Here is a 72,089-nt window from a genome sequence, read left to right as displayed (position 1 = left end):
TCATTTGAAGTCAATACATGAGCTTTAGGAAGAAACCAAACTACAGCTATAGCATATGTGCAGTGCAGACTGTCACTCAAATGACAGAATTCTGCTTTTTGACCAGACCAGATGGAAGTATAGACACACTGAATATTTCTGAGAAAATAAAGTTTAGCCTGGCCAGATGTGCATATGACAGGTGTAACTGTGGCCTCATCTGATCTGTACGCAGATGTATCCAGGAGTATTGAATAATAAGAGAGAGTTTTTTCATGTGCTATTTTTTCAGCCTTTTTAGAGGTAGTTTCTTTAATTTCAAAGTTAAATTTAAAAAATCTCAAGACATTAAACTTGTCTTTAAGGTGAGGTAGTTTGTGTCTTGGCTATTTAAAACTGATTGGATGGATATGCCTGGCAAGCCAGAGCTCAGGAGTTCAAGCATTGTAAATTTATATGCCTTTCTGCACACTACCTTCTTTCAGTAAAGCCCAGAAAGCAAGTTAAAGAATTTGTCTAAGTTCTTTGAGGTTTTTACTAAAGAAAGATGAAGATTAATCAATGCCTCTATTTTGGACAAATCAATGTGTAATGAGACTCAAAAAAAAACCCCCTCAAAATAAATTAAACAAAACTCTAAATAAATTCAAACTAGAGGACACATTTTTTCATTTTTCTGATAATAATTGAAACATCATGCTCAGCATTTTGGTAGATTTTTTTTATCCCTGGAAATGTTACAATCAAGACTAGCTTTTTTTTTTCTCAAATATACACTAATTTCCAAAGGAATTAATCCCAGGAAAATCTTAGATATATGTTATGTGGGAGGTCCAGCTAGAGAATTGCAATGGTTTCTACTGGCTTTATACTATACAAACAAGCTAAGAACCTGTGGCTGAATAGTTGTTGCTACACCACTCCTGTTTGGGGAACAAGCATTATGGTCACAATGCTCTTTCAGTGGCAAAGCTCTTTTTAACTGCAGGCTAAAGTATCAGAGCTTAGAAAGAGATTTCTAATTTGTCAGGATCAGCCATTCTGTCTCTTTGTGTTTCTTTAATAATTTCACATTTCTTTCTCATTTTGCTATATCCATGTCACTGAATAAAATCACAAAAAATTATCAACACTTTGGTAAATCCACCCATTTATTTATGATCTAATATACTGATCTGTCATGTATAAATCAAACATTAAATTCTAGCAATTCTGTGATCAATATATGATTCATATGTTTGTCCAGGTAGTAAACCTGAAAAATAAGCAGTCAGTAGTATATCTTGCCCAGTATTACAATTTGAAATAATACTGTGAGAAACCCATAGCATGAAGAAGATCAACTATCACCTAAGACACAAATCTGGTGTCTTATATGTCTTTTGATCACAGAAAAGTAATATTTAAAACTAAGTTTCAATAGTTACAAACTGGAAAATAAGGCTATTACAGCATTTTCTGGCTATAGAATAAGAAAGAGTGCTCAAGTATATCACTGTATGTAGTTTAAATATCAGTCTTCCACTTTTTGTTCCAATACTGGTGCAATTTCACCTTGGAGACAGCTTTAAGATAAGGTTTATGCATTAAATCAGCTTTTCTACTTTTCAAAAGCACAGATGTGTCAGGATCTGTCACCCTTTTATCTTTGTGAAGAATGCTAGGCTAAACTGAATCTGATTCTTGAGCAAATGTAAAAACTGATGAGGATGCAAGGGATCCCAACCTTTGTAAACACTGGCATAATCTGCAGAGGGACAAAGAGAGAGAGAAAGAGAATGTGAGACACTGGTGAAAGAATTCACAGTGCTTAGGAGCCCCAATTATGGACCAAGATCCTGTTTGCATTGTTTAATAACAAAAGATGGTTCTTGCCCCAAGGCACTTACAATAAATGTGGATTTGAAATTAATTTTCAAGGAATGCTAGGGTAATTGTGTGTGCACTGTGTTTAACATACAAGGCAACACACTTTTGGAAATGGCATGTATTAGTGGAATAAAGCCAGCCTGAGCCTCTGTATTGTTAAACTCCACTCAGAAGATAAAAATTATTGTATGATATTGGGCAAAGACATAATCTTTCCATTAATAAATTCCAATTTTTAAATGCCATTCTATATTAGCTATAGAATTTATGCACCTAGCAGTATATGAATGAGAAAAATAAAACATTTTGCATTCTGTCACTGAATGACCTTGACGACCATAAGAGAAATTAGAAAATATGTTCTATATTTGTTACGGCAAATGTATTCTCTAAAGTATTACAGTAATCATTTTTAAGATCACAGTAATTTAACAGTTCCTCAGTTGTTCAAGTACTCTGGCCTTGGATGATTGCTTGAACCTTCACATACACATTACCTGCAAAGTCTTTTTAAACGTTTTTAATACTTCAAACTCTTTATTTTCCTGGATATATGTTTAAAGGTAGTGTGGTTTATGAATGGCCATATGAAGATATTTCATGGTCTTTCATCCAACAACTGAAGTAAAATGAAACTATGTGCAAAGACATAGTATTTACTCTTCATTTTTATGAAAATGTTTTTATTTTCTTCTTCAACAAAAGAAAAAAAGTGAGCTCTCACATTAAGCAGGAAGTACCATTGTTTCACTCAGAGGCTTGGATCTAGAAAACAAGTTCTCCACCATTAGACCTCATAACTCAATTCTCAGTACTGACAATGGATGAACTTGTTTCTATCTCACTACAAAATCATTACAAAAAGTGTACATCACTGCTGGCATCCTTGGGATATTACCATTCCCTTATGCACCCACGATCTTTCTGACAGCAGTAATGTTTGGCACAATGCTTTGGGAATTTTCAGTTCTTCTTTCCCATGTGTTTTTTTCTCCTACTATCCATCCCTTTCTGTAAGCTGATCTTGTGAAGCTACTCAAGAAATGTCATTCCTCCCCAGACCCCCCCAGCTTCTTTCACCTAGAGCATTGCAACAGCTCCAATGTTTCATGCAGACAATGAAATAATGTTACCTATGAAACTACAGGGGAAGCACAAATCTTCTCAGGCATAAGGCTTTGGCTCCATTTCTGGTCCCTGAAAGTGTCAGCCACAGTGGACACCATGCCCAGAACTCCCTCTCACATTCCTACTTTCCTTTGTTCCCTGAGCTATTTCAAGTTCTTGTATGATGCAAACCTCTTTTTTCCAAAAGCGTTTCCTATGTAAGCCAATACCTGGTTTCTTTCTTCCTCAGATTTCTTTCTCCCCTTCAGTCAAGGTTCCCAATCTCCCACCTCTTGCACCTGTCTGCACACAGAGACCAGCAGCATTAGGCTGGAAGGACTTGTATCTGCACTGTTTATGGGAGTGTATCTGCAGTTTCTACAGAAAAGTGCATCTCCCTGTGGGATACTCACAGCATGGTGCATATATTGGATCACACAACCTCTCTCCTTGTGAGACCTAATTTGTGAACCTCCACTATCAGGAAGGAGCTTCTGGACATATCTGAGCCCTATCAAGAGGAGGACAGTTTCACAGAGCTCAGAATGACATACTACTGCACTCTCAAACTACAAAAGCCAGTTCTTCTCTCCTAGTTGTTATGGGACTACAGAATTTCCTCCTTGGCTCTAAAGATTCATCTTCCTTTCTCTACTGTAGTCTGTCAGCAAACCTGAACAAATCTTCCACAGACTTTCTCTGAGGTGATTATTTATATATTTTTATGTTTTTAGGTGATACATAGAGTCTATACTTTCCCAGTGCCTTACATCCTTAAGCTCATCCTTTGCATTCACAGCAGAAAATGCAGGAAGTACTTCTTTCCTCTGAGCATTCATGATGAATTCAGAGCAAGACTTCCTCTGATTTCTGCCTCCCAAAGTATTGTGTACTTGAGTAGACTCTAAAATTTCCCAGAAGTACTTCCAAAGGTTGTGCAAGGCTGTGATTCAGAGAAATGGTGGTGAACATCTATGTCAGAAAGTGAGCTGTGCTCAGCTGTGTACATTGGCTCAGCTGTTATGCAGACACCTGGCAGATAGAGACCTTCAGCTGCCATCTGTGCTGCTTGTATTGTGCAATCACATCTCTGTAATCTAAGAGTAAAAATGGAGGGGAAGGAGTAGCAATAACTGTGGAGAAAGGAGAGAGCAGTAAGTTTCATATAACCTCTAATATAAAGAAGTGTAGGTCACGGAGCAGTTGATTTTGCTTGCCACAAAAGCAATTTTCACAGTAGGTGATATACAAAATTATCCTAGACACATTCATTTTTTTTAGAATAATTGAGGAGAATTACACACACATAAAACTCTTGTCATATACAGGGCAGTAACAGCCATTACCAAAGGAACTGTCAGAAGCCTCCTTCCAAAGAATCCCTAAGAGACATCACAAGGAGAAGTGGTTAGGTTTGTGTAATCTGTGGAGGGTAATAAATTTTGAGTGACACTATTGGTAGCTACATTTTACAGCAGCACCTCTACTTGCTGATAACTATCCCTTACCTTCTCCACTGAAAAAAAAAAGATTAGAATGTTTACTGGCAAGAGGAGATTTTATTCTTTAATACCTAGCTCTGTATCACATGGACAGCAGCACATCCCAACACCAGAAACTGAAGACATGGGAAAGCAATAGTGCAGAAGCAATGTAGTACAGTGGTGATCTCTTCATGCTTTTTGGTCTGAAAGGGAGGCAACCAAAGTTAAGTTAACTTTAACAGTTCTTGTAGTTAACTTAACCTCTTCTTTACCTTCCCAGCCTTTCACAGAACTCCTCAGAGCTTTCCAAGTTGAGCTGGCTTCTCTCAATATTAACAGGTTTCAAAAAGGGTCTATGTGGAATAAATTGGGTAAATTAGAAAATGCATTTATACAATGGCAATCATGCTTTCAGCTTTTCCAATTGGGCTTTTGTTACCAGGCCTTTTCATATGTCTTTGCCTTAGAGGTAACCTCATATTTGAGAGCTAAAGCAGCTAAAAAATTATTTCTCCCTTAATTTTCATCTCTGTACCTCTGTGTTGGTTTCTGTCCTTGATTTTGACCAGGTTTAGATGGATTATATGTTTATTATTGTATTTAGAAACTTTTTTGAACAATATGTGCATGTTAACCCAGAAATCCATGTATACTAATATGAATATATATATAATTTACTTTCACTTGTTTTTTACAAATTACTAGTCTTCTGACCAAAACTAAGGTCTTCCTACATGTCAGTACATTGAGTATGTAATGCAGTAAGATTATACTTCAACCTATTCTGAAGTTCTACAAAAAAATTAAATAATAAATTTCATAATCTGTGATTTGTCTTTTTTTTTTTTTTACATAGTTGCCAAGGTAACATACTAGAGTTTGTGATTCAGTTTTACTCAGCTAACTGTTTATTACATTTTAAAAGACTTAAAACATGAAGTTGTATTTACTATTTCTATAACCTCTGCAATTCTCCATGGACTTCTGTGTAAGAGACAAAGGCAGCCTGATGTTTTGGACTACATTTTCTCAGAGGAGATGATGTAGGGGAACGCAGGTAGCACTAGACAGTAGTTCATTAAACGGCTTATTGCTCTTCCAGAAGACTCAGATGTTGGGGGAATTTATCATCTGTCAAATTTCCTTTGTTTTGCTAGTACATGCTTGTCCCTGCTGCATGATTAGCCCAACATTTGGCATCATTCTTTGCTGACACCCCTCTCCTCATCCTATCACCATCAGAAGCAGCAAGCTCCCTATGGCCTGACCCTGCTGTTCCACACTGAAGTGTCTCCTGTCTTAATGCTTCTCAGGCAAGCTTGGGAAGCATCTCTATTGCATGCTAGGCCAAGCACAATCAGCTGGGAAGGTTTTGCTGCCTGTGCTTTTCACCCTGCCATTTGTGCCTTCAATTCCTTGTGTTCAAGGGTTTCTGTGTATGCAGCACATTTCAGTATTTATTTTAATGATTCATTCATATTTTAAAACACAAACCTCTTGTAATCATAGAATTCCATCATTTATTTAATCATTTATTCCATCTTTATTTAGGAAGTCAGGTGAACATCAAATCTCTACAGATTGTAGTTTCACCACACACAGACTATTCTGAAGATATAATTTTCAGGGTACCTCAGTTTTGAGCCTTAGAAAAGACCTTTCCCACCAATCACTTCAGTAACTCAAACTTGCTGCTTCCATTGAATTGGGAAAATATATGAAAGCATGAAGTGCTTATTAAGTTTAATGTTTTTGTTCACCTAGTTTACTGCTTTCCCATCTAACCTTTACTTGCAGAGGACTTAAAATAAGATAGAAGCTAAAGGAAGCACACTTGTCTATTTAGCTTTCATTAAGTAAGTTGGTGCACGGTTCACACTCATTCTCAAAACCAGCCCATCATCTAAAAGTATTTACGTAAGACTCTTTGCATTATATACCAACCTCTGCAACACTAGTATTAACTACTGACATCTGCCAAGGCTGACTAGTAAGTGCTTTACAGTATCAATTCATCCCAAGCAAAAAGCATGTTTGAGTGCTGCAGTGCTCTTGTTAACACCAATAAGAAGTATCAGAGCTCATATGACACCTAGCAGAAATTAGTACCCACATTCAAAGAAAAGCTTTTGTTATTTTCCAGAGTATTATGTGGACTTTATTGAGATGACTGCATCTGACACCTGCTGTAATATAAAATGCAGCTATAATTAGCCAACTGATGCTCTCCACAGTTTAGGTCGAATCCCTTCTGTGGGAATTATGCTTTAAAATATTCAGAACTCCAAGTGGCTCTCATTACATTTAATTTTTACTTAGAATTAGGTGGTCTAGAAAAAAAATTTAGGATTGTAATAGCCCCCCGCTGAATGCCACACAGCAACGTGAAAACCCATAGATTTTTTTCCAAATAAAAAAATGAGAACAAGCAGACTACACTACAGCCTTCAATTGAAGTCTGGCTTTGCTTAATTGTACTTTTTGCACTCATCAGTCTCTCCTCTTCAGAGCAAGCTACAAAAATTGCCTGAATAGCCAAAGAAAAGTTTCCCACAGTCACTGGTCACAGAAAAACACCATTGTCCTTCCTCACAGTTTGATGGACAACATTTCTATAAATGGGTAGCCAGTCTGTCAATGGTACCCTTGCTGAAAAGGCAAAAGAAGAGAACAGATTCTGCCAATATCTGACAAAGCATGTTAACACATAATCAGGCATTCACTAGTCAGGCAGCTGCCCCTGGGACCTTCATAACACAGGTGCCTTTAAGCCATTTCCTATTCACAGATAAAGGAAACAAGCAGGAGATACCTGGGAAAGGAGCAGTCTATTGTCGCCTGTCAAATGTCCATCTCCTAGGCTGCCTGTATAAAAACAGAAAGAACACAAAAGAAACTTCAGCCTGATTGCTAAATTATAAAACAGCAAAATACTCTCCAACTCCATAACTTTAATCTTCATTTAAATAATAATTTAAAAGGTTACTAAAGGAGCACCATGTCTTATAAGATGTTGCTTCTTCATTCTTTTTCCTGCATCAGACTGAGCAAAAGACCAGTCGTGTCCCCAAGGCCAACAACTAGAATAAAGTCAGCAGTGGCTATCCCTGGACTGTCACCTTCACTCTCTGCAGCTTTGGTATGGTTTGTCCGTGCCTAATCTGTTCTCTGCTTCACCCAGCTGAGATTATTAGATTCATCTTTAAACGGAGGAAACTGGAACTTTCTGAGGGATCATTTTAGTGTGAATAAAAGTCAATTAAACTGCAGAAAAAGACTATTTCCTTTTTTTTTTTTTTAACAACTTTAACTTAGTGAGCCTAACAAACAAGTGACATTTCATAGTCAAGGTTATCTAAAGGCCACTAAGTAGAGCGACCATTTTAGCAGTAAATAGATCACAATAAGACAACAACTAGCTTTAAGTAAAGGAATGGATTTGTATATTATGATGGTGCAAAAGATGTCTATTTCATACACTCAGCATATTAAACGCTAAAAACTATAGTCCTAAGTAGGAACTCAGTTTATATTTAAGTAATTTAATTTCTTTTTCATGGTAATTTTAGTAGCACTGCCTGTGTGTTTAATGTTAAACACATGAAAAAGCTTTATCTAATTCCATGGAAGTTCTTGATGGAAGCAATTCATGGAAGCAATACCTAGAAAATTGTTTCAGGAGATGCATCAAAACAACTGGAATTGCTCTGATTTTGTTGGGAAGCTCCTGCAGGTAATGCACTGTCTCTGAGAACATAAAAGGCTGCAGTGCAGCACAAAACACTTGAAGCAGAAGACTGAATACTGCATGGTATGAACAAATAAGTGTGCAAAACTCTTCTGTATACTTCCATATAGAACAGTATTGATGTCTTGCCTTCTCCTCAAGCATGTTTCCCAAAAAGCCTAGTTATGATTTCTCACAACTACAATTCTCTTATCAGATCTACTCTTTCATACAGGTTATGTGTGTATTTATATACAAATTTTATATATATATATATATATATATATACACACACACACCTGGAATTTAAACAGGAAAGCCTCTAAGCTCCTGCAATAAAGTTATTCAAATGGAATTCATAGTAATAATGAAATTAAGAGGAAGCCAAGAATTAGTAAGATTAAGGTAAAATTCAGTATGATAAAATGTGAATGAAAAAAAGATTTATGACATATTTCACCATTTTTTCTTGGTGAGTTTTCAGAGTTCTGTACTATGACGTCTCCTAGCACTGCCCATACCTGTTCAGCTTAGCTACAGTGGCACTTCTCAACTTTTTAGAAGGCCTGCTTTGTCTCTGTTGAATCAGTTTCAGGTCATTATCAAATTTACAACCTAGGCCCAGTCTTGCAAAGGCTTTTACCCACAGGCTTAGCTTTATGCACATGAATAGTCCTTTAGAATTCATTAGAATGATTTGTGCACAAAGTAAGCAGGTGCATGGCCAGCTTCACTGAAAGTTTGGGACCCAAACTTCATATTCCCTATTAACAAATGCCTCTTCTGCTTTAGAAAAATATTGACAGTGTAAAGATGAGTGTGATCCTTTGTTCACTTACTACAGTACAAATAACTTTATAGTTACTTTAGATCCAAAAAGGGCATTATGTATTTACTCATAGAGGAAGTTGAAGAATACTGCAGGTGGAATGAACACAGGAGGACATGTCCAGAGAAGCTTACAGGATTCAGGTACCTACCTTACTTTGTCATATGGATATAAGAATTCCTTAAGGCTAATTTGAGAGGCTAAACACAAATACATAATACAGGCCCCTAATTTCAACTATTAGTCCACAAATCTCATATCTAAACTAGATCTGGATTGGGCTTTTGAAGTCTGCCAGGGGGCTGCCAGAACACGGTATGATCAGTCAGACCAATAATGACAGATGTGGTCTCTTCAGTGACAACTGTCTAGCTACTGGGGCATAGAAATTTATAAGTTGAACAGTTGAAGCAGGAGATAAATTTAAATTTTAGCAATATAACTGTTCCACAGAAAAGGCTAAGAAGATTTATATGTTTAGAAAAGGACTCAGCTCCCAGATAAGCTATGTGAAAAGCTGGTACATAGTACAACTGAAGAATCCTATTTAAAATATTCCTATGCATCCATCACTACTATTTATTTTAAAATAATAGTCAGATTATACTAATAAAGATGCAAGCTACAGCTTTTAAAATCAAGCACTCAGTAATCAAAGAACCCCAATAGTTAAATTTTCTCTGAAATAAATATGCTATATTCCTGTTTCCCTGTTAAATATAGATTTTCAAGTGTCCCGTTAAACTTGAGTTAAATATATAATACGTACGACGTGTACATATTAATGCAATGGAAAATTATTAATTTTTAATCTGTCTTCAGCTATGAATGCTTAATTTCACAATGTTTGTGTCAAATTACTGACAGTTTGCGAAAAGAGGAAACACTGTGATCATAGACACCTTCTCTGCAAGGCACCTTCTACATTTTTATACGATAGTCTCACAAGAAAATTATAGGAAGGAGATTTATAATCAAATCTTTCAAAGTAGCTATAGAAGTCTAGAATTTGCAAACACAGAATAATTATAATAATGGTTCACTGACTTCCTAAGAAGAGCTGTTGAGCTAGGACTTGCAGGGGTCAGTTCTCAATCCCAAATTATATAACCGAGCTGAAGGATTTTGTGCAGAGTGCTAATCATATTTGTAGATGGCAGCAAGAAAGGGGGCAGGCAAGTATATAGAATTTAAATATGTTGTAAAATTACTAAACAAAGACAATGAAAATAAAGACCAAAGCAAGGAAGTGCATGAAGCAGTATTAGAAAATCACAAGGGTAAAAAAAATTCAGAAAGGAAGGGTCATGGGTATATGTGCATGCCAGGATAAGGACATAAACAGAATGCAGGCAACAGCATCACGAATGCTAGGAATGATCAAATTACTGCAAGTCACAAATGTAAGATACTTATGGGTTTTTTTGGTTTGCCTTTTTTCTCTAATGACAATTACATCAGAGCTGTATTTCCACAAAGACATTTTGTACAAATCCCATTCCAATCCTGTCTGAACAGGGCTTTCTAAACTTTGATAAAGTGAAAGAAACACCAAAAGGTCAGCAGAGACATTTGCTTTGAAGGAATGCAGCTCCTATTGGAGAGGCAGATTTGCAATTCAGAGCCTTATTTGAGGAAGTTAATAAGCACATGACTACATTTTACGGATGCAGGCTGAGGGTTTTTTTCAGCTGGGCTAGTGCTTAAAATTAGGCACCAGCTTAAGTATCTTGTTGAACCAGGATCTATAAACTTCGCTGGAGTGATGCCTTTTCCTGGGTACTTGGGAAGCAACAGAAGTGAAGTGCTCTTAATTCTGAAATTAATGCTTGGAAAAATAAATAAAAGCTTTTATTTAGGAGGGACTTGGTCATTTCCTATTTTAACCCTATTTAACTATTTAATGAGTACAATGCTAACAATTTTCTTTTTATAACTGAGATAATTTAGTGCAGCACTGATAATCTGAATATTAGGAAAATATTCAGATATTCAGGGTGTCAAACTGAACCATTTTCCTGGGACTTTGGAGAGAATTCAGAGTATTGTTTTTATCTTTGAAGCTCCAAATTATTTCAGGGTTTTTATTTTTTTTTTTCCAAAGCATCGCCTCTTTTGCCTTCCTCTGTGCTACAGCTGACATAAGCGGAAGTACACAGCATGAGCTTTTCAATTCAGGAGAAAAATCTGCTTATAGGTTACGCAGCCTCCTTAGCTCAGCACTTCACGCTTTGGCACAACAAACCTCAGTGACTGGCACATTCTGCCCACCTTTCTCTGGGTATCAGTTGGAGACAAAATTAAAGTGCGAGTTCAGAAATTATAGTACTGTAATATTCAGCAGAAGAAACAGTGCTAGCAATTATGGCAGTGGTGACCAGCAAAGAGAACATGTGTCAATTTACTCAGATTTACTGTGATTTTAAATTGCTTAAAGGCACCTAGACTTGGAAAGAGGTGAATATGTTCATCATTTTACAAAAAAAATTAAAAAGAAGCAATAGTCCAAAAGAAAATAGCTTTCTATTTCAAAATAATTTTACTCCGACCACAATACTTGATATTTAAGAACTTAGTGGACTTGCACTTACATTTTTCAAGGTGGTTTCAATGGGAGAGGCTTTTATACGCCCCAATGATCCATTCTGGGATCAAAGCTGCAGATGACATTATCATGACAACTCTATCCCAGATTGCTCCCTCCTTGTTTGTCATATTATTAAAATATCTGGACAAGTTAGACATATTTAAATCTTATAATTCCTCTTTCTAAAGAAGTATCTCTAGCTCCAGTAATCCACTTCTTGCCAGTTTTCTATAAATTTATTCCAAATTACCAGTATTTTTCCAGCAATGAGAGCTTCCAATATTTTATTGCTTCACCAGCTTTAGTGAGCATGCCATGTAATTTCCTCTGTCTTCATGGAGGCCTGGATTTACTGTGGCTAGCTTTACTTCCAGAGGCAATGACAAGTGATTTCATTTTCACTGTGCACTACATCCAGTGAGCATATAATCATCTTCTGGAACCATTCTGCTCTGGTCTGTCTCTTCCATTAGATATGAAGGTTTAACATCTTTGCCTTAGCTGTATTTGCACATTTCTCCCCCTATGTTCATTTTCTCACGGGCTATCGTTTTCCTAATCTCTTAAATCACCTTAGATTATTTGTGTTCTGTTCATGTTTGCTTAATGCATTGTACAATTTAATCTGTGAAACTTCAGATGATACCAAATTTATTCAACTAGCAGGTGCAACTCAGATCAAGGTCTTCGGAGACAGAGCAAAAGAAAGTCTTTCCCATCGGAATCATTACTGTTTCTCGAAGAGGAGACATTTGCAATCAACAGGAAGAAGGCCAAGATCCATTTTCTCCTTCGTAAATAAAAGGTAGGCATCAACAACTTTACTGACTACTTAATGGTCTTTTGCCTACTCTTCTTGTAATGAGCACTGAACAAACACTGGTGTATCACCCCCACTGTCTCTTGAAATCCTCCACATTTGTTAAATCTCCCTTATATTTCCATGTATCTTTCTGATATTTATATTCTTATATATTTATTTTTCATTTGAAATGTTTTTTACCCCAAAACAACATCTGCCTACAGGTAAAGATAACATGCTCAAAAGCAAAGGAGAGATCTTAGGTCTCCCAGTTAGGAAAGTTACACATACATTGCTAAAGCAGAACACATCTGCTCCATCCCTCCGGGAAAGCTGGAATATATCAGGTAGGTGAGCACTCATCACTTGAAGTTAAAAATTGGTGCAAATGCCTGGACTTGTTCTGTCTTATCAGGTCATTGGGAATTCATTCAGGACAAACTGTCTCTGAGAAGCAACAAGCAATGCCAGGTTGTTACATCTGTGCTCCATATTCTGCTCTGGCCAGCAGATCAATTATGTGTTAATTCAGTGTTGTAGTGCTGGGGAAAGGGCAATGTACTCTCCTTTATTCTTGAAAGCATCATGATTTGATCCAAACGACATTATTACATTTGGCAGGGTTGCTCCAGCTGTCTGCCCAGAGAAAAACTGCAAGGGGCAAGGTTGGTCGAAGCAGCCCTCGATCACAAGCTGGAATTAGTAGTGTTGCACAGAAATGCAAAACAAAATTTCGCACATTTTCTTAACTGACTACCATATTCTGTGCATGTCTTCAAAATGTTATTTGCTAAAAGCTGTGTGTTTTCAGGAATTAAGTAAACATCTATGTGTTTCAGAGCTTCTAAACCACAAACACATATTGCCATAAGTATTTCTGAATCCAAAGAATGGTCTTCATCAACTGAATCCAAGCAAATGCCATCTAGCTCACCCTAGAAAAGATGTTTTTGCAAAAGGCAGACATCCATGCAATAGATTTGAAACCATTAAACGCTGAAGTCCTCTTTGGAACTAATTTTTCTCTGGAACTGAGCAGAGCTTTCTCTGCTTGAGTGTCCCTCAAATGTTGTGGGTTGCTGGTGCTGAAAGCCTTGTTCAGTAGCATTTATTTTCACCATGTCAAGGTACGTCTTATCTGGAAAAGAACACCCAAAACATCAGTCAAATAAATTCATCTGCCTTTCTAAACGTTTTTATTTAAGAATGGTTCAACATTTGTATATATAACTGCACTCACCATTTTTCAGTGGAATAAAGAATATTGGGGGTAGAGGGTCAGGAAACAGAAAGAAGTGCAAAGATCAAAACTAGGCTATCAAAAGAAACATCAAGTAGGAAGCCTTTGTAAGAATTTCTACTTACATTTCTTAGGAATTTCTACAAAATTTATTAGGAAAGAAATTTACAAGTAAACTGTCTTACAGGGAATAGAATTTTGCGATCCCCATAATCAAGAGTAGTCTGACAAACTTTGTAGTCTGATTTAGAAAACAACCCCGCTGCAACCAGAAGAGTCAAGGCTTTGAACAACACGTATGAATGCAAAAAAGTGAAGGGGTAACCAAAGGCACAGCTGAAACAAGGGCGGCAATGCGATGGACTGGAATAACCACTGGCGCTCCTTCCCGCCGAGAAGGAGCCCTGGGTGGAGCCGTGCCCGCCGTGCCCCGTGCTGGCAGCCCCCGGCAGCTCGGCCGGAGCCGGGGCACACAGAGCGCGGTGCCGGGCTGGAGCGCGCCCCCTCAGCGGCCACGGGAGCGCGCCCCCTCAGCGGCCACGGGAGCGCGCCCCCTCAGCGGCCACGGGAGCGCGCCCCCTCAGCGGCCACGGGAGCGCGCTCCTCGGCCCGGGCCGGCGCTGCGGAGTCCCGCCATTGGCTGCCGCGCCTGTCCATCAGCGCGGGGGCGGAGCCAGCGCCCGGCGTTCGTCATCGCGAGGCGACGGCGCGGCCGCGGTCTGGTCCGGTGTCATGGCGGCGGCGGTGGCGGCGCCCAGCCCGCTCCCGCCCGGCGCCCGCGTGCCGGAGATCGACCCTGCGGCCTCCGAGGTAGCGAGCAGCGCCCTGCGCTGTTTGGCCGGGCTGGCGGGGCAGGTGAGTGAGGGGCGGGCGGAGGGAGAGGTCCTGGGCGGAGCTGGGCTGGGCGCCGCGCCCGCCTCTCATCCCCTCGCGTGGGCGGCCCACGCAGGGCTGGCTCCGGCTTCTCCCCGGCCTGCGGGGCTCTTGTGGGCTCCGGGAGTAGGGTAGGGCAGGGCGCTGCAGAGGACATAAGTGTGCCACACGTGGGCGGCCCACGCAGGGCTGGCTCCGGCTTCTCCCCGGCCTGCGGGGCTCTTGTGGGCTCCGGGAGTAGGGTAGGGCGCTGCAGAGGACATAAGTCTGCCACGCACAGGGGAGCTGCCTCTCTTCTGGGGGTTTTTCGGGCTCACCTGGCTCACCAGGGCTGGGGCGGCGGTGCCGGCTGCCTCCCCCGCTCCCTCCGGCCGGGGCAGCCCGGGGTGCGTGGCTGCTGCTGCTTCTCTCGCACGGCCGGGACCGTGCCTTGGCCTCGCAGGGACGGGACGTCGGGTGCCACTTTGTAGTTTGACGGATGATCTCTTCCATGGGAAAGTCAATTTGCTTAATTACCGTATCTTAATTAATTACTCTGAATTGAGAGGCTGCTGAAAGCTTACAGTGCATTAAATCAAAATAAATGAACAGGAGCTTGAAGTTAGCCCTGCCTTGGTAATGGCATGCTATGAAACACACAGTGTATCTAAGGGTCAGAATTTTTAAAGGTGCTCTGCTCTGTGGTACTTAAGTTGAAACACATATTTCATGTTTAGTAATGTCTGTGAGTTGTGTAACAGATGTCACAGCAGTGGTGGAAGGCCCTTATCAGGAGAAGGTTTTAGTAATAACTTATTTATTGGTATTAACAATATACAGATTAATTTTCCACTGTGGAAACATTTATGTCGTTCTGTGAAGGCAGTAGAAGCACACTCTTATGTAAAGAGTTAGCAGTTTGAAGGTTTGGGACCAGATGATGAGCAATATCTGCAGGAGCTAGTGTAACTTATTGTATGTCTGGTACAGAAATGGGCTCTTAGATGCAGAGGCAGTTTAGGAGTAGCTGCTGGCTGATCTGAAATGATTTTTTGGAGTGTTTCACCTCTCACCTGTATAGAATTCTGTTATATTTGCTTCTCTCCTCCAAGTATGCTAGCAATTGTCTCTTTTTTCAAACAAATGCAACCAAAATTAAGGGCTTGATAATTCAGGGACTTAGTTAACTAAGTCTCAGTTTTCCTGTCTCTAAAATAGTTAAAAACTACCATGGCTTTTGAACAGGAGTACAGCACTAAACAGTGTGATGTCCAGACACAGCTGGCTCATAGGATTACTGAGGCATGAAAACTCTCTCTTGAGGTTTAAAGGCTCCTTAATTCTTCCTGATGAAAATTCTGAGTGTGATCAATGAAGAGCTAGTGACTGTCAGTTTATCTAAGCGTGAGGACAGCAGTATGAATGACAGTAGTAGAACACATCAGAGAAAAGTTGGAACTCTTGTATTTCTGAAAAACAGAAAGGAGACTAAGGGGAAAGTTTCCTAAAAGCTTAACTAGGATATTCATCACAAATTTTTAATTGTTTCTAAACTACATTCAAAACTGTTACTTTTCCCTCTTGACTTAAGCAGCTTACTTTTTCTCCAAAGCTGGCTCTACAACTAGCATGTCACTGGAAAGGCCCTGGTGATATTTAAAAATAACTGAGTGTGCACAGCCCATTGTGAGAGAGCTCTTCAGAGTGGCTACATCCCCTCAGTGGAGTTGCAGTACTGTGGTGCAGAAGTACAATTGTCTTCTTTGGTGCCTGGAGTGTCTTCTTTCCATGACAACAGACACATTTCACTGTCCAGTGCACTGGTTGGAGAAGGATCTGGTTGCTCTATCTTGGCTGTGAAAGTCCTTTTAGTTGCTGAGTCCTGATCCTTTCTAGTTGCTGAGTTACACACTTGTCAGCCAGTGCTCGAGTTCTGACAGGTTTAACTGCTGTGTTTTACCCCCGTATGGATCCTAGCAAACTGTCTTGCATTTTTGACTGAAAGTACCGATTCCCCATTTCCCTTCTGTAGAGATGACTGAGCATGTGCCAGATTGTTAGCTGTCACAGTTTGATTCATTATAGTAGTTTAAGTTGGATTTATGCTGGTAAATTGGGCTGTAAGCAGGAATATTTCTGGCACAGGAATTTTTTTACTGGAGCAATCAATGGCAGTACGTGACCAGGAGGACTTCTGAGAATAACAGCTCTTAAAACCAATATAGCTGATCCTGAAAAGTTCTTTAAGAGTCAAGTGATAGCCAGTGTTTACATAAAACAAATTTCAAAGGGCTGAAATTACATATGATCCTGTAAATTGAATAGGCTGTGGACTTGTAATTAGTCAAAGGCTTTGAAGTTATCAAAGCACTGAATTTATAAATCTTTTTGTCACAGTTCTAATAAGTAGTAGGATGTAAAAGACTGAGAAACTTCTGCTGATGCAGGAAGGGTTTATTATTGACTTGTATTTAAAAGCAGTGTCTGTGAGTTAAAAATATGACTGGCTTCTAAATTATTTTAAGTTAGAAGTTCTGTTGCTTTTTGTGCCCTGAACCACCTGGACAGGAGTTGTCCGTTATGATACGAAGGCACATATCAGCTTATTCTTTTTGAAAAAGGAGGCTTGTTAGGAAATTGTAGTAAGACTTCTATTTTGTTTCATTTGGATGACTTAATCTGCACCTTTTTTACCCTGTCACTAGACTGTAATATAGCATATAGGAGATGTTACTTTAGATACCTCGGGCAGAAATACGTGCTTCAGATGATCACATGCACAGGCTTAATTCCTATTGTAAATTTTATTCCTACTAAGTTCTAAATACACTCTTCATTTTGAAACTTCTTCAAGATTAGTATATCCTAGAACATTACTTTTCCTAGATCCTGTGTGCTTAAGTACTAAACAGGGATAACCATTTGTGAAGATGATCTAAAATACATTATATATCCAGTCAGACTGTCTCCTTTGCTATGTAATTTGGGAGCTAACCCTGAATTTAGCAAGGCTCATCTTTCACTAAAGAAGGAGGACTCAGGTTTATAATCCTTTACAAAATTGTGTTAATGCTGAGATTTGAAACTAAGGTAGGACAGCTTATCATCCACAGCTTTGCCTTCAGAGTGATGGAGGCATTTCTTGTGTCCAGTTCTCAGTGTTCCATACACTTTGTGGTGCCTTCAGGACATGAGTGCATATGCATTTTTTGTTCTTGTTTATAATGTTTGATGCTGTTAGAAGTTACATGTCTTTAGACCATGAGTTAAAGGTCACTTTTGTCATCTTCCTGAGGTACCTTTTTTCTGTTTCCACCCCTACTTTTTATTTTAATGGAAGGAGTGAGGAGTAGATACACAAGTATGCATATGAATTGGGAATTCAGTGTTGCAAGCAGAGTACCTGTAGGTCCTCTTGATTTCAAAAAAGAATTCTTTCTGTATTTAGAATTTGGGGTATCACTTGCAGGATGTTTGGTTGGATAACAACCTTCTTAGCTTTGGGAAATGAAAGTGATGATCTCTTTAAGATCTTGAGAAAAGCTTTATTGTAAAAAAAAGGGCAAAGTGGGGTGTGAAAGGGTGTTATCCCATTAGAGTTTGTTGACAATCATCTTGGAATTTATAGCTTAGAGAAGACACACAGTTCTTTTAAACAATACTTCAAATTTATTATGTGTGTTTATTGTCTTGGGAGTTAAATATTGCAATTCCTTGGTACTGAGAATAGACTGTGGCAATTGTTCATTTCAGTGCATATAAAGGAAAATAGTGTGATTTGAAAATAGGTTTAATAGTGGTGCTGTGTAATCTAGAGTTTGTTAAACTTTGGGATATTAAAAAATACATATTTTTATGCACTTACTTTTACTATAAAGCTTCCTTTGGATTATCAGCAAGTAAAAATTCAAGAATGTGCCATGGTGTTACATCAAGACATGGGTCATGCAGGCATGGACAGTCTTGCAATCTTGGAATAAAATATATCAAGTTACAGGAGACTGCTATCCTGGGTCATGTTTCTTCATGCTGGTAGTTCTAGTGTCCATTAAAAGAAAAGATAGTGTGAGTGATTAACATGAACAATATGCTTTCCTACATAACATTAATTAAATAAAGCCAAGGACTGAATTAATACAATGAAAGCATGATAAGTTAGTAAAGAACTTTATATATATATTTTTTAGAATATACTCTACAAATACTAGCTTACTTGGAAAGTGATAGCTGCTTGGACTATAATTAATATCAAATCTTTCCAATGTTCTCGTCTAAAATTAGGATGGGTCTATATGAGACTGAGCATGATTGTTATTTTGTAGAAGTCTTGTATACCTTTTTGATGTTAATACATGTAATACAATTTTTTATTGTTTTGCCCTGTTGAAGCTTAATCTGGGAGAGGATATTGTGAAAGTTGTAATCGATTGGAGCAAGCTTCAGAGCACATCAGCACTTCAGCCATCCTTGCTCTTTAGTGCACTTCAGCAGCATATTTTATGTTTACAGGTAAATATTTCATGGGACACATTTGTCTTGACAAATGTGATCAACACCTAAAAGTAATCTCAACTGTAAAATTCCAATAATTTTCTTCTTATATTACTGTGTTCAATAAAAAAGGATTGAAAAAGTATTAAATGCTTGGGATTCCACTATGCTCCATAGGTACTCACATTTATGGATTTTTCAGATTAGTGGTGGGAATAGCCACTGTAGGTGAGCAGGCTGAATAAATGCAGCCTCATTGATTTCTAGACTTGCATTGTAAATGTGATACATTTCCATCTATGGTGGGTTATAATTAAGCAATAAGACACGGCAGGTGTGTGTCATGCTATGATAATGATTCCATGCGTTGGGTGAGTTTTGAGGCTCATAGAGTGCTTTCAGTGGTTCAAGAAGTGGCATTATCCCAGCATGACACATCCTGGAGTGTCTTACTGCAATTAAATATATTTTCGACGTAGGTTTTTTTTTTTTTAAAGAGTAATTTCTTTGACATTAATGTCTCATCTTGCCAAGTAGCCAGTCACCATTACTGTCATTTCTTTTAACTATTTGAAACTTTCCAACCCTGCCAAAAGTAATTTAGTTGCATGGCAGGGAGGGTTAGCAGTTTGTCAGCTGGTAACTGAGCAGTGTTTTGACCTTGATAGTTCATATGTAAAAGATGGGATTTGGGTACTACTGTTTTCCTTCAGCTAGTCAATGAATTGAGGTGCCTAGTACTGAGAGGATGAAAAGGGAAATTTCTGTATTTTCTTGTCTGTAGGTAAAAGAAAGACCTTTTGTTTTCCAGACATCCACCAGATCTTTGGTGTGATGAGCAGAAAGAGAAAATATGCAAGATAAATGCAAATAAAATTTATATCCAACATGTAAGAATGCTACAAGTGGGAATTTGATTCGATTTCAGAAAATGTGACTGCTAAAAATCATGTTGCCTTTAAAAAAATTAAAATAATCTCTAGAGAGGAAATAAGCAGTAAAATTCAGACTAGATGAAACTGATGGAAATGAAAAAGAGACAGGGACATATATATATATACTGAGGTTTTGATGTTACATTGTATGTAGGAGTTACTGCGGTAAAATAAGCTTTTTTTTTTCTGCCATAAATGTCAGTGCCTTTTCTCATTTAATTTCATGAGCTAAGTAGATAATCAACTGTGTCAAGCAAAGCATGTGTTCATGATAATGCCTATGTATTTCATGTCTGTGTTCTCTCATTCGCTTGGGCAACTGTGGTTTCAAGTGGAGAATGTAGTGCTGATGTGATAAAGGCTTTACAGTGTAAGAGCACCGGATTTCATGTTAAGGAGGAAAAATACTAAGCCTTACTGTTCTGAGTAAGCATTTGAATGACATGTTAATTAAGTGGCATTGATGCCAGAATTGAAGCTTTGATTTAGCTAGTGATACAGGAGTATGGGCAGATTTTCATAGAAATTTGGGAGTTTTCCTCTACAAACCTCTAAAAGACAGGTCAAAAAGGTCAGAATTGTGGTGTGCACAATATTTGGAAATTCTTTTTAATCTTATTACTGCGTTCCATCAGAGGAAGATGTTGTAATTCCCAAAATTATTTCCATTAGTCTGGAAATTGTAATAGTACTTGTCTCCTTGGCTTTGGGACTTTTGGACTTTTTTAACACTAATACACTGTTTTCTTTGTTCAGCCTCTCTTAGAAAAGCTCCAGTCATTGATCAAAGAGGAAAATACAGGCCATGTTGAACCTGGAGGTAAAACAGAAAGCCAGACAAGTTTAGATGTTTATGATGGTAACAGTCAGGCTGAAGAAAACTATGCAAGTTATGACTTGAGAGATCTGAAGGATGCTCATTTTAATTTTGATCCAGAAGTGGTCCAAATAAAAGCTGGAAAAGCAGAAGTAAGTGATCTATGTGAGTTTAAAAACAGAAAAATGAAAGACCTTTCCAAATTTTCAAGAATGAAATAGATATATGCCATCATGTTTATTACCTGCAGATTGACAGGCGGATATCAGCCTTCATCGAGAGGAAACAAGCCGAGATCAATGAAAATAATGTCAGGGAATTTTGCAATGTTATTGATTGTAATCAAGGTAACTGGCTAGCCAGACTTTAATCTTCATAGTAATTTAAGTTTGGGGGAGGGGGGGGTTGTTGGTTTGTTTTTGGGTTTTTTTTTTGTTTGGTTTGGGTTTTTTTGTTTTTCAAAAGCACTAATCTATATTTAAAACAGAACTTTTTTTCAAGAGCAACTTTGTTTTAAAATTTAGAACTTGCATGTGCAGTGCATATGTCAGATAGAAAAATAAATTCAGAGTAGTCACTGGATGACAATGTTTAATGCATCCTGTAAAAGATTCTATTTATTATTATGTTAATTTTAAGAATTGCTATCTTAGATCAGATGATTTTGTAGCTGTTGTTCCCAGTGTTTTTGTAGCTGTTGTTCCCGGTGTTTTAACTAGGTGTTCCTCCAACGTAAATAGAATTGCAATTCAGAAATGTCTTGTGACTTGCATATTCAAATTGAAGTTAATTTAGTGCTAGTTAAATTACAAAGAAGTATTTCTTACAACGAATTTGAATTACTAGCTACTTGAAATGACTTGTTCTTTTTAACATTACTCCCATTGTAGTACAATTGGCTGTACGTGTAACCGATCTTAAATCCATCTGGCAGACTGGATCCCAGCTACAGTATCAGTAACTGTAGCCAAATGCATCTCGGAGGTTAAGGCAGTTTTACATACATAACTACACAAGTAGTACAGAGATATTTTCTAAGTACCTGTGAACCTATATGTGCATTGTCTCTGTGAGGTACTTAAGCTCTTAGAGATCAAAGCTTATTGTTCAGTAAGCTTTGTAGAGAGTTTAACTGCTTGAATGTTAGTTGGGATGCAAAGGACAGCTGAAGTTTAGTAGAATGTGCTAGATAGTGAAATATGTTTCCCAAAATTGTTAATTATGTACAGAAGAATTGATAATAAAGACTGGTCTCATTGTTCAGGCGTAATAAAATATGTGTAGAGCTTTGGTGAAATGAACAGAGATTTCTATGGAAATAGAAACATTAGAATAAATTAAGGTGGTCCATGCTATAGGTTTTATGGTTAGGCAAATGAAAGAAGTCACATGGATCAGAATCAATGCAGAAATGTTTAGGAAAGAAGGCTGATGACTAGATCAGTCAAAAAATAGGAGAGTTTCAGAAAAGGACATAAAACCAGAATAACAATGGGAAAAGGCTTCTGTACAGGAAGAAGGAAATAATTTACAGAGAAATGCAGTGAAAAGTAAGAACCAAATAAATTTGGTCCTGATCCAGTAAATTTCTATTTATACATGTGAATACATTTATATGAGTGACTTACCCAATTAAAAGCAGTAAGTTCATGCAAGTGTGTAAAACTATTAATGGGCAAGTGTTTATAGAATGAATTAAATATTCCTGATTCTTTTTATTGTTTGAAGCATTTTAATTAGATTTGTTTAAAGCATCAAAGTTGATGCTGCTTAGCATATTTTCAATTATAAATACATAATTTGGACCTTACTTGTTATATCATTATTTGTTTAGAAAACAGCTGTGCCAGAACAGATGCAATTTTCACACCCTATCCTGGATTTAAAAGTCATATAAAGGGTAAGCAACTTTTCTAATACCCATTTAAGTGTCCAGATATAACAGCACTGGTAAGTATTTGATATCAGAACTTTTTTATAGAATGCTCAAAAATGCAAACTTAATGTATTGGGGTTTTTTTACTCTGGTGAATACTTTTACATCTTCATTTATGTCTTCAAGGTTTTAAATCCCTTAGCTGCTTCACTAAATGAATGTTTAGGCACTAAAGACCAAACGAAATATTTTTGTTTTGGTCTTCAGTGCCTAACCATTATTTTCATTGTCTGAAAGGAAATGTGGAAAAGATAAAGCAGGACAGGGAAGCTGAACAATACCTAGTTTTTCTTCTAATGTGAAACAATCAATAAGGAATTGAGATTAAATAGGATTATCTTCTATTTTTCATTAGTTGGTGCAAGTGTATTGAAATAGAATATAATTTTGGGACAGTGGAAGTTCTAAGATATAGATTTATAAGAAGTGACAAGCTGGGAAATGAGTTTATCACTGCATTATGTCTTGGAAAGGAATAAGTAGTATAGAAATTATGTCCAGCAGAAGTTGTGTGTAAAATATTGATTGTTCGTCTGCTGCTCTCTAGGTGTACGCAAGTTACCCTTTAGAAACAAACAAAATACCCAAAATGAGGATGAAAGTAACCCTCTTTTGCATTTTTGAGAGTGGTCATATTCAGTTATCCACTTGATACTGGTCCTAGAAGCCAATTAATTATTTTGAATTCTGTAAATTAAAATTATAGTGTAAAGCAAAATAATAAGTATTGAAAAGTATGGTGAGCTAAGAAGGAAATGGGGAAGTGAGTTTGATTTTAAAATCTTTCACAAAGAACCTCTTTCAGTAGTCACTGTTTTTAACTGAGTGCTAATTTGTTGGTTGGATGGCAGCATAATACAGGAAAAAAGGGAAGTTTTCATTTCAAGGAACAGTTCGTAACTGAAATGTGAAAAACACTTAGAAAGGAATTGGAAGTAAAACCAGCATAAATTCAAGCAAGAATGTAGCATGTTGTACTATTGAAGGTGTATGTATGTAGGATGGTGTATGAGTGTGTGTGCTTCACTGTCTAGAGCTGCCAATGTAGTCTTTAAATCTGCAGTATGCTGCAGGAGTTCTATGAGGAGAACTTAAGAAATTACTCTGATTTAATGAGAAGTGAGCAAAATCTTCTGATGAAGACATGGGTAAAAGATAGTCCTAGAGGCAGCTAAGAATCATGAAAGCTTTCATCCAGATGACAAAAATTAGAAATGACTTCCTTGCTGAGGTTTGTATTGGTTCTTCAGTTGTGTACCTCTCCTCATCTTCATGTATTTATGATGCTTCCTGTAATACTGGGTCCGGCCTCTTTGCATTCACCGCTCTCATGTGCAACTGCTGACATAGATATCAAGGTTTCTGCTGTTTATCAGCAGCTGATGACAAATTCTTGACACTGCCATTCTACATGAATGTATAAGTAATTCTTTTGCTTTGCATATGTAAAATCCAGGGATTTTGTTAGGTTTAGTTACTTATGCAATAAAAATAAGAAAATGCTTTTACTTGAACTTTTGATCTTACTTCATATGCAAGACTTCTGTAAAACTGATTTAACTCAGTTTTTTGTGCTTCAGTATTTTGATTCTTTTAGTTAGATCTGCTTTGTGTTTCGTGTGCATATATGTGATATTTATTTTCTCTTTACCTAGTTTCTAGGGTAGTAAATACGTACGGACCTCAGACTAGGTCTGAAGGAATGCACGGGTCCAGTCACAAAGCCAGTGTACCTGTGCATGATTGTGGAAACCAAGCGGTTGAGGAGAGATTGCAAAACATCGAAGCACACTTACGGTTACAAACAGGTTTGTATGATGTTCTCATTTTGACATTGGTGTGCCATTTTATGCTATAGTCATGATTACTGTCGTGAAACTGAGCAAGTCTATAAAAACTGATGCTGTAAAAAAAGTGTCTAAATCTGCTGAAGGGTTTTGTTCACCCCAAGTACAGCGATCTAATGTTTAGTATTTTATGCCCAAAATGGAACCCAGGCTGATGCCCAATTTGAGTTGCTGAGTTAGCAAATGTATACTTTATGTGGTGGCAAATAAGAGGGAGGCTCATCAGAACAGGATTTAAAATAATATGGAATATCTAGAGATTGGGGTTCTCCATAGCCACTGGAGTCCTGCTTTGACCCACTTAACAGGAAAAGCTGAGTTTAGGACTAAGGGCTGCTTCATGGACAACTCGTGGGCTGGTGATAGAATCAACAAAAAGGATGACCTGAAACTGTTTCCTAAAGATGAAAAATGTTTCTTGAAATAACGTTTAGGCATAAAGATTAATTCCCAGAATGTGGGAAGCTTGTTGTCACTACTTCTCTTTAGGCCTGCAAACATGAGTCCATACCTTTCATTAAATAAATGCCATAGCTGTCAGGCTATTGATGTTTTTCAGATTTCAGTTGCTTTTCAGTTGCTTTCCTTACCCCAGTCTGGTTTTCCATAATACGGCACTGAGGCACAATGAGGCACTTACCAAGGAGGAATTAGTATTTTTCTTGAAAATTATTTTCAGAGCAGAAGCCAAATCTCCATCTAGTTAAGTGAATTTTCTACACGTGACACTGCAGACACACTTGATTTTTTTTTTTTTTTTTGTCTTCTGAATATTGAATAGATGCCAATCCATTATCTTAAAAATATTTGGAACATTGACTAGCTTGCTGGATTCCTGTGACTGTGTAGTGGATTAAAGTTGTCTGGTAGCAAGGAGAGTGAGACATGCATTGATACTCTTGAGGCAGCAGTCAGAACTTGATGTTTAGCTCTATAGCTGTCTCAAAAATAAGGTGGCTTTTGTGCATAGAAACAGAATTTGGAAGTGGCTGGCCAGCATTAGGGTTACAATGTGTAACTTTGGAGTTCATGCATATCAGGGACAATGACTGGAGGTAGCTAAGGAGGGGTCCTTGTTTCCCGGTTGTGCCTCTAATAGGTGATCAAATTTTGTTTGAAGGAATGGGTCAGGTAAACTATAGTATAAGTTAAGAAGATGGAGGCATGCAACACCAGCTCAATTCCTGTTCAAATCAGCAGTCATGGCGAACATCTCAATATTATTTGATGCATACCCCAGCAGCTGTGCAAAAAATACTCATCTGAGCAGTAACATGCCTTCACTACCTGTTCCACCAGTTTTTGCTTCCAGCAACAGAAAGAGTTAATCTTGACTTGCTGGCTGTTTTTCAGAACAGCTTCCAGTGCTAGTACTGCTCTTTTCCCTTTACATTAAAATAAAGCAATATTAAGAGTGATAGTTAGCCAATTCAATTAGTAGGTGCTCAGTGTTGAGTAGAGAGCACAACTGAAGGAGTGAAGCTACCAGCACAATTGTTTCTTTGAAAGGAGAAAAAATTAAACCCCACACCCCACATTAGTGCTGTTGTGGTCATTTGTGGAATAGAACTGTCTTGTCTAACAGACCCAGATATAAAAGGAAATGGGTGTCAAAAAGTAAAAGCTTGCTATGGCCTTGCTTGTCAGTACAGTTTGGAAGCATTCATTTAAGTTAGAGTACCCAGTACTTAGTTGTGATAAACAGTTATTTCATATAGTTACTTCATTATAGACTACTATGGAGTGCAAATAAGATGCTTCCTAAGACAGATCTGATCAGTTCCATTTTTACATGAAGAAACAAGCCCAAACTGCTGTAGTATAGATGAAAACAGCTTGAGTTGGGATTTTTTTGGTGCTGTTGTTTTTGTGATGTGAGTGGGTTTTGTTGTGAGTTTTTTTTTGTCAGGGTGATTCTTGGGTGAGCTTAGGTCTTCTTTGTTTGTTTGGTCATTTTTTTGATTTTTTTTTTCAGACCTCTGTTATTCAGTACACACATTCCCCACTCCTGTTCTCCCATCTATGGTCAAGCAAACGCTGTTCTTGTGACAAGAATTCATGTGTGGCCTGCCATCCTATCTGCTCTCTCCTAATGCTGGTGTCAGCTTTGAAGTGACATTTCATGACCAGTGTATTGCAAAGAGTGATCATTAGTTGTTTCAGGGACCTTGACAGACATACTTCAGCCAACTACATGAAGTTGTCTTACTGCTTTCATTGACTACACTGGTTTATCAATCAGGTTTTACCCCGAATCATATTAATTATACTTCCTTTATATTATCCCATCCATTTATTTTGTTCAGCTGCTGGTTGATAGCTAATCTTGAAGAATTCAAATGTCAGACTTGCAATCTTTAGTTAAATAAATTTTTACGCACTTTTCCTGATCTCTTTGCGTTACTATTATGTATTTAGGTGGTCCAGTACCAAGAGACATTTATCAGAGAATTAAGAAGCTTGAAGATAAAATCCTTGAGCTGGAAGGACTGTCTCCTGAATATTTTCAATCTGTAGTAAGAAATTTTCTTACCTTCTGTCAGTATGTCTAAATGTATTTATGCCTTTTGTGCTTGAATCTTTGATGTAGAGAGAAAAAATTTAAACTCGGAGGGCAGAAACTTTTAATAAACAACTCTGGCTTGGTGTAGTGGTTATGTTACATTTGGACCATCTAATCAAGTTCATATTTACCTAATTTCTCACTCAAATGAGGAAAGTATCTGTTGGGGGGAAAAAAATTGCTGCCACCCAAGCTTAACTAATTTGTAAGCAATGTGTCAGAAAGTTTGTATTTGTCCCCCTTGCCTTAAGATCTGAATTTCTTCTTGTGTCAAGAAAATTGACTGAAGTTTTGATTTTTGATACAAATCATTAAGGGCTTGAAACAGCTGAAATAATTTGGGCTTCTGTTCATGATCTGATTGCTAACGATATGTGAATAGCTTCCGAAAAGATGAGAGAGCAAACTGTTTGAAAATGGCTTCATGTGATTCTGTGACTTAGTTTCCTTTATTTCTGGTTTTCAGGCAGAGCTCTGTCCCTCTCTGAATAGTACATCTTAACCTTCACTCACCAAAGGATATTAGGACAAAGAGAGCACTAGTTGTTACTACATTAGGCTCTGTTTGACTGTAGAAATTTCTTGTCTGTTATCTTGCTCTTCTTTCCCCATGTAACACTAAAAATGTCTCTTTTACTGTTGATTGCAATTTAATTTATATCTTCTCCCTTGAGACTAGCCAAAGAAGAGTCAGTTAATAAAAATCAATAGCAATAGTACACATTTTTTGTTTAATTTTTAAAATTTGTGTTGGAGACCAGTAAGGTTCTTTATTTGTGAGGATATTCCTTCAAGTGGCTGAAAACCAGAAGTTAAAAGATACACTTTCACAAGCTGAGATTTCTATTGAAAATGCTTTAGGATCTCCAGAATGCGGATGAGGGAAAAAAATTTGATGGTGGCAATAGTAGTGTTGCACAGTAATTAGCACATTTTAGCTGAAGTTTTGCATAAATATTGGTGTGGATATAGGCAAATTTTAGGGACGAAAATATTGACAGTTTCAAAAGCTCAATTCTGTCTGAAGGAAGCTTCAGTTAAATTGATAGTTGTTGACTGCCAAGTGTGGAGAAGCTTCAACAGCTTCTGACTGCTCTCCAGTAGCATTTCTCATGATCCAAAGTACTTAATTATAAAAAACGTTTCTTTAATCCATGGAATGGCAGTCAGTGGGGGTTTTTTATACTTTAAAGACTCTTAACAATATTGTTACAGAATTATTTGTGGTCTTCTGTCAGTGCAACATTAAGTTTTGATTCTCTTTTCTTCAGAGCTGTTCTGGCAAGAGGAGAAAGGTTCAATCTCCCCATGTAAGTGCTATTAACTCTTGTTTTTCTTAAGTTTAGGATGTTTTGAGTGGAAAGTAAGCAGAAGTTCTGTGAAGCAAGTATGTAAGTTCTCAGAAGTAGCTGCATCAACATTGAATAGCTTGCTGTCAAAGAAGGAAGGAGACAAAAAGCTAATGGATGTTAGAATGAAATGAGTCTTCTAAGAATACATACTAGAGTTTTCACCAGTTAGGAGGATGATTGAATAAAACAAATCTATAATGCTGTTAATCAAGCTGAGAGTAACAGGCAATTTCTGTATTCTAATCAGCCCTCATTAATGTCTTCCATTTTTGTTTTGTGGCATAGTGGTTTTTGTTGATTTAAAAATTATTTTTCAATTTGCTTTATTGGTTTATGAAAAGACAAAAGTAGAAATGGCTGGCTTGGCAAAAGTACTGCAGAAAGACCCAACATCATAGCAGATATTAACCTGTCAGTAAGACGTGGCATTTTCACACCACCATCACATAAGAGAGTGCATTTACCATGTGCCTGGTACAAGAGAGAAGTTATTGGTGCAGGTGGGACCATGGCTGGAACCTTGTCTGCTCCTAGTATCACCCTTGGAGACAAATGGACTGAGAGGAGTGCTTAGAATGGGATATGGGCCATCTGAGACTTGAGAAAGTAGGCTTGTTTAGGAAAAAAAAAGTCCTGCATAGGGTGAAATATTTTTATAAAAAGGATGATGACCAGCTTTTGTAAGAAAACATAAAAAAATTATCAGGTTAAGTGGTACATAGGAGCTTTATGTTGGGCTGTAGCAAAAAAATCCCTTTAGCTGTAAACCCAAGTTCTGCAAAATGTAAGTAGTCTCATCGAGTGTTTTAACATGAAGGGATTTCTTAGGATTTTTTTATGAGCAGACTAAACAAGCATCTAATAAAAGTATCATGAATGTATTGATCCATGATTAGGACTGACTTTCTTGCAAGTTTACATTCTTTTTCCTTTAAATGTAAAAAGGCAAAGACTAGATTCAGACAATTCTGCAGAAGTAGTTCTATCACTTAGTACAATATGCAGTGACCTCAAGTATCAAGTGATAAGCCACTTCTCTAGCAATTACAAGATGTAAATGATTGTGATTTTTATTTTGTTCTTTTAGCAGAGCTATTCACTGGCTGAACTTGATGAAAAGATCAATGCTATAAAACAGGCATTACTGAGGAAAACAAAAGAAAGCAAGTTCAAGGAGGCTGAGCAGCTTCTTCGATAAAAGTGTTTTCAGAATCCTCATCATGATTTACACATACCTAAACCACAGACCTGAGCAGTGTTCATCAGAAATGACTAGCAATGAAGACAAAGCATGCATATAAGCTCCCTTGGATGATCTTGAAAGCTTTCTTTCAGAGTAACTTGTTTAAAAGCAGCCTTATTAATGAAACAGTTACTTTAAAATGAAGATTGTTTCAGGAATGTCATTCTAATAATCCGTTCCCTTCTGTTATAAAGAAGGACTGCAGCATTATTTGTATGTGAAAAGTCTTAACCTGCACACAAAAGCTTCATCTCACTTGTTATTCTTGGTGACTAAGTATTCAAAAGGACTATCTTTTGGATACCATTCATGTAAGTAGTTTGCACAGATTTGTGAAATTCAGTTAAATACTTCCTCAGAAATACACTGACTTTGGGAAAAAAATTACCTAAATCTTGCAGAATGCATGCTTACTTGTGGGGCTTTTTCTGTATTTGTCACTGTTTTCACAGCTGTTAGAAATGCACCAAATTGCATTTGTGTGACAGGTGTTTATGGAAACCCTATAGGTGTAAATAAAACAACTGTTCTTCACTTTTTCAGTGTCTTGTGGGCATTGAAATTTCGTAACGTGTTCACAAATAATGTATTCTAACAATCATCCTAGAGGAGCATGCCAGCAAGGCATCAACTTTCCTTCCATATGCATGCTTACATGACTGAAGCATGGCTGCAATATTAAAGTCTGACCTTTGGCCAGACAGTGAAGTGAGATTGTGTTGTGACTTTTTGTTTGGTTTTGTTTGTTTGTTTTTTAATAAACCATTTTCTATTTATATAAATTCTGTTTACTGTCATTATTTCAGTTTAGAAGAAACGTAGCTGTTACTGGGACAGTTTCATGTAAACTGCTCTGCTTAGAGCAGTCGTATTGCTGATGTCCCTGTATTAGTCTCCGTGACAGGTGTTGTGAACAGTACTTGACACAGCCTTTGAAGAATAGTAGATGTTTTCTGTGACCTCATCATTTTATCCAGAATAACATTTGTTATAGCAACTGCAGCTAATGTTTCTCTGGAGATGAGCCAGCAGAGATGGGAGAGAAGGCTGCTTGAGCTCTTGTCCTGGCTCCAGGAAGGATGACAGTATGATGGTAACCTCTAAGGTGCTGCTTGTCCTTCCAGGAAGAGATCTGAGTGCCTCAGACAGAGCAGTGGATATGAAGAGGTAGTGTTGCAGTTGAAGAGAGTTGTGTGCATTACATATCAGTACAGTATCCTACAGAGACAACTTTTGTTAATTGAAGCGTTGCCATTGTTGAACATCCTAACAGGATGTTTTATGAGGGATGTTTTGGTGAAGCAGCACAATGAGCGCAACTTTTACTTCAAGTATATAAGCTTTACTTCTTTTTATGGTCCTCTGGCCCAGGAGCCATAGCTCCAAAGAGTACAATGTATAGTTGCTACACCATATACTTCAAAGAGTGCTTGAAAGAGTGGTAGAAGGTGGTTACAGGGCCGGGAGGAATGGCCAAAGGGATGTAGCTTCTATAAAGCAGTAGCCTCCACTCATGTGCATCGTAACACAAGTACTGGTAGCACATGGTGGCATGAATAGCTGAGGAAACAACAGCAGATGTACTCTGATGGTAATTTATTAACCCTACATAATTATCAAATACATGTGACAGACAAACTTGATAAATGGTATGTGGCATTCATCTTGCTTTGTTCCTAGTCTCTCTTTGCCATTCTTTGGTTTCAAGTCCTTACTTTCTTGAATGCTCAATACCAATGTGCCTGTACTGCAGAAATTCAGGGGGCAGGTATTCTCTGCTTTGAGCTGAATGTTAAATGTCCTTGTGTACTTCAGAGGTCTGCCAAGCTGTTGGAAGCTTCCCTTCCTCTGCTGTATGACTTTATGCGAAGAGGCATAGAGGAACAGGATGCTTTGCTGTGGTTCAGTGCTAGTGGTCTTACCAGTTTATCTTTCCTTGCCTTTTGTCTCCCTGGGTTTTACCTTCTGTGACTAACTTCCACTGTCAGGACTGTTTGCAGAAAGATGAGCTCTCACCACAGCCCCATAATAAAGTGGATGCAGGTTTGACCTCTTATACCAGAACTTTTTCCAAAAGTACACATTCCCCTGTTCTTCCTCTGCATCTGAAACACTCCAGTGCTTGCTGATAAGTGCAGCTGCAGTACTGTAGTCTGAGAGGTAACCAAAGATTAAACAAAAGCAGAGGAAGTACTTACTATGCTGTTGATATGTCTCAACATGTGGACTACAGACTGAGAGAGTAGGGGGTGGGTACTGATGCTTACAAAGCCTCTCAAGTGTCCACATGTTGAAGGTAAGACAGACTTTAAATAGCACACTTGCTTGTGAGCCTAAATCAATGAAGAATCTGCTTTATGCTAATTATTTCAATGGGAGTGGATTTGCTCATGGACTGAGATATCATCTTACAAGAAAACTAGAAGAAAAGTTTCTCAAATTACTTGCAAATTAAAGAGCTCTGGACTGACAGGCAGGGAGAATGCCTGTTGCTGTACAATAGATGTTGCTGTACAATAGATGTTTGTCTGCCGTGATGCAGACAAGTAGAGATGTCCCCACAAAAGCATTTACATTCTTTCACAGGAAAACTTCAGAGAAATATACTGGGCACTCACACCCTTCCCTCCCCGAGAGAAATGCAGCAGATGGAAGCTTAGCAAGAATCAGAGGAAACCTGAGCCTCTTGCCATCAGGCAGAAGGAGGGGACCTAAAAGAATGGGAAGGGTTGGAAACAGGTCCCTGTTTGGAAGGCAGGAGAATGCCCTACCAGCCTCTCTTGCCATCTCAGGTGCTCTTGTGGAATTGGTATGAGATTCTGGAACTTGATAATCAAGCAAATGATAGTGAAGGAGAAGGTCTACCCCAGGGCCTCACCCAGAGCAAGTCAGTCAACCAGACATATTGCAACTATGGGTTTTAAGGAAGAAAGAATGGTAATTGTTGTAGTGATTTCCTTCTCAGGGAAATAGGGCCCTGTGTGCTGTCTGGATCCATCCCAAAGTCTGCTGCCTCCCTGGGGTTCAGCTAAGAGATGTTACCAGGAGATGAGTAACATGTGATTATTACCCACTTCTGATTGACTGGGTTGTCCGTGAGGAGGCAGAATAGAGAAGTTCTAGGGCAGTTTAAAAGGACTTCAGGATGCTAATGTAACTGGTTGAAGGGATACAAGCACGGGTGGTTTCCCTCAATCCCTTTAGTAACAGGGAAGAATGATAAAAGTGAGCTTTTGCCTTTCCAATTTTCACTGAAATGACTTAATGGCATGCTTGTACTCTTCCTGAGTTGCCTGCCCCTTTTTCCAAAGGGTATAAACTCCTGTTTTTCCCCTGAGTTCTAGCAAAAGCTCCCTTTTCAGCCAGTCTGGTAGTCTTCCCTTGGCTTGCCTGTGAGCACATAGGGACAGCCTATTCCTGTACTTTTCAGATTTCCTTCTTATAGTATGCTAGCCTTTAAGCCACATGTTAATCAGGTGGGTTCTCCTGTTTCTTTTATCATTCTTCCCTGTTACCACCCAGATTTGGGTTACACAATATTAATTCTGTATAGAAGGTGTTCCCATTTGGGAAATCTTGCACTGAACGTAACTGCAACCAATTGCAGGATATATCACAAGGTTCAGATGAAATTCTGTGAACTTTTCCCTCATATGTCCAATTAAAATTGTAATGAAAATGAAAATATTAAGTAATTAGGAATTGCATTGTTTAATTAACTTATCCCGAACAGGGTTAGCATTGTTTTAGTGTACAGATATTGCACACCATCAAAAACTGCAACTTTACTGTGCTGTAAACTCACTGGAAAAGAGAAAATGACCATCATATGTATGTCCTGCTGGAGAGAGATTGCAAATCATTCCAGTTTGCCGAGGAACTTATCTGAGCTGGGTCTCTACTGCCCTGGTGTTTGCAAGGAGCATACTTTGAGGGAAATGCTAAAAATCCCTGTAGCCAACCAAAAATGAAAGGATAGCTTTGTTTCCAGTGCAAGAACTCAAGACAGCCTTTTATCCCAGCTTCAATATAAAAATTCACATATGAAATTCTGTCTCCTTATTTATTCATACCTGAAAGCTGATCTATTGATATTTCCAGGTCTTGTCAGAGTCCTGGTAATAGCCTGTGTTTCACACTGCACCTCAGTTATTAAGGGCTTCCAGTTACCAGATAAAAAGGATATTGTACAGCACTGTAAATTTAGCATTAATTATTTGAGGAAAATGTCTAAGAGCATCACTATTACAGCAAAAACATTTGTCTCACATTGCTGTTTAGCACCTTGTGCAAGAGATGTAGTAAAATATTAGAGCTCGTGTTACTGTGCAGTTCTGCAGTGTGTGCATGATCCGTTTCCTTGCTTCAGGCTCCTCTGAGTAGGGAGCGATTCATCTCTAGGAGGCTAATTTCTTACAGTTGAGTGCAGGATTTTAATAAATAAACCCAAAAGTGAAGTGCCCTTTTGAACAGCCCTCATATCAGCAGGTAATATCAGTAATTTAGAAAACTCAAACCATTCACCATTCTATCCAATGTATTGTGATCAGTCCTGGATTATTTATTTATTTATTTAATACATCACAATTTATCTCTTGTTTTAATTAAGACCTTACAACAATACTGAGAAATTTTAACCCTGGAATGCTGAAAATTAATTTTTTGAAGGGCGAGCAGTCAAAATACTGAATAAAAGTAAATTTTTGATTGATCAGTTTACAAATCATTTGCACTGGAGAGAATAATGCATTTTATACAGTAGCAGTAGCCATTTTTTCCTCAATGACAGCCTAGAGAGAAGGCTTTGAAGGGGCAATAAAAAGTCTCTGGAAAGATTTCCTTACAGATACCTTTCCCTTGCCCCATAAAAGTGGGTGTTTCCCATAACCCTTCCTGTTGAAGAGTTCTCAAATGCTCCAGGCTTCTGTAGCTGTAGCTCTCCCTTCAGCCACGCTCACAGGAACCCACATAACCCTCTCACAATTGCTTGCTCTCTCAAAAATTGCATGGCAGAAAGTGGCTGAAACTATCCCCAGCCCTGCGGGTTCCTAAGGATCCAGGCAACCTGTCCAGAGGGGCTGGGCTGCACATTGCCTTTGCTGCCAGCATTGCACCAGCCCAGGTGAGCTCCTCCTGTGATTAGGAAGAGGGTTTGATGACATCTCAGATAATCTTCCCACCCAAGAGCAGTGAGACCCAACTCAACGGGTCTCCAGGAGTTAAGTTTTCTTGACATTTCTTCCTAGGAGATATGAATTTGACTTCTTCTGACTTTAAATGCTCTCTGATGGGGGAGAGGTGGGAGAACATAGAAAATCTAATGATTGAGAAACAGGAAAAGGGAAAGCACAACTTAAAACAACTACTTCTGTAGATCTAATGGAACTGCCTTGTCATGGACAAAACACTTAAAAATAACAATGAAAAGAATAGGCATTGTTTGAAGGTATTATTCAGAAATCATCTAAATTTTAAAGGTTAATTAGTGTAATTTACCCATCTTGATTATTAAAAAGGGTTATACATGAACAATAAACATAAGAGTTCAATCCATTTTATTTCCACAGTTAATTCATCCACATCTGATTAGCTTTTTATGACCATCTAATTGATTTGTAGAATTCTGTCCAGTACAGATGGGCTACTGTTCATGACTACTTTCATAGCATTTATATTATTGTTGCTCTGATTTTTATTCAAGGCCAAACAGAGGGGAATATAAGAGCGTGATGTTCACCTAAACATAACAATGACATTAAATTTCTATTTGGCTCTGAGACAAGAATAGATTTGTGGAGACAATCTACTATGAATACAAATAAGTTGTTTATACATAAATATAATAACATTTCTTACTTAATTATGAACTATTTCACCGGTTCTACAATATGCTGTTATCAAGTTTTGCAGCAACAGCCAGGCTAAATCAATTGTTACAAACTCATTTGGCTCAAAACTAGAATGATACACCTACTAATGCTTGTGAGAGAAAAAAAGCTATGCCTTTGTAGCCTGTTCTGTGATAATTCTAATAACCTAATAATATGTAGTCTCTTACACAGCTGTACATGTACATGCTGCATTATTTCATACATAGTTAATATATGCAGAATTTTGCATTTAATGGAAACTGTCACTCCCCCTTGAGTCATCAAGGCTAGTGGAGGCTGGATAGCTGCTTCCCATCAAGGAGTCTCATCTCGTAGTGAAAACACAGCATGAGCAAGTCTTCTCAAGCTCTGGCCTGTAAACTTGTCTCTTGCTCTCTTTTGTTTCTGAGACTTCTGAGTATACCAGGAGTAGTATGAAAGTTCTGCACTGTAGTTACCTTTATACAGAAGAACTGTTGTCAATCCAGATCCTGAGTCTTCTAAACTACTGAAGTAATGAAGAAACTTCCCTTAATTTCCTAGTACTCTAACCTCCCCTTTATGTAGTTGGAGGTTCATGAATGTAACCTGTGTATCAGCAAGAAAGCAAGGTATCTGCAGAGTTATTACAGCAATGAAAGGCATACTTTTGTACACCTCTCGTTTGCATAAGCTAACCAGATGCTTCTCTGGCCAAGAAGCTATATAGAATCCAACCAGCTCAAATCCTGAACTACAGCCTTTGCACAAAACTCATGAAAGAAAGAAAATATATGGATTGTTGCCTTCATGTATGCATTAATTTTTCTGACTTTGTTGTCACAAGTATAGCATCATAAAATGGGAGAGGAAGGCAGAAAGAGCCATCTGTTCAACACAGACTGAACTACCATTGAGGGAAGGCAGCCTGCTCAGGTTACACAGCTAAACAGATTCTACTGCCTCTAGCTTCAGTGACAGAGTGCAACATCACACTTCCTGAATTATCTACCATGGTTTAACGTGAGACAGCACAGGAATTCCTCACTGCAGCAGAAAACCTTCACTGACATGTTGCAATGGCTTATGACAAAACCATTTATTCATTGTGGGAATGAGAGACCTTCTCCTCTCACACTCATAATTCTCCATTAGTATATGATCCAAACAGCAAAGAAGGAAAAATACCACAAAATTAAGAGTATTTCAAAATCAGTATGAGAAAAGTTGCTAATTGCTTCTCACCCATGGAGAAACACCCTCCAGCACAGACTGAGGGATGCATCAGTTTCAAACTCACACTTGCAGGGAGTGTTTAATCTCCATTTTGGTTTTACAACAGCATGTATCAAATGAAAACTCTTCTGGCCTGTGAATTTCCCTTTAATACAGGACATATCTATATGGACTCGTCTTTTAGTTATGGCAAAAGTGTTTCACTGAGGGCCTCTAATGCAATTACAAGTCAAGCAAGCAGTGAACAGAAAAAAAATAGATATAGCAAAGGTGAAAAGCTATTTCAAATGCAATTTGAAACAAGACAGAGAGTCAACAAGAGACAAAGTAAGGTTGTTCCAGGTATTGGAGCTGCAGAAGAGAAGACACTTACCCAGCACAGATAGCTATATAGGTAGAGAAGAGACCAGGGTGTTACAAGACGTGCCAAAGGAGAGTGCCAGAGATTGACCTTGCAGGATGCTACACAGAAGGGCTGTTAGCACAGAGGAGATGAAAACAAAGAAAAGCAGTCTGACAGGAGAGGAAGGAACCAATTCTGGTTACGTGACTCTGCACAGGTTGCTGCTGCTGCAGGTTGCACAGACACCAAGAAGTCTAAAGGTTATCAGGTCATTAAATGCATACAGGAGAGCTGTTTCTGTGCAGAAGAAAACCAGACTATTAGTCCCTCAGAACCTCTCAGAAAAAGGTGTTTCTGACTCCTAGCGACACAGGGATCCATGATTCTGCCTGCAACGGCTACACGCTTCAGGAACCAATTTTCTCTCAAGTAATATCAATGTTGCAGCTTATAACAAGGGTTCAGGGTTCTTGGAGGATTAATTAAGAAAGGAATCAGCTTCACAATCTAGTTTTTATGGAGATTGTACAGTCATTTTTGTAACTCCATTGACTATTATTTATTACAAAATATTTGTTATATCCTTTTGCTATATTCTGACTATATCAGTCATCCAAAGACTGCTGTGTGGCAACACTGAACATAACTTCCTTGTGTCCTTCTGAGGGAAAAAATTTAGTACAGCAAGATTTAGAAAAAGAAGTTTAGCAGGTACTAATCACCAAGAACATAGCATACCTTCATAGCAAGAAAGAAATCCTGTCATCCTTCTCACCCTATCCCAGAATGCTCCCTGTGACTCCACCTGCTTTGTATTTATTTTAGTCACTCCCATTCTTGACAAGTTAGCTATGCAATCATGGGTCCCTTTCCCACCTGCTCTCCCTTGCTCAGATTACAGCCCTTGTCCTCCACTTTTCTGCCAAGCTTTTGGTGATCTTCTCATTATTCACTGCTTGGAACATATGAAAAATCCCACTGGGATAAGGGAAGTCCTTGAACTGCCGCCAGTGTGTCATTATAAGGATGACACGCTGGCCTCAGTTTTAAAGCAATGCACCCTGGTGTCATGTGGTGTTCTACAGCTGAAGTCAGCAAAGGCCTAAAATACAAGGGAGTAGAAACAATGAAAAACAAAGAATTCAATTAGACTAAACACAAACATCTATACTCTGGGAGAAAAGATATTATCATGGTTACAGCGCTCTGTTGAGATTTAGCAGGCACTGATCCAGTGCTTTCCCCATTCTCATGTTACTGATGAAGCTCTGTGCAAGCCAATTGATCTTTCCATGTTTTATCCCTCCGTTCCCTGTAGGTAAATGGGGATCCTAAAAAACAGCTTTCTTACAAGGGTGGTGTCATGAGAGATGAAGGAATGTTCAGGATGCATTTAGGTCCTGCACTTAAAATGGTACCTGGAACAAGAATAAGCAGACTTTTTAATATTATCTTTTCTTAGCAATTCTATGGAGTAAAGACACCTGAATGTTACAGTATTCTGCTGCTGCAAGACTTTAGGTAAACTGGTCCTGCAGCTGAATCCAAACAAGCAGAGTTTTACAGCTGCTGAAACCGAAGAAGTGCAGTCAGAGCTGTGTGTGCAGGCGGTTTCACAACGAAATGTCACAAGCTCCTTGAACCACCAGTGCACTCCGCTTTCCCTTGTGGGTCCCTGCCTGGAGCAGGCTCCTTCTCCTCCCTGGCCCCCCTCCCTGGCCCAGGCCCACCACCTGGCAGCACCGCTCGTTCACTGCCCTTCATCCAGATGGGTCCGAGAGCAGAAGCAAGACTTTAATGGGAAGTCATTCCAAGCGGCACAGCAAAACTTTTGTTCTGATTTGAACCATTCTGTGTGGCTGCTTAAGAATTTATGATTATTCTGTTCCTATTTTTTGACCCAGAAAAAAATCAGTAAAAAACAATTTGGAAAAATGTATTCCCTTAGGAAGGCATTGTTTCTGAAAGCATTTCTTTGAAGGAAAATTAATTATCAGTCTCTCTCTCATCTTGATACTTTGATGTCTCAAAGAAAGAAACAAAAACAAAATCCAGAGACATATACACTGTTTTTATCTGTGCTTGTTTCACAGAAATAATGTTTTCAAATTGAAAAGAATGAAGGGATGTGGGAAATATGGAAAAGTCATGAATCAATTTCAATCAATTTTAATTCCAGTATAAGAGGAAGTAATGCCACTTGTCGAAAACAAAGCAATCATTTCTGACAGCTAAATTTGCAAGAGATTTATTGCTGTCTGGAGAGAGGTAAAGCTGAATGCTTCCCTGCTTCTACCTCCTCATTAATTGACTTCCAGTGCTTTTTGATATATTCTAGTGAAGTTTCTTTGCATCCTGTGACTCCTACTTTTCTTCCCTTAAGTCACACTCCCACACAAAGAGAATTACTTTTTTTTCTAGAGTTTTAACTTGAAATTTAGATTTTGTATGCAGCTGTTTTATAAAAATATTTTTATTAATGAAAGATATCTTGATTTAAAACAGGTGTTAGAAACACTTGGAATGATAGATTAGAATAAAATTTAAAATGAAGATAAGACTGGAAAGAGCATCAAGTTCCTCTTTTGTGGCATTTTACTGTGCTTTTTACAAGCTGACTTTTCTGATACTTTGTGGTTGAAATAAGCCAAAATCCTCTGACAACGCTTATTAATCATTTAGCACCCAATAATAATTTTGACTTGCTGTTGCCTAAACATTTTACTGATTTCCCCCTGAAATCTATGAGTGTTATGGATTTTATGTGGATATATTGAAAAGTTGAATAATTTCGGTTTTATACTACAAAGAAAGGCAGAATCCTCCTCCTTTGGAGGAACACACCACTAGGACTCAGCCCTCCCTGAAGGTTTGCAAGGAAAATGCCCCAGTGGGTGTTTTCCCTGGAAGGGGAGACCCACAATGAGGAGGTTTGCCCAAGTATTTTCAGGTTGTTAAAGAGCTTTTGTCCTTTAATTCATTTATAAACTGATTCCTCCACATACAGTGAGCTGAGGTAAACCATGAAACAAACATCCGGATGACAAATGGCACCGAACATCGGCTTCATTATTAAACCCATTTAGCTGAGTTCTTCCACTGCTGATTTCAGGTTTTTGAACTGAAGAGGAAAAATTCACCTCTCAGCAGAGCTGCTGCCTTTCTGACACACTCAAGACCATGTCTGTACCTAAAGGGTGCTTTTTCCTAGACTGTGCTGTTGCCTTTGGCAGCAGTAGGGCTTGAGAGACACATGTTTGCTTGACTGTACTGGAATTGTTATCAGCAGTGATCATATTTTTTAACTTTTATATGCAATTCTCCACATATAGATGTTTGAAAATTAAAATGTATTAATCTTTTCTTTTTATCCGTAACTTATCTTTTCATAAGACAGTTTGAAGCAAGTCACATTCTCCATTAAAAATTCAATGTTAAAAATAAGAGGTTAACAATGTTCAATTTCAATCTAACAGGTTAATATGGGTTTAGTATCAAACTTTCATTCCACACACCAGGACTGCTACAAACACAGATCAAAAGCCCTGGACTCAGATGAGCATTGGAAAATCTCCAATAGCAGTGGAAGACCCTGGAAGTTTTGAATTTGGGAGGAGATGTAAAAAAAGAGAGAGAGAGAAAGAAAGACAAAAAGCCCCTCACAACAAAACAAACAAAAAACCACACTGCAGTGTGTACTCTACTAAAAATAGCAGGAGAGGATTTAACTTGGCAATTTAAAACTTTGAAGCTAAATTCATTTAATACTCTTGAACAGATTATATCTCTGCCTTGTCTACTAGACGTGTTTCGCACTCTTATTCATACACACGAAGGAAGGAGCTTGATTGGTGCTTCTACGCCCATTACTTGTGTAATTCCCGCAGCACAGCGAAGGCAGCTGTAAGGGCTCCTTGCATCATTAAAGACCCATAGGACTGGGCCCATCTTTTGTTACGGATGTTGAGATTGAGATCATTGTAACGAGTAACTTTCACAACTTTCAAAATACTGAGAAACAAGTATTTCATCTTAGATTTCACCCCTGAAGTCTGTCATTACCAGTTAACTAACTGTTCCCTCCAAAGAGAGCCCACAAAGCAAAAGTATATTTTCAGACATTCAAGAGGCTGTCAATGTGACACCCAGTCTTCCAGGCAAATTCATTAGGCCAGAATTAAATACTTACTGTGGAGGAAAATATAGGAAGAGAAACTTCAGCCTTTGTCACCCATACTTTTGTTAACCTAGACTTTGCCAGATTTGCTGCATGTCACAACCGGTGTTTGCCGGGGCCATTGAGGCAACAGGAATGCATTTGCTTTGTGAAGTAGTTTCCGCTTGCATGTGACAAAGCAGCTAGCTGGCTAGTCAGCCCCAGTCAGTGTCTATTTATGGCAAAATGTCAAAAAAGAATGTCCTGCATTTGTGGCTCAACAATAATGAACATGGCTAAATCTGAAAATGAACAAAGGGAAGTGAACAGCTTTTTAAATCCTGAAGAACATTCGATTCTTGGTGTCCTTTTTGTCCCGATTGTTTGGGCTGAAGGCTATGAAAGGACCACCTGTTGGGCTGCCATTTTGGGATTGTGCTAAATGCAGGGATTGCATGAAAGAACACTCTCCAAAATAACCTGGTATTATTATTCACTTATTTTATAGTAGATCTGCATTCAGAACCTGCAGGAAAGTATAAGGCTTTTTTTCCTAAGTGAAATTTAAAGCTGTAAGTTCTCTATAAACACACTTACTGTGGATGCATGATTTTATAGTGACAATCATGATTTTTTTAAAGGAGCTCAATTAAGCCTTTGATACAGCAGTAAGTTCCTCTGTAATAGAAAACCAACCTTGTAAAGTAATAAGATGAAGGAGTGATTAAGTTATGAAGGACTGAGCATCTCTAAGGATTAATTTAGCAAGAACCACTTGCACAAAAAGTAACTTAGGTATTTATTTTCCTCCTGGCACAAACTTGAAATTTTTAGTGAAGGCAATTATTTTTTAATATCCATGGGAATGTTCTTGGATGTAATTTGCTTTTGCTCAGAGGCTGCACTGAATTATGCTAGGATTTTACCGAGTTTTGAGAAAGCTTACCATAAACCAGCATAAACGTTTTATTTAAAAACATGAAAGTAGTATTCTGTTTTCTATGGATTTTTTTTTGCACGCGGTCAAATGATTATGATTTGTTACATAGTAAAATCAAGAGAAATGTTGCCTAAATTTAAAAAAAAAGAAAGAATCATTTGTGTTCTATAAACATCAAATCATCCAGCTGTAAGTTTTGAAGTTGAAATATTCATTAAAAAAAAAGAAAGAATCATTTGTGTTCTATAAACATCAAATCATCCTGTAAGTTTTGAAGTTGAAATATTCTCACATAGAAACTTCCACCTGGTTCCTACAAACACACCCATTACCGTACTAACAAAGCAAACCTTTCTATGGCTCTTGAACAATCTCTATTTAGAGCCAATGTTAATAACACACAGAAGAGCAAGGAACAAATATGTTTTCCAAAATGTTTTCTTTTTACACCCATGGTGAATTCTGAAGATTTTGACATAGTGTCCCCTTTATTATCTTATATTTTTTTTAAATATAGATGCCTCTGTAAATTTAATTGACATGTGTATAGTATTTACCAGGATGAGCAATGAGCCTTCTCTATGTGTATCTGAACTTACATTCTCATTTCGTGCTACACAACACACATTTTGAAAAACTTTATATGAATTTTATCTGACTTCATGATTGGAGCTGGTTTACACAATTAATTGGAGGGATAGCAGAGAGGGTTTTCCATGAGTAGCTGGATGTATTTCCAGCTGCTTTCACCAGTTTCAAGCACAAAAGTTATAACTAAAACTCAGGCAGTAGATCTCTTGTGTTTTGCTTCTTTTTCATCCTCAGAAGATTAAAGGTAGTTGTATGGCTGAAAACAAGCCATAAATATATTAGTGTAGGTAAAAGAGATGTTGTTTTCTAGAAACTTCCTGTATATCTCAAAGTAGCAGAAACTGAGCTTAACGTACTACTATTTTTGCAAATAAACCAGGATTTCAAATATATCACAATCAGTTAAAGTGACTCTTAGAAAATAATTATTTTGTTGGTCAGACAAAACTGCTAGTCAAGCAGATTTTTACATGTGGCTTGAACTATATTTCCTCCATTGAAGAAAAATGAGATTTTATGTGGTTATCAGTTCAGAGGGGGAAAAGGTGAGGTGGAACAGTGTACAATGCACGAGTACAAATTAGTGTCTGGGTTTATTGTTCACCGTGCCGTGAAAGGTATGCACTACACACAGCTATTCTATTAGAGAATTATGGAAACTGAAGCTAGCGAGCAAAAATTACTTATGTCTGAATAAAAATATGTATCTTTGGGAGAAAGACAATACGTTTGGAACCCTGAGGGTTAATGAGAGGTAAACTGGTGAAGGGGGAAGAGGAGTAAGAGAAAAAACAGAAGCTGAATAGATGAAAGAAGTGATTCAGTGGGAAGCATTGTTGATAACAGCTAGGTGTCAGAAGCAAACTAGAAAAATGGAAAATGCTTTAACATTGGCAGGAAAATAATATTAAAAAAAAAGAACTTATACCACATAGTAAAAAGAAAAAGAAAATAAGAAATAATAAAAGGCTTTCATGCTTTCTTTGGTACGCATCAATGAAAAATAGTGCAAGCAAGCAAGAAAGAAAGCATTGAAATGGAACGTTTCCGAAGGCATCTTGGGGAGAGGGGCTCATTGTCCCATTCTTTTCACATCAAGAATTTAATTTTACATTCTCTTTGTCTGTCTTGAGATATACTTGCCGTTATTCTACACTGGTTACTTTTTTTCCTTTTCATCCACTTAGGTAGCCTACACTGGCAGAGAAAGAGCCAGAATGGGAGAAATCTAGCCCCAAATTAAATCATCTGGCTGTCCCCTGCAATGTGATTCTTGAATAAAGTTTGAACGGCACTCAAATGCAGAGTGGCATCCTCTTTCCTGAATACTAGAGGGAACTGCAGCTCTTTAATTTCCCTCATTTTCCGTTCCCATTTTAACATCTGTCTTTACAGAGCAATTACATGTCTGTAGCATCCAGATTTCATTATGCTCCTGCTACACAGGATGCAGATATACCTTAGAGAACTTGATTACCTATACTTCACTTTGAGCAACTTCTACAAAAAGGTACCGACTTATAGTGTCCCTCTGAAAAGACCTACAGTAAAATGTTATTAGCAGAACATAAAAAACCCCCCAAAAGCTATTTGCTTTTTAGCGCCAGGGACATTCCGGTTCTTATGTACGTAAACTGTTTACACCCATCCCCCATGAATTCCTAAGACAGTTTCTCTTATATTAAGCTTCCTTTTGGTGCCCATAGCAACACCATCTAGTACTGAAATGTTCCTGCAGGGTTTGCAGGAGTCCTTTCAAAACAAGATGCTGATTCTGCAGTTATTGCACACCCAGCTACTTGTATCAGATTCGTAGGCAGAATCCTCAATAGCACATGGAAGGCATTTCTTGTGGCCACTGACTGTCCTCATCATCACTAGCAACAAAACATTTCATGTATGTTTTGGTTTGTTTGGATTTTCTTCCCAAAACCAAAACTTGAGGTTTTTTGGGTTTTGCATTTTGAGTCTACTTAACTGTTTGAAGAAAGGGAAGAAGGGAGAGGGCTTTTCAATTTGAGATGATTCTGCTATTTTATTTTCATTTATCTGTCTCCAAACACACTGACATGCAAATTGATCTTTGTCCTCTTGTATGTAGCTTGGGAGCCACTTTCTGATCTTGGTATAATGGCGTGAAGGCAGAAAAGGAGTACTTGGTTAAGAATCAAAATGGGAGAAGTTCATGGGAAGTCCCAATATCTGGCTTCTGCAGCTCAGGAACTTTTAGCAGAGCTAGTGTAGTGGGAGCCCAGGTCCTCTGGGACACGTGGTAGGGGTCAGAGTCACCTACAGTGAGCTGGAACTCAGCAGAGGCCACAGATGTACATGGTGGGGCAAAAGGGAAGGGCCTGTGTCATTGCCACTGCCCCATCTACCTGTGTGCATCGGGACTCAGGAGGCTCCAAAGCAGCTGTGGAAGCCTGTCTGCCTCCATGCCTTGTGCCTGCCTGCTGGACATGTCAGCAGATTTCCACTGCAGGCCAGAAGGCTGAGGCAGCCCAAGGTGTGCTCAAAGCCTCATAGCCCCCAGTTCCAGATTGTCAGGCTGAAAAGAAATTATGCTGCTTTCAACTACCAGAGTCATGCCCACTGTCAGTGCCAGTCATCTATATGATTTTAGCTAAAAAAATTGAAAGGATCAGGGTAGTGACAATACTTTTTTGTTCATTTTGAAAACTGTATTTCATTTAAATTCTGTGTTGCGCCATGCTGCGTGCTAGAAAATGTACCCTAGGATATTTTTAAAGCTATGAAAGTTCAGTAAATGGAGACTTCTCTGCAGGACTCAGCTATTAAATCTTTGCTGGAAAGTGGGAGCCACGTCCATTAAAAAAATCATATTCTGGTAAGACTAATCACATCTTTGTACTACTAAAGTATGCTTGAATTCAGATGTTAATCGCATAAATATTTGCCAGTTATACATTGTGTAGAACAAACGCCACAGTTTGGCAGGGTTAAATAACCCCTTATCTCTGAAGTTATCTTGAGAACATGGAAATATTTGGGACATGTGTTCAGGGTGAGGTGGAACACTGGCCACAGTCAGGCAAAAACAATCCCTTCCCTTGCCATCATTTAGCAAGAGAAAAGTTCACCTGGAGTGCAGCTGCAGGACCCTGTGCTGTGCACGGCAGTGCAGGCTGAGCTCTGCTCCCTGCTCTGAGCACAGGGACGATGCTCACTCTGAGCCTGGGGACAATGCCAGCGGCACCCTGAGAAGGGCATGGATGCTGCTGGTAGATATAATACGGAGATAACATTTGGCCTTTGTACAGAAGGTGGGCAAGGGGTGGTAAAGCCCCCTCAGCCCTGCTGGCGCTCTGAGAGATGCCTTGCCTGTGGTGGTAAGGAATCAGGTTCAGGTGTGCAGCAGGCTTGTGCTTGGAATGGAATAACAAGGCCTGGTAAAAGGGAAAGCTTGAAACTCCTTTGGAGGAGATGGGCCACAAATCACCCTCTTCTGGGCTGGCTTTAGCAGTCATTCCAGAGCAGGAGTCAAGCTGGACAAACAGTGTCTGGAGGTGCAGCACGCCCACGTTTCTTCATTGCAACCTTCACATATACTGTGAAAAAGGTGTGATTCTGGATAATTAAGAATTTGATTTCAAGTCTAATTTTGAATTTACTGTTCATTAAAAAAAATAATATTTTTTTTATGGCTCAAATTCCTTTTTCAACTCACAAGGAGATGTGAATGACTCCTAACATTACTATTGGGCAATCATATTTTTGTCTGATGTCATTCTTCCTACCCAGCATTAAATTCCCCATTACTGATAATTAATTCCTTGTATGGTCATTACAATATTGCCTTGAGCAAAATCAAGATCTCAGGAAATTTCCTTTGTTTCAAGGCTGGCAATCTGGTAAGCATATTTAGCTCACTGGACAGTTTCTTCCACCCTTCTGGGAATATAGCTCGTGCAGAGGAAAACAAAATTGGGGGCAGTATCGTCTGTGTTGCAGGAACAGAGGATTACAGTGGGGAGAAAAGGATGAATTTGTAGCCCAGCATGGATCTGGCAGGATTTATTTGATAATTTGATCAAGAAGTGCTACATTAACATTTCTGTACTGGGCAGGGTCAGAGCACAAGGCTGGAGTTAGAGGTAGCATCCAAATGTACCAAATTGCTTGATCCCAGCTGGCACAAACAGGACTAGACAGGAGTTCGAAATAAGAGAGATAAAAAATCTGGACCAGTACATTTGTTTATAAACACAAGGGCTATAAATATAATTTTTACAATTGGTTTATACTGAGTCTTAGGTTATTATCCTAGGTGGAGTTTTGCATTTGTTTATTTGGTTTTCTGTACTCATCTTTCTATCTTTTTTTTTAGGGAATGTTTCTTTAATGCAAAGGAGTCCTGATGCTACACTAACCTTGAGAAAAAAAACCACATTTTTCTTGTCATGGGTTTTAAGTAGAAGCTGCAATCTGAAAACATTTTCTTCCACTTCATAAGAAAATTTCTCTTGTGAAGATGCATTAATCCTGTAATGTTAACAAAATGTCCAGTTCACACCAGGCTGCATCTTCCTTGTATTTGCTTGCTATTTACATTTCAGAAAGATCCAAGATGTGGGGTCCAATTCATAATTTCATTAATTCTGGCTTATGCTTGTATAAATCTTTGGGTTATTTTAAATTCTTTTGGTTTAATTTAAATTAGTTAAAAAAAACCTCTCAAGACATACGCTGCCTCTTTCTGAATGTCTAGAAAGTTCCTGGAAAAACTCACAATGAAATTTTTCTCAAGATAGTTTCTAATGATAATAATAAATTCCATGCAATGCTGCCTGTGTGCATGTGAGGAAATGCATATTTTATTTAAAAAAAATTAAAAAAGAAATTAAGAGAAGAAAAATTACTAAACACAAGAATTCCTGTGTAACTTGTGGCTGTGAGGTTGCTCTCACTACTAAATCTTGTCCCAATTCTTAATCCAGACTTGTAGTCAGTGTTTCTTGCAAGGGAGATCCTAGCCTCCCTTCCAAAAAACTCTTTTGCCACATGTAGCTGCAAATAAGAGGAAATCTGGGCTTGTGCCCAGCTATCGTTAGCTTTAAAATATTCTCTCTTCTGATAGTCAGAATCAATATTTACCAAGTCAAGAAATGCCACTCCTCATCTGAACACCCTGAATGCTTGTACCCAGTCATAACCCATCCCTTTGTTATCATTTTGCTCTGTTGAAATGGATTTCTTTTGAATTTCTTTTCCTGGAATTATGAAAAATCACAATTGTTGATAGAAGAAGTTATTTTTTAACAACTAAAGCAGTGATCAGATATCTGATACAAAAGTTTGGAGAATGAAGCATAGTTAATTTAAGAGAAATTATGAATTTCATCCCCTAAGACTATAGAAACTGTGCAGATTTTTTGCTTTTAATCCCATTTAACTACAGCTGCCCATTTCGTTCTTCTAATCTTTCCTCACAAAAACATCCTTCCAACTTCTCAGTCGTGTTTTCTATCCTCGCTGGAATTTCTCTCTATTTGTCTACATATTTTGAGCGTAAAGGGAGGCCCACGGAGAATGCAGGATTCTAGGAGGGATTCTGTCACCATTGTGCTAAATCCGTAATTAAAAAGGGTTAAAGTTAATATATTTAAGCTACAACAGCGAAACCACTTGATCACACATGACAACAGAAGTATTTATAATTACAATGATTGTCTTACCTCTCAAATGGTCAGACTTAGAGTGTTTAATCTGTATAGATTTGTTTTCTATAATGAAGATTTTAAGGACATTTCCAACACAGTGCAATTTCCACTTGAATTGTGGAAAGTGAACTATTTTTAAAGAGTGTAAAAAAATCCTGATTTTGGTCTGCAAATAACAACCTCCCTCCTATACACCTTCACTTTAGCACTGTTCTTGCAATCTCGGTGTGGCAGGACCCCTACGTTCCAGCAGCACCCTCCGTATGCAGCCACAGAGCAGGCAGGATGATGCACAGTAGGAACCACAGCTGCAAATAACATTTCCAAAACATTTTTCTGCACTTTTACTGAGATGCTTAAATAACACAGTTGTGATGAGGAAAACCCACATGTTCAATCCATCAAGCATTAACTGAATGCAAACAGAATTTGCTTGTGTAAATTTTATTATTTAAACGCTCTCTAAACTGTGTTGAAAAAAGCCCAGCTGCGTACAGGAACCCCAAAGCTGTTGACTGCCAGGGTGTAGTATTACACTCTGAGACACCAGAGATTACAGTTATACAGCCATAATGTCCTTGGTTTATTACTTTTCTGACCTATAACTGAAACTCAGAATGATTTGAAATTCAAGAGCAACATTTGTGCCACTGATGGGCATGAACACACTGCCTTGGAACCCCTCTCAGGCATCGGGACCCCAGCAGGGTAATGACAGTTCCCACCTTACAAAAAGTCTCTGATCTGAAAGGCTTCCCCCAGGTGAAATTTCTCTGTACTTTGCATTGTCAGACTCACAGGCACAGGTTTCAGGAAGTTTGGGGGTTGGGTTTTGTTTTGTTTTTTTTTTGTTTTGTTTTTTGGGCTCCTTTGGGGGGTGAGCTTGTGAGGGGTTTTGGTGGAGTTTTTGTCAGGGTTTTTTTTTTTTTTTGTTTTGTTGAGTTTTTTTGTTTGAGGGTTTTTTGGGCGGTCAGTTGGTTTTGGTTTTGTTGGGTTGTTTGGTTTGGTTTTTTTCTTGAGGGGGGGTGGGGGTGGGGGAAATGTGCTTTTTATACTATGGAATTAATCCAAACCAACATAACTTGTGAAAATAAATTGTGTTCTCTCCAAAGGCTAATTTAGTGGTACAAAGCACATATGCATGTGTACCTTACCCCACCCAGACACACCTGCACAATTACACACACACACACATACATTTACATGAGTAGATTAACTGCATCTAAAAATTAATTACTTATCTGTATGCACACGTGTTATTAAGATTTATAAAGACTACACATAGATTTAGCTACAGGTTCTCCCTAGTTTTCTAAAAATTTGGATCACAGGATGGTCCTGATGCTTTTCATCCCTCTGCTCTTTACCCACACACCATCAGCATGCGATGTTCATTTGTATACAGTATAGACAGGTGTCAGGGGAGGATGTATACAATCTATGTATCTGTATATGACCATCATGCATTATTTATAGAAAGAGTTTATTGCATATACAAACAATAATTATTCTAAACATGCAATTATATATCCATATTTGTATGTCTATATAGAATTTTTTGTCCTTAATGGAAAACTTGAACTGCAAGCAGCCATGTCAGAACTCAGATGGTTAACATTCACTTCTTGCTGTTTTATTGCATATTACTGTGCGCTCCTGAGCAGCAGGAGCAGATTCAGGCAATTACAATCAAGTCAGGGCACACGCCGTGGCTGAGCAACACGATCATGATGAGGATACTGATGAGGCACTTATCGAAAACCCCACATCATCCACACTCATCAGCCACAACATGTCACCCCAAATGAGGCATCAGCTGCCTTCAAATGGCTCATTGCACACTGTTTACAGCTTTCTTTGGACCCACTTTTGATTTTGCGGTCAGGACTTAGTTCAAACAGCAGCTGACTGGCACTGGCAAGCCTCGGGATTCAGCCGAGCCGACTTCCCAGGAGTCGGGAGTGTTTTGACACGGGGCCTGACCAACGGAGAGGAAAGGTCCCGGTTCAGCCCCCTCCCCCCAAACATCAGTCCCTCTGAGAGTGGGAGGATGAGTTATTTCAGAAGAGTTTGAAATCAGAAGAGGAGGGGCAGCACAAGAGAGGGGAAAAGCAAACAAATAAACAAACAGCCCAGCAGCACTTCCTAGTATTTTTTATTTTCTGCCTCCACCTTAACAAGCAGACAGCAAAGAGTAATCTGGCAGAAACATTTCGGACCAGAGCCCTGTCGTTCCTGGGACTCCTTGAGTCACTTTGATGGTGTGAAAGGGTCTTTAAAGAGGGGGCATAAGTCATGGGTTCTCTATTGGGAACTGTGCGGGACTTGCTCTAAGCTGGTCAGAAAACTTTTCCTGAGCTGCAAACTCCCTATTACTTACTTGGATTCAGGGGAGACCTTTCTTTCTTATTTAGTTATTCCTCCATAAGGCAAGCAAACAAGAAAGAATGAGCAAGGAAGGGTGAGAACACATGAATGGTGCCTTGGGATCAGCCCCCTGCTTGAGCCAAAAAGGAACAACTCCAAACCAGAGACAGAGACAGAGAGTCCATCCAGCCAGCTGATGGGCACTCAAAAGAGGGATTTAGAGAGTTACTGGAATAGCAAAGATCATGTCCAGACCCTTGCCTAAACCAAGTGGAGTGAGAACTCTGATTGGTTACTGCCACAGAGCATCACCCTGGGCTGAACTGGAGCGGAGATGCTTTCTCCTGCCACCACTGCAAGGAAACAGGCATTTCTGCAGCACAGATTACAACTAATTTGTTTTGACAAATAGAGATTTTTCTGCTGAGAAAGTGCTGTGTCATGGAGTCCCTGACACACTGCCAAATAGAGGTGAAACGACCTCAGGGTGAATAGAAATCCAGTCCTTGAACTTAAGATGTTAGCTGATGAAAACATGTACTAATCAATTATTGTCAGTTCATATCTGTTTATGTGAGAGACTGGGAAAAAATGCAGCTATTTTACCTTATCCCTCTTTCTTTTATATCTCACAGCAGCTCATGAAATTATTTTATTCATTAAAGACAAAGATCAAAATCCCAGACAATTGGCTTCTATACCAATTAAAAATCTTATTTCACAAATAGATAAGCTTATGAACTGAAAGCTGATTCAACTGATCTTCCAGGGCCATTTTAGGGCTGTAAAGCAAATAAACTCTCTTCTGAGTTTTCAGTTGAGGTGTAGGATTTTATATATACATATATATAGTTACCTTTATGGTTACAGTGCAGATTTCCTCAATAGTTCTCAAATTCTACAAGGAAGCACATTCCCTCTGGATATCAAATTGCAGCAACATATTGCATCGTGAAAACATTAGAATCAAAAATAGAGGATCCATGAAGGTTTTCCTACATTTATACATGTATTTGGGGGCTTTTTTTGTTTGCTGCTTTCATTTCTACCCTGTGTTGCCCGATGCTTTTTCTCTTAGGGACAGATTCTTTCTGCTGCTTACAAAGATTTTATTTATTACTAAACAGAGGAAAAATATTTTTTAAAATGGCAAAATAGATGGTTCTAGGAAGAACATAAAATAATCTCTACCATCTGTTTATCAGTCTTATTTACTGAGAATTTTTTTTTTAAATTTTCCCAGGGTTAGCAAATGTCCTACACAAGTCCTAGCCCCACTGATACCCTCAGAATAGCTTTAACTTATTGTTAGGACTCCTATCATGCTATCTTCTCTGTGGTGCTCAGCAATACGAGCAGGAGGAGGAGGTAAGAGTGTGCATGCGTTAGGATGTCACAGCATAAAATCTCTGAAAACTGCTTGACCGAAATAAAATTGAGCTGCTCGGCACAGCGCTGCAAAGACACGAAACTCTGTATGAATGATGCTAGATAAGAACTGAAGCACCGGTGGTAAAGCATCCTAATTACAAACCTGCGGTGCAGGCGGAATAATGGACAGAGTGGCAGCTCTTGTAGCTGTGTAAAAAGGAGTGGAAGTTTGCATTTTGGTGGCTGTATCTTGAATTGAAAGAGGGGGGAAGGTGAAATAGAGAGAGAGTAAGAGACTGCGTGTGTGTGTGTGTGTGTGTGTGTGTGTGTGTGTGTGTGTGTGCGTGTGTGTGTGTAAAGAACTGTTTTTGGGTCATCATCTTACGCTCTTTGTGATGCACATTCTAATTTAGGCAAAAGGGATGCATCTTTCAAATGCAGATCATGTTTGCATTAGAAGAGCAATGAGAACACTTGTCACTTTCAGAACATTTATGTGCTAGAAGTACTGTTAGCAGAAGAGCAGTTTAGATAAATTCAAGACTTTTTTTTGCTGATCACAAACATTAAGCTTCACACCTGAAACCCTCAACCCCCTGCTGTGCTCTAATCCTAGCACCATTCACCCTTAGAGACTCAAAGTGCTGTGCCACTGCTCTCAAACATTTGATTGCCCTTACTTTGAATGCCACCACCTGCAAAAATGCCTTTTTATTCCCTTTGAGCCTCTTGAGAAGGAAGTAAAAATGATAATTCATGACAAACATTAATTAATTGTTTACAAGATGATCTTTTCTTTTTCTAACTTCTGTTCAGCAGACATGTTGAGCTGCAAGACTCCACGCTTGATGCCAGAGCTTGTCAAGAGGTCTGCATTGTTGTTTATCACTCAGGCATAGGATAGACTGCAGGTCATTGTTTCTGCAGTTCAAGTAGGACTGTCTAGCTCTTGTTTGAAGAATGGAAGTGCCATGCATGAGTTACCCAGCATAAAAGAACTACCGGTTCTAAGGAGGAACGGGGATTTAGCTTCTACTGCAGAGTAAATAAACATTTTTCACCATCTCTCGCTCCATGTGATTTTGGAAAGGTCAAGAGGTTGCCATTACAGTATTTTAAAAGCTTCAAATTATGTTTAAATAACATATCACTAAACTCGGAGAAATCTTATCAGAATTTAGGAACCTATTGTCGTACTTTTAGTTCTTGAATTCAGCATCAGAGGAAGACGTGTTTTGAAAGGAATGTGCTGTTGTTAGGCAGGCTGAGATTACTCAAGGCTTGGACATAGCTTCTCCCCCAAGCTAAAGCATAAACCCTTCCCCCCAGCAATGATTTAGCTGAGTCCTGAAATTCAAGATTTAGATTGACCAAAGATGCTACAGTTTTAATAACTGACATGGGTATCCCAATGACAGACTAAAAGAAAAAAATACAGTCACTTAAAGTTATTTTAAAATGTAAAAAAATGCCACCAAAATATTGAAATCTGGGCAGCAAAATTTCTCTCGCAGAATTATGCTGCTAAAGGTGAGCAAACAGGTTTGGAAAGGAATTAAGCTGCTACAGCCTGGCTGAATTCATTATAAAGTGTGGTGACCAGCACCTTTACAGATCAAACCTTTTAGTTATTCTTATTTTTTTAATATATATAAACATATGTTTATTTACGCATATGTAAGCACACATCATGAAAATGTTGCTCTAATCCTCTTGAAAAAAAACCAATTCCAAGAACTTTAAACCACATCAAAAGTCTGGCAAAAAAAGGTAAAGAGAGTGAAAGGTCTTACTTGTAGGAAGTGTACAGTAATACAGCTTCTCGCTGAACTCTGGTTTCCACATTCCAAATTAGGAGCCCTTAGATCACGGCTGCAAGGCTAAAAATCAATGATATTTTCTGAGTCAATACTAAGGGTTGCACTTAACAGACGTGGAGACTAATAAGGTATGCAGAAGGAGTAAAAGCAGTGCACAAAAAATTCAGGCCTTCGTCTTGGCGATGATCCAGCACAATGATGTTTCAACCAGATTCGAAAAAAAAAATAAAAAAAATCAATAACATCTGTGGTATAATGGTTAATTAAAGAAGCTCTTCAGCAAAGCTCAAGATGAGAGGCTCGGCCTGAAATTCAGACAGCTGAAGCTTGATTATCAGGAAAGAATGCTTTTTTAGCTATGAGTGGATAGGCCAAAAGCTGCAATGTGTGGAAATGGGGGAAAAATTGCTTTTATTTTAACTTTCTTTAAGTAATCAATACATGGTTTTCACCTGCATTAGGAGCTGTTCAGAGCAAAAGCCTCTTTCTATATGTCTATATAAATATAATGCATTCCCTTTGGAATCTATAGCTTTAAAAAAACCCAGCAAAGATAAGCAGATTGGCTGCCCGATCCTAATTCACAAATTCTCCACACTTCCTCCCCAGCCTCAGCACTTGTGGCTGTACCTTATCTGTACAAAAATCTGTCTTCTGGCTATCTATCCCTTCAGCTACATTATCTTTTGATTTAGTTTAATTTTAAAGGCCTGAGCCTTTTAAAGATCAGTCCTGAAAGAATATAATCAAAGACTGAATATTAAAGCATGAAATCTGCAGTAACCAGATAATTCTACTGTCAACTTCTGCATCTTTCTATCCTCTTATTTTTTTTTGTCATCTCTACCTAAAATGTACATGCACAGATTTACAACTAGAAGGGACTGTCTTAATCCATGCCCCGTGTGATACTGGACAGAGGTTTTCAGCTGGTAATTCCTGTGGATATTCTTAGAGAATCTCTTGGCTAGAGATTTCACTTTACAGAAAATCTACTCTATCTCTTGGCAAGTTGTTCTGAAAGTTAATTAGCATTATCATAAAACGACCTTTTTTTTTAGCCTGAATATTTCCTATGTACTGGTGTCTTGGTCTGCAAAGTTCAAGAGCCCTGGGTTATTAGAAATCATTTTTCTGTAGAAATTACAGATTATAGTCATGCCTGGTCTTCATCTTCTTCTGGTAGACTGGAAAAGATGGTAGCTCTTTACACTCTCACAGTAGACAGACTTTCTTAATGTAGACGGATTTCACAGGTTTTTTTCTTGTAACTCCTTTTAACTTCAGTCTCTTTTTTGAGGGCAAATAGACAAAAACTCTCTCTTCTTTCAGGAGCAATGTCACCAATGCTTAACATCAGGGCTCCGCCTTCTACTTAGTTCTTTCCCATCGATCCATCCAAAAACTTCCCAGCTGTGAACTCCCTCACTAAGAGTTCAATGATTTGAGCTACAATTATATCAACCTTTTTCTCCAAATGCTTGTCACTACCTTAAAAACAAGAGCAACATTCCTTCTTCCACAGGGTGAAAATAACTTGTATTTGACCATGTTATAACAAAACCTGTTAGAGTACAGCTCTGAAAATACAGCAATTCTTTATTCTGCAATGCTAAGCAAAACCTCTCCCACATATTACGACTATTAGGAACATAATTTTCTGTTTTTCAGGAAATTACAAAAAGCGATTCAAACAGATGGCAAAAATGTTTTAACTTACCCAACAGATTAAGTTTCAGGCAGAAAAATTTTGTTGGGTAGAAATTATTTATTTGAATAATTTAAACATCTAATTCAAATTTTTATGTTAAAGTAATGTGGTGTCTATTTACGTACTGCTTCTTAAAATGTACATAAAATTAACTATCAAGACCTGTTCCAAAATGTTTTAAAAAGTTATTTCAACACTAGCACAGTGTTTCCTTTCTTTTTGCAATCTCTTGAAAGCACTACTTTCTCCAGTCTTTACAAATCTAAGGGAAGCAACATTGTTAAAAAAGATTATAATAAATTAGCTTAATTCATAATAATAAGGATCTAAGAAGGCAGGTCATTCTTTTTGAATTTTAAGGCACAATGTAAGCATAGAAATAAAATCAGTAGTTCCGATAACTCAGAATTTTCAGGGCAGGGCTTCCCAAAACAATCAGGATCAATTTACTTACACATCCATTTAAATCAATGTTAGCTTTATGGCTGTTTTCAAAGGGAGCAGACTGGAGTCAAGAGAGAGTGCAAAGTAAAATCCTGCCCCCTTAAACTTTCTGTCAGAATTCTTCAGATTCCTCTGGAGTTCAAGTGGAATTTTCCTCAGCAAACAGCATACCCAGTGCAAAGATCTTTTATGTCATCAGCATTGAAGAAATGAAAACATCAGCAAGTACATATTTGGAAATATAACTGCATTCACAGTCAAGACCAAAGGAGACAAACATCATTAACAAATGGCTGCACCTGATTTACTCCATGTAAGATGAAGTCCATCGGTGCATTTTGTTGTACATGCCAAACTTATTTTAGCATGCACATTCTTCCTGAATTAAGTTTTATTTGATATCTATATATGACATCCAAAAACCATATAGTAACATTTTCTTTTTGGGCAAGAAGTTCCCTATCCCCTCAAGAGATATTGCAAAGCATCACATTAACTGTTCTCTGCCATGATTACAAGCTCCTGCAGGCACTGGCCCAATTCCAATTGCCCTGTCTCACACAAGGTGAGAAGAGCACTGGTGAAGCCTCCTTGTTCTCCCACAGCCTCCAAAAGAGCCAAACACTCCATTAATAAAATAGTTCTGCCTTGTAGACCTCCTCACATGAATTGACAGCTCTCCAATCTACAGCAGCCCCCAGTGAGATCCCTTGCAAGGGTCGTCTGGGAGGGCAGTCTGCCAAGAGATGACACACTGAAATGGTGTCATTTTTAAACCCAGCTTTAATAATGATCTGGCATTCAGCTAGGTCCATCAGCCCTACTTCCCACACTTCCATTTAGGTAATCAAGTAGCTCATTATTATTTGGCATGTGTCATGCATACTCATTGTTCCAGGCAGAATTCCTCCCAAAAGGAGGAGGGCCCTCAGCCAGATGAATGGTGGCTGTGAGGGCTGCAAGAGCAGGCAGTGGGCCCAGCACTGGGTAAGGATTTGAGGCAGTCACATTAGCATTGGTCTTGCCAGTCGTGCTCTCAGGATCATGGAGAAGGCCCAGGAGCCAGATATCTGGCTGAGAAACTGAGTTGGCATGAAGTGTGTATGTCATCCACACTGACTGAAGCGTGTCAATAGACAACCTTGAATTTCCCTGACCTTTGTGCACTCTCCAACAGGACCTCAACACCAAATTGCCTGTTCCCTCCTTTCTCCCAGAAGGTGCCAGTGGACTGTGGCTTGTAATTGGTCTACTGAGTACAAAGAAAGCATCATTTCCCTCTCACCTTTTAGGAGCCTCTGTGAATCTGAGTCCCATAAATGTCTTTTCTATGATTTGACATCTATGTCTGGCCCAAAACTTAACCAAAGGTAACCTTTGTAAATCTAGGCCCATATAATCAGAATATTGTTCCCTTTTCCCTAAAACTTGTTCCCTCATGAAGGTTTCTGAAATCCACTGGACATGCAGACACCAGGGGTAGGATGTGCAAAGCCTTGGACATGAGACCTGTGTCTAAATTACTGTGTCTGTCCTGCTGGTCTAAACACAGGACTGATATGATTTGGATCTGGTCACAGCACCAGGTTAAACACTTTGCATGGCATTGCTTCTAAATTGAGCTTGAGTAAACAGACTGTAACCATGCTTCAAATCTGCTTTTTTGCAATGCCCAGGAGTACAGAAGAAAGCTGAACTGCATTTAACCATAATTTCTGTAGTTCGTTCAGACCACTGAGACCAAACAGGAGCTTGCAGAACGTTCTTGCATCCCTAGGAACCTCAAAAAGACCAATGATATTCTTGACATATGTCTGGGTAAGATACTGAGATAAGGAAAGTCACTTAAATGCTGGCTTTAATGAATCCAGTAATAAGATTTCTAGTAACTTGTTTAATTTGAAGGATTTTTCATCCCTGTCTCTCCTAGAAGGTCGGTTTATAATGTGAAGTGACAATCTTTGAAAGATGGGAAACACACATACTAGAAAACAAGCAGATCACCAGCATAACTCACATTCTTTAGCCTACAAAAGAGATACCAAAAGTATCTTTGAGTTGTTGCAGAATTGGGGCAGTGATGTAGAAATGTGAGGCCCCATATTTAATGCCTAACTTCTCTGAGACCAAAGAGTAACTACAAATGTGCACTGCAGTGGCTGGCCGAGCCTTCAGGCAGAGATTGCTCTCCTTCGCTTGCTTGCTCAGAGCAGAGACACGCCTGTGTTTCCTCTTCCTTCTCTGAGCTGCAGATGCCACCACAGATCATTGCATCAAAAGAGGAAACAACTGGCATAGGATGATCATGAAATTCCAATGTGTTACTGGCTTGATGTTTTTCTCCTTTATGCTAAGGGCAGGTGTGCCAAAGGAACACTTCTCATTGGAATTAACGAAAGAGACAAACTTCAGTTGTGCTCTGCAGTTCAGCCTCTGATGTCTTACCAGCAAAACATGATTCAGTGTGAGATACTCCCACACTGCTTCAAACACGCACACATTGATATGAACACACTTCTGCAAAGTCTGGAGCAACAGAGCAGCTGGCAAAATCAAGAATTAACAGATAAACTACATTCCAAAAGAGCTCTTGCTCAACAGCCTCTCTAAAAGTACCAAGAGCCACATGCCACACTGATAAAAGATACCTATTTCTTCCTGTTGTTTTCTTACCTCTGTTTTGAATTCTGCAGGTTTTCATGCTTCAGTGTTTTGGAGAAGATTGTACAGTCTGCAGTGCAAAAAATGACAGGTAAAGGCTGATAGAGGTGATAGAGTTTAAATTAAAGGTCTACCTGAGTCAGAAGAGCAGTCAAGTAATGGATCTCTTTAAACAAATGAATCCAAAAGGCAGAAGTTTCTGTTTAGAGAATGTCTGATTCATCTATGCACCAATTCATACATCCAGATTGATGATATCACCCCCCCACCAGAGAAGAAATACCGCAAGAGGCAGACCTCCGGTATCTTTGCAGAAATTCACTCTTTAGACTTCTGGGAGTTACTCTGGGTTTACAATTAAATAAATGAGAGCAGAATCTAGCCCATGAAACCATAAACTCAGCTGCTATCAGGCAGAGTCTTAGAATTCACTATTAATATCAGCACTGAGAGCTATTCTGATTACAATTGCAAAAGAATATTTTATATCCACTTTTACTATCTTATTCAAATACAGGAAATGAGTCAATCTCCAGCGAACAGAAAAAACCAGTCAGAAGAATTGAAGAGTCATATTATTCAGCATCCAGCTTTGAAGTGAAGGAAAGGAAAACTGATTCCTGCAAATAGTCTGCAAGTGGAACTGTTAACATATTGCAAAAGGCCATACCCACAGACTCTCTCGATACAGTGGTTTCAGTTGTTCTCTTCAAAGCACACACTGCCATGTGGATACCCTACTTCACTAAATGCCAAATGAGAGGAAAAACTATGGAACAAAAAATGTCTATCAAAGTCTTCCTGAGGTAATTCAATGAAGTAACTTGGATGAAGAAAATTGAGGCTAATACCTGCAGTTTGTGTCCTTAAGTATTTCTGTCCAATGTTAACTATAGTTCCCCTAAATTTGTGATTTTTGAGCACTAGTATGTCTTGTACAGTTCCCACTTAAAGATGCATTTTCTGTAATAAACAGCTAGACCAAATACACTTGTTTCTCACTATAAACAAAGTGTTAAAAATAGAAACCAAATTACTTGTCCTTCCTTCATGTCAAGGCTTGAGCTGGCTTTTCTCTTGGAGCTCAGACTCTCTTCTCCTTTCATGGAGAATTACAGAAGAAAAAAAAAAAAAAAAAAAAAAAAAAAAAAAAAAAAAAGAGGCACCAGCTAGTTGTACTTTTGTCCCTTTTTAAAATTAAAAACGTGCCTTCTAATGCTTTTAAGAAGTTTAGTTCTTCATATCTATATTATGTCCTAGCTTTCATGAATGAGGGAATGAAGCCATGGAGGAACAAAACAGACGAAGAGGCTGTATCCAGGACTTTGAATATGAATGTGGGTGCTTGGTTCACTACATGCTTGTAGTGCCATCCACAGCAGAGTTGAAACTACCTGAGATACTTTTATAGAACAGCCACAGCATTAAAAGGAAGGGATGCATGAGCCAGGAAATGACAAAGAAAGTCCAATGAATCATCTGGAAATAACCTTAGTGAGGCTCTAGCTGAGAAGTCAGGAACTGTGAAGAGGAGCTATTCCTCTGGGTTTACATTCAGAAATTGCCACAGCAAGGAAAAAACCAAGTTTCATTACCTGATCATTCACTGTTCTATTTTCTTACAATGACTGCCCTGGGGATATCCCAGGGAGTCAAGTATCTTACCTGTCCTCTGAAAGGGCAATGCTCTTGCTCACTGGACTTAGAAAGCCATGCTGCCATCTCCCCTTCAGCCAGGCACAGGAAGGCTACTCTGTGAGTTGAGAGTGATGGTGCAGCAGAGCTGAGGTCCAGAGCAAGGTCAGGCACAAAGTTGTGAGCTTCCCATTGGAAAGAAGGGACAAGACTTAAAGGGTGGTCTTTATAAGAGAGAATTTAAGTTGTAGATATTCCATAATGGACAGGAATATTATTTCTAACATATGATTTCATATATTTTAAAACATTGTCGTAGGGTACTTTGAAAAAGTGTAAATTACAAACTTGAATTATTCCTCCTAAACATCAATGTTGCAGTTATAGTAGGCTGTGTCTGGGTCCCTTCTGTAGGTTTCATGAATATTTTACATTTAACAGGAAGAAGACTTAAAAATAACAGACACATCAAATGAATAGAAATCATCAACAACGTGTACTGAACAGCCCCTGTAGGTAAATTATAAAATCATTTAGTATGTTAATTGTTTTCAAATGACATCTCAAACTCCAATTATTGAAGTCTGCTTTGTCTCAACAAACGCAGGTTACCAAGGTCATGTTAACTACAGAGATCTTCTGATGCCTGAAGTCATTGAGTGGTGGGTGAGACATATGTCTCCCTTCCTCTTTTTTTATTTTCTTTCTATTTTCTTGTTCAGGATTTGGATATTTTTAACCTAATGGACAATAAATGCTTTCCTGGCCCATGGGCAGACAGAAGCCCAAATAAGCTTAGGGCAGTTGCAGCTCTTCAGCAGAAATAGGATCATGATTCACCAGGGGAGGGGAAAGGGACAGGGGGCACAGCCCAGACTAGAGCAGCGAGCATGTGCATCCTCCTTACCCTCTGGAACACAGGGCACACCGTGCCTTTGGGCTGGACAGAGGGGGAACCTGTGCTTCACCCCTTCAAAGCAGTGACACTGCAGAAGGGCTGAGACACAAATACCTTCGTCTGGGGGCTGGGTGGGAGCCTCGCAGTTCTGTCTCCAGAAGCCTTAGGTTAGCCTACACAGAGACACTCAGGAAAGCTGAATTAACTGAAGAGAGAGATTTAAAGAAAATTCATTAAGCTACAAGAGCTCTGCTCCTGTCTGTTTTAGTAGTAAAGAAGTGTTTTCTGTTTGTTTTCCATTAAACTTAGATTGTCCAGTAAAGGATATTGCTTCTTTCTTAAAACCTTCCCTGCCTTCTTCACTTCAGCCATAAGACTCCTTTGTTTATTAATGAATTAGCTGTAGCAAGGCAATGACACAGAATTCACTTTATAACAAAATAGGAATGTATCATTACCCTAATAGACAAGGATTTTGAATTGTGTATCTCTTTGGCTAAATTAAACCCTAGCTTCTAATAGAATCTAATAGCACATTGATTAGCTATTGCATAAAGCTGAACCCATAAACTGTGTTGCAGCCGAATTACGGCAAACTTGACCTGACACACGGGGAGTTGTGCCAGTGCTCTCTGGCTCTGCAGGAGGGGGATGCTTTCACAGAGCAGCCCATCTTCCTGTGCATGTGTGAGGGATCCTCAGTGCAGCATGTGTTCACCCACACAGCTGGAGGGGTTCAGATCTTTTGCAGCAAACAACTGATGTGCTGCACACGTGGTCTGAGCACAGCTCAGCTCACTGAGTTTCCTACCCTTCATCTGTTTATGTCACTGCCCTATTGTCAAAGCCTTTTTTGTTTGTTTCTTATTAGTTTATGTGGGGAGGTAAAGGAAATGGGTGTCTGGTTTATTAACATTTTTGAGTCTTTGTTTAAGCATGTCCTCTAAAGTTATGGCCTCTCTTTGAAGGTAAATTATATCTTTTCCAATTTTAATTAACAGTTCATGAGTGGATAAGCTAAATAGCCATTTAGAACTATGGAAATGTAATTGCTCCACCATCTGGTCAGCTGTAATATTTTATGATGACTATATGAAGGAACAATATTATATTTTTACTACCACAGTAAACCACCATGACGCTTTCAGAGCACAGTTGTGCTGATCTGCATCCTGCCCCAAGGCCATCCTTGAATTAGAAGACCAGCTTCCTGGTTGTCATGGCTGATGGCCAGGTAAAGTATTATTTATACTTCCCTTCACTTATTTTGAAGTTAATGCTTTCAGATGCTTTGGTATAGCTTTGACCTTTGCTATGTTAGCAGGAACACTGAAAGAGGTACATGACATTTTAATTTTTTCATATGCAATTCTGATTTTTTCTGCAGTTATGCAGAGCAAAGGCAAAGGAGCTGCCATTCCAAGACCAATGTGATATTCTTTGTATTTACTCTGCTACTTCAAAGGGAAGAAAGAAAAATGTCATTACCATAACAATGCAGAATTCATGTGTCACAACTATAATAGAACTCTATTAACTTGCTGGCTACTGAGTCTTGGCAATTTAAATGTAGCAACACAGTTTTGCTGCAAATGTCTGGTCACAGAGGCCATTCCTTAGACGCTATTGTGGAAAGGATCTACAGCACTGGAAATGTATTTTTTATTTCTGAAAGGAAGGACAATGGTGAGTAAAACAGGAACATTATCTGCAGAAATTGACTTTTTTTCTTTTAAGTGGATGACTGGAAAATATGTAGACCTTAATAATAAGAATGTAAATTTCAGACACAGCTTTGGCAGATTTAAAACTTTGATGAGGTCATAGGTAAGGACAAATAGTGAAGGGGTGCCATATGCAGAAATTGATATGGCCAAAATTCTGTGAAAGTCCGTAGGAACTTCACCACCCACCTGAAGGATTCCAGACTGACCTGAAGGATTCCAGACTTCATCCTATACTGGAAAGATCTTAACAGTATTCAACAATTTGAACCCAGGTTGTTATTCGGAAGTGCAGTGAAACACATTAACTAGAACACTAGACACAGTAACAGGATCAACAGAGGGCTCATATCTGTGAACAAACTGCTAGTGAGACATGTATGTGAGCTAGACAAGTTCTCAAATAATTGATTCACACAAAGAGTCAAGATACTGTGCTCTGCACTGTCATTAAATTTTATGTAGTGAGAAGTTGCACAAAGGTATACAACATGGAGTCTGGTGGAATGAACTCCCTTCTGAACTTTCATTCAAGGTTTGTTTACTAGCACAGACAGGATTTTGCTGGTGATTTGCATATGGAATACATGCATTCTCTTGCCCATCTGAGGAAAGAATCAGCACTTTCAGAACATTTAATTTTTATCAGCACTAAATATCAGATTTTAGTGAAGTGTTATGGAACTGCACCCTGAGCCTCTCATGAAACATGACCCTGTGCAAACAACTGGAAGTGATGCAGAACAAGAGGCCCATGGTTATCTGGGCTCCTAATGGCCATGTCTGTGTTAGCATTTGGGTTTGGAGGAGCCCTGAGGTTTTGAAGCCAGTCATCCCCACTTACCGTGAGTTGGTTCAGACGACAGGACGGTTTTGGTGCACACTGACTGGATTTCCTCCCTTCTCACACCCATTGCTACACAGAGCTTCCTGAAGTTGCTAGGCTTTGGGTTTGTCTCCCCATTTCAGACTCTTTTCAGGATGTTTTTTCCTTTCATGAGCAGTGCAGTCCTATGCCACAGCTGGGATCAGTTCCAGGGCTGTGCACTAGAGGGCAATTACAGTCATACATTCGCCCTGCTTCATTACAATAATATTCTTGCAGTAATGCAGAATATGCTGATGCAGATATCCTCAATTACCTGCAGGATCCTGATGACTACAAATCACTCTCTGCAGGCTAGCAAATGGTACTTTTTAGCTGTCTCCATTGTATAAGATAGCTTTGCATTTTGAAAATTACCTGAATATCTTATTTTTATCCACCTAAGAGAGGAGTCTCCTTAAATAATCCCATTTTCCACTGATATCCATTTAGATATTACTTCTTTATCTATCTTTTTAAACTTCAATTTAAGAATGCAACATAAGTGACTATATGTCTCCATAGCCAGATATTGGAAAACAATTCAGAGCTAAAATCGCTGTTTTGTTACATGAGATTTTATTAAAGGTTTCATACATTTTGGAGAGAAATATTCCCAGCTCTGCAGTGAGTAAAGAGATATCTTCTGGAAGAACCTGATTTAAAACCATTGCTCTCAGTGCATTTAGTTCAATGAAAACAGAGGAAACTCCAAATGTTGCTTGTTGTTGCCAAGACATTAATCAACTTTTAGTTTCTACCAAAAGAAAGGGTGGAGAGGTTATTTGTTTTGGTTGGTTTGTTTGTTTTATTCCTTCAGACGGCGACCATATACAGCTTAGGAGTTTGTATGTCACCTGCTTTGTGGTGACACTGTGAGTCACCCCTCCCTAGCGTTATGAGCCACGGCAGCCTGCAGGCAGGTGTGATGGGAGCACCTTTGATGGCTGTCAGGAGACCACCTGCCTGTGAGGCAGAAGTAAAAGGGACTAACATAAAACTTGGTGAGACCTCAATGAAAAGTCTGACTGAGAACAATTCTTCATGTGAATTACTGGAGACTTGGGTAAATGACTGCTGCTGGAGCTGAAGGAGAAGGCAATTGCTAATGGCAGGAAAAGGGCAATAATACAGTTTTCCAGGATTTGGTCAAGCAGAAATCATGTGAGATTTTAGTGAGGCAGTGAGGACTGAAGTTAGATTAGAAGATCTTGAATGAACTAAGAGGCAAGAAGCAGTTTCTGCTCTGCCATTACTCAAGTAAAGGACTATAATGTCTAAAACAACCAATGTCTGTTCCAGAATCACTGGACCCATGTTTCCCTCAAAGAAAAAAAAAAAAAAAAAAAAAAAAGAAATTTCAAAACGTATATATATATATATATATACATACTTCACTGGAATTAGAACTATAACAGAAATAAGTGCTGGCCAAAATCCTTATCTCACATAACTCTTCTCATATGAAGATGACATGAAGATGTGAGCTAAGCTGTTTCTTACCCAAGGCCCAGCCTACTTGCTGAGCTTCTCCAAACTCACCAAGCCTGGAGACTCACACCATGGTCCTGGGGACCACAGCATCATCCTTGTGACTCGAGGTGATCCTTTTCATGGTGAAATATGTACTTAGTACTGCTGAGAGAAGTCTGGGGTCTGTGTTCTGCTCTAGCTTTTAGCTTCCCCACAGCTCAGAGCTCACCTCTAAAGACCAACCCTTAAGCAGCCCACTCCTCTGTTCAGAGCAGGTGTCAGAGGAACCATTCCTGCTGCTGTCTTTTCAAGGAAGTGTGCAACTTGATGCCCCTAGTCCCTGAAGGAGCAGGGTACTCTCCTGTTTCTGTTGGTACTATTCTGTCTGAGCTGAAAATCATCCATCTTTTCCCTTTATACTTAGAGAGGGCTAGAAAAAAGTCTGTATAAAGTTTTTGGCCTGCTGTTCTTACTGTGGCATTTCCACCACTTCTCAGATTCAGGGTTGAGCTGCTTGTCAGCTTTCCTTGTGCTGCTTAAGACTATTGTTTTCTCTTTTCTCCAGAAAACAGAATTTTATTTACAGGCACGTTAGTTACAAGAGGCTCAATGGAAACAAAAGTGAGGGCCTTGAACAAGGAAGCGAAGATGATGGGTGACCAGGACAGGACAAGGAGAAAATGTAAGAGTGGCATAAAGTTAAGAAAACCCAAACAACAAAACACTGAAAATGCAATGCAATATTCAACCAAATATCAGCAGATGAACACAGACATATGGTGCTCCAGCTGTCTGCAAACACCCCTGCCAGCTGCACTTTGGTGAGTTCTCCTTGCATTTTGCCCTAATAATGGAAATGGCATGGGACAGTACAAAAGAAGAAAATCCTCCCTGGGTCATTGTGCTTCTGTGGAGGACAGAGAACAGAGGGGAGTAGAGTGGGGAGAAGAAAGACCTTTGCTGTTATCCAAATGGCTCTGGGTGCAGACTGCTCTCTTGCTAAAAGTGTACTAGTGCATAAAAAAAAATCGAGAACAATTTGTGGTGAAGGGAAATACATTACTTCCTAAAGATTATTAGAGCAATATTAATTATGGATGGGAAAGTCAAACATGATAAGCCCAAAAATGCAACTCAGATCAGAATATGGCTACTATATGGAAAGAATAAACACAAAAAGCAGGAAGGAAAAATTCAAGTGAAAGAATAAATACACTGTGTAAACATTACCATTTGTTTCACTAACACACCTATCAACCTTCTGTTTCTAACTTAAACCAAATGTTTCTTCTTGAGTTCACAAAAGTTCTCAGTTATCATGATTTCTAAATACCAGGGAAAGAGAAATTAAAAAGAAGTGAGATGTTTGAACCCCACAAGCCTCCACAGCAATTTAAAGATGGCACTCTGCTAAAAAACCCCACTCTGTTAAAAATGCTCAGTTAAAATCAAAATCGTGATGAAGAGGTATGTTTTGAAAACATCTTATTTGCACTATATCAAAGAGAAAGGAAATATTTTCATGATTTTGAAGCAATGGGAAGACCAAAGTCAGGGTTTTACCCGGTATGTTTTTCCAAAGGAAGTAGAAACTATCTATCAAAATGTTGTCTGTTCTCAAGAATAAAAAAGGGAAGAAAGAACAAAGAAAAGAGAATGAGGTTTAAAATAATATCTGTATTGTCCTCAAATGAAATTATTATTTTACTTTAGGTTTCACCTCAAATAATGATGTAGAAGCTGGGAACAAAAGCAACTTTAATAATGAAGAAAGTATCCAGAAATATTTAGAATATAATTTTCTATCTTAACTGGTAGAAGAATTCAAAGAGCTCAATGTGTTGAAGGAAGGTACCCAGATAACCTTCTTCCCAGACTACTGAAAGGACTGACATAGGAAATTTTGATCCCTATAGAAAGGAGTTAAAATAAAAATCTATTAAGTCAGAGAGGGATTGTGTGACTGAAAAAGAGTAAGCATAACACCTGCATCCGAAACAGAAAAAAGAAGACATGGGCTAGAACAGACCAGTTCTAGCCTGAACTTTTTTTTTTTTTTTTTTTTTTTTTTTTTTGCTATAGAGCATCCCCCTTGGATTGTGCATATGTGCAAAGAAAGTGCTTGTTTATTTGAAGTAAATAGGCAACTCAGGTCCAAAAGGCAGGCTTCTGTAATAAATGTCCTCTTTACTACCTTCTGGGAATATTCCTTCCATGTTCCTTATTTCTGTCTTTGCCAGGATCTGACCCCTCTTCCCATACTGGTGTCTGCTACCCAGGACCTCCCCTCCCCTCCCTTCCCTTCCTCTACTCTTTGGCTTACCAAAGCAGTTGACACTGTGTTTTCACATATTTGAACTGACATATTACTTATGGGATTGCGTCACCTGGGCACCAGTGTTGAAGCACAACATTTCAAAAAGCTGACATATGGGTCATCCCCATGAAAAAACAGTAATTAGATGCATGACATTTAAAAACATTTAAAAACACAACTTTATTAATAATAGGCCATGCCTTCTATTTTTTACTAATAATTGCCTTCTGTATAGAATAAATGGATAAAGTAAAAGTGCGACTGCATTATTCAAAAAGCTTTTGGGCTGGCTGCACGTCATTGACAGAATTCCTCCAGAAACAGCCTTTCAGGTATTACATGTAATTTTTCCTTTAATGATGCGTGAAATCCAAAGTATCAGTCATGCTCTGCAGAGCTAATAAAGTTAATTTTTGGCATAAGTGGCACATGGAACCAGCACAGCACACCTACACAGCCCACTGCCTCCCCACTCCCTTCTTCACTGGGACTGGCAGGGAAACAGACCAGACCAGGGATCTGTTTACATGTCTGTGGGGGAGGAAAAGGACAGTATTTCCATCTCAAGAGCAGATGTATTACGGTGTTAGCCCCCCATACTCAGCATCAGCATGGCAGCAGCCACCTCTATCAGCTCCTGATTTATCTTTTGTTTTCTCAGGGATTTGCAAGGGGACCATAAGTCTGGTTTGCTCCTTCCAAATGCCTTCAATTCTTTTATTTGTGAGAGCTCTCTTATTCTTCTGATTTGATGTATCAGCACATATTTTTATGTCCTCTTTAAATTTTGTTATTACCCAACACATCTTGGGGACTTCTGTGAGCCACCCACCTCCTGAGCAGGCACCTGCCTCTACCTTTACACTTCTCCTAAAGATTCAGATTTTCAAATTCAATAGGCCACCTTAAGGAGTGGCCTGTTCAAGTTACCTCAAGAGGCCACGCACAAACAGAAGGAGGCTTTGCTGTCCCATTTCTAGTGGAAAGAAGTCCCTCTTCTTTCTGTGCCTCCCCTTATGGGTGCCTGAGGATATTTAATAGGTTGGAGAGTCTGAAGAAGAGCAAAGAGGCATGATCTTTCATGAAAAGCAGAAAAATTAAAGAAGAAAATAAGAAAAAGCCCAGATCCTCTAGTGTTTAGCACTCAACAGGCAAGCAGGAGAAAGCCAGGTGCAGAAATAACAGTACAGGTATAAGAGAAGGGGACAGATCCAAGGTCAGCAGGATGCCAAGGCAAGCATGGTAGCTTGCTCTACAAGCCTGATGGCCCCAGCCTTGCTCCAGCTTCCTCTGGATTAACGTGTCCTCTCTCCCCAGTCTCCAGGCTATGTAGGGCTGACCTGAGTTTGTCTTCAACACAATCTCTATATTCTTAATCTTTGCTGTTTCCCCATTTCTATCTTACTCCTAAAGTTTCTGCTAAGATTTACTGCTATCACCCAGATTCATTCTAATCTCTCCAACACCCCACTCAATTTAATCTAAATGGTGTCCAGCAAACAATCTAGCCTAATTTGCCTTTTTGCCTCTTTGTAGCACTGATATCTACAGCTCCAAGATGAGTATGATGGGCTCTAATGCTTTTATGTTGAGATATGAGCTCATTACTGGTCTGGGAACTTTACTTCCAAAAAGCCTGCGCTCAACTGCACTGAAGGTCTTTTTGGTGGTGGTGGTAGGTTTTAGATGACTGCACGAAAGAGATGGTCAGCATGAGTATCTGAATAAAATGCAGTCATCTCAGAGGGCAAGAAGCAAAGAGTTTTGTACGTGTACAAAACTAGAAGCATATGGGGTTAAGGATCACTATGGAGCTATCTCCAGCTGAGTGCAGAGTTCTGATATGAAGCTGGTGCTCAGAATCTGGTGGGCAAGTGGCAGAGTAGCAGAAGTTAACAGCCCAAAACCTCTTGTACTGCTAACAGGGACATGATGCCAGCATGTGATGACCACTGCAAGCAAAGCCCTGCTCAGCTTTGCTGTTAGCTTGTATTCTAACCCAATTTACTGTGCATGGCCCATGCCTGGCATGCAGCAATCTCTCTGCCTTATGTGGTGGAGAACCTGTAAGAAACACTGATGGCTGTGCCAAGCGAAGATTTGCAGCTGCAAGTAAAAGCCCTGGCCTTCGTGTTTGCAATGGCTGAAGGCTCCTTTACAGAAGTTCAAAGGGCTTCAAGGAAGGGCAAGGGTTTGCCTAAGCATTTTTTACACAGTGATTTTAATTGTGTAATAAAAAACTAATAATTCCACATGACATCTTATCTAAAGTTGGCTGCAAGATTTCCCCAGGAGTCATCAAGGGCAAGAAAGAAGGCATGACAGTGTAAAGGCAGCTTTGGCTACAGCAATGGGTAGTACAGAAAGGACTGCCTAAATGACTCAACTCTACAGCATCATTATCAGATAAACCACCTAGAAACATTCAGGGGTTTATGCTCACTGCTGTTTTCAAACTGTTAAATGCCTCCTGGCTATCCCCAAATACCTCAGCATTTTAAAACAGCAGCTTCTCTTCTCCTTCCCAGTCCCTAAAACCATAAACTGCTCTCAACAGTAGAAATCACAGACTCATTTATCAGCAACTGCAGCCAAAGTTTTCTTCATCTTTTTCCTATAAAGAAAATACCAGAACTTCTGCCATGTAATTGGGAGCTTATAAGAGGAGGCTATTAGCAGAATGCTAAATTTGGGGTATTTCAGAGAAGTGTATCGTTATGTCTGTCGCTTGATTTGTGGCACAAGTACAGTTGCAGTTCAAGTTTCCCTGGAACTGGAATAGAAGTCTGCACAAAATGCCATGATAAATTTTAGAGTGATTACTAATATGCAGAAGGGGTTGGTTTAAAAACAACAAGCAATGACTTCTAATCAATGCTTGACATGTGTCCAGTTTTCTAAAATTGAAGTGAAAGGTAAGGCTGGTTATTCATAACACAATCCAGTCTTATTTATTTGCATCCACGCATTTGAAAATCCAAGTTTACATTTTTAAAGCTAAATAAAGTTGCCTTGTGACACTCATATTGTATCTATTACATATTTCACTTCAAAACCTCATCTCTCCTAAAGCCTCTTCAGTGTGCTTGAAGTAGCACAGCAAAAGAAAAGGAATTTTCAGTTTAACTAGAGCACTGACATTCTGTTACACAATTCGATCTTGTCTATTTACCAGCTCTCAAAAAACAGAAGACACTAAACAAAACAAAACAAAAAAATAATGCTGAATGCATCCAGCCAGCAGTGCCATAGGTGTCTGAATGCATCTGTAGCTTCCCTCTCACTCATCAGTGTAATTGTTGTCATCTTATTCCATTTTTTGATTAGGCTGGTCCGCCAAGCTCCCAGCTTTTCCTGGCCAAACGTTCTTCTGCTGGTTGTCATGGTGACTGCATTGTTAGCGGGGAGAAAGGCTCTGTTGTCTGCCATTGTTCTGTTGTGCTTTAGGTAATGCACGAGGCATCACAAGTGAAGTGGATGGACCTTTTTTGCTCGGCATCATTGCCGAGTATTGAAAATCTCACATAAAAAAGGAGCAAATAGGCCCTGACCAAAGAAATAACCAACTTCTTTTTTTTTTTCTTTTTTTTTTTTTTTAAAGAAAGCACGCATTATTATAAAGAGGTAAAACAGCACTGGCGGTTAACTGAATAATCAAAGAAAATGCTATAGAAATCATATTTATTAGAAGAACAATTGCCGTGATTTGGATGTTAGTATACAAGAGTAACCATTTGGCAATTTAGCTTGAATATAGTTTTTAAATATTCATTTCTCCAGCTTGCAATATCATTTAACCTCAGATTCCATTTAGGTTAAAACACTACACTCTAGGAGTTGAATGCAATAATTTGTTTTTTTTAAATTTTAATCCACGAATAGCTACTTTCAAAGTAAGCTACCACAGTTTATTCCATTTTATACCATTGTCAGAGTCTGTAATCACTGGTTTTCTTTTTTTTTCCCAGAAAATGAGGTTTTACTCCAATTTTAATTAAATTGTCTGAAAAAAAATTATAATATCAGGCACTACTCACAGGTTTAACTTTGATACTCAGAAAATTTCTTTATGAGACAGAGAAATTACACAAAAAGCTTGCAGAAAGTTCTTCAAAGAACCTTATTTAAATGGATTGCCAGACAAGATCATATCTTTGTACTGTGATTAATTAACATCTTTTCAACAGCAAATACACATTAAATATTGAAAAGCCTAATGCAAATCCCAACTGGCTTAAAACAATCAATAGTATATGGTTTGGGAGTCTGATTTCCAGCCTCTGTCCAAATTTATCTGCTGATCCCATTAAGGGAAATCAGCAGGGTACCAGCACTTCTCTCCCACCA

General features: G+C 38.7%; 1 protein-coding gene across 3 annotated transcripts; it reads left to right on the top strand.

Annotated features, from left to right (window-relative positions):
* The first annotated feature begins 14,332 nt into the window (after nucleotides 1-14,332).
* On the top strand, nucleotides 14,333-30,436 carry LOC121333568 (MAP3K12 binding inhibitory protein 1). 3 transcript variants are annotated; one of them, XM_041400017.1, is made up of 9 exons: nucleotides 14,333-14,479; nucleotides 18,866-18,985; nucleotides 20,659-20,871; nucleotides 20,970-21,066; nucleotides 22,554-22,619; nucleotides 24,311-24,463; nucleotides 26,921-27,018; nucleotides 28,337-28,375; nucleotides 29,505-30,436. In XM_041400017.1, the coding sequence occupies exons 1-9, from the start codon at nucleotides 14,357-14,359 to the stop codon at nucleotides 29,613-29,615; spliced, it is 1,020 nt and encodes a 339-aa protein (XP_041255951.1). In that variant the 5' UTR covers nucleotides 14,333-14,356; the 3' UTR covers nucleotides 29,616-30,436. The 3 variants fall into 3 exon arrangements, with proteins under 3 accessions (XP_041255951.1, XP_041255961.1, XP_041255968.1); XM_041400027.1 differs by having other exon boundaries at nucleotides 14,337-14,479; nucleotides 29,508-30,436; XM_041400034.1 differs by lacking the exon at nucleotides 18,866-18,985 and having other exon boundaries at nucleotides 14,337-14,479.
* The last annotated feature ends 41,653 nt before the right edge of the window (nucleotides 30,437-72,089 follow it).

Source organism: Onychostruthus taczanowskii, unplaced genomic scaffold, assembly GCF_017590055.1.
Source record: "Onychostruthus taczanowskii isolate IOZ18803 unplaced genomic scaffold, ASM1759005v1 scaffold1, whole genome shotgun sequence".
NCBI classification, from domain to species: domain Eukaryota; kingdom Metazoa; phylum Chordata; class Aves; order Passeriformes; family Passeridae; genus Onychostruthus; species Onychostruthus taczanowskii.
The sequence above is the reverse complement of the archived record's forward strand: the minus strand, read 5'-3'. Positions and strand labels throughout refer to the sequence as shown.

Excerpts from the sequence above, each read along its gene's own strand:
- LOC121333568 (XM_041400017.1), top strand. The coding sequence starts at position 14,357 with ATGGCGGCGGCGGTGGCGGCGCCCAGCCCGCTCCCGCCCGGCGCCCGC. Across the intron at positions 21,067-22,553 it reads TGTTATTGATTGTAATCAAG|AAAACAGCTGTGCCAGAACA; the intron begins GTAACTGGCTAG and ends TTATTTGTTTAG. Across the intron at positions 24,464-26,920 it reads ACACTTACGGTTACAAACAG|GTGGTCCAGTACCAAGAGAC; the intron begins GTTTGTATGATG and ends TTATGTATTTAG.